We start from the raw sequence: 52,445 nt of genomic DNA, 5'->3' as shown, positions 1-52,445 counted from the left end.
AAATTGCACTCTAATCTAAAAGAATGCTGCACATCTTTGTCTTATGCATGCATTCTGAGATGTCTTCATCTTTGACCATCATCTTGATTTGATCCAGATTGCATTGCATGAGATAAGAATGTTTCTGCTTCTTCTTTATTTTCCTAATCAGGCTTCCATGTCTATTTTATTGTAATTCGATCCATGTGATTTTTGATCCATGTGATTTGTCAGACTTAAGCTCTAGTCACTTTCAACTGCTCTTTGTTTCATCAGTTGAAAGTTCTGGTTACTTTCTACTGCTCTTGACTTCATCAGTTGAGAGTTCTTTCATCAGTTGAACGAATTACAGACTTCATCAGTTGAATGTTGTTCCAGTCTCATCAGATGAATTCCTTAGCATCATCAGTTGAATACTTTGTCTTCAGTTGAATGCTTGGTTTTCATCAGTTGAAACATAACCCAGTCTTCATCAGTTGAATAGTTACATCTCATCAGTTGAATATCCTTCACTTAGATAAAATTACATGGCATTGGATATCTACAATTAGCCATCCTATTCTACCCACCCGTTGATAATTCCCAAAGACAAGAAGTATAACAATTACAACTGAAATTTGATAAAGATTCTAAATAAAACATGCTACAAAATGTTTATGTTATCATCAAAAATTATTGATTCTTAACAGATCGTATTTGGAGAGTGGGAGATGTCCACTCCGATTTTCAACATGTATTGTCGAATGATTTGATGCTTTAATAAAATCTCGACTTTTTCTGGCAAAAAAAATAGCTAAATACCTAATATGTTATTTATACTAAAATGATAATGAAATTTTTACAAACTCGAGTCCAATGATTTTAAGTCTTATTACGTACAACTCAGTAACTAAGTGTAAGTCAATGACGAGTTAAGCGACTAATGACTGCATTTCAATTTAAGCCACATCTGATAGTCATTATATTTATATATATTTGGTAAAGTAAGGATTGTGTGAATTGACCCTATGATAATCGTATGAGTTCAAAATATCTGGTCTAAATATTTTTAAATATTTTATTTGATATGTGTAATATTTATTCTCTATTCTTGATTATATATTTTATAATTTGATTTTTGTGATGCGTTTATAACAAGATGTATAAAATTATATGCTGCAAAATCTTGAAGTACTATTTTTGCATCTTCCTGGATGTGTTAATATTTTTGTATATAATGTGTTTAAATTACTACGTTCTATTCCAGGAAGTCTTATAATTATGACTTTTCCATCGTACTTGTTTTATCGTTAATTAACAATTATGTCATTATAGATGATTTTGTTCAATGTCTCAGATAAACCTTTGTATTTGGTTTCTTATTTGCTTTCTCCCTTTTCTCTTATTCTTTATTTTCTTCCTTTTTATGAATTTTGTGCCTTCTAGCTAGGGTGTTTCGTTATCAAAGTTTTATTAACTACTGTATATTTTTAGAATCACGTTTTGTTAGTCAATAGATTTTTTTATTTGAAATTTCTCTTTTATAATTTTATCCACATATCTTACTTTTTCTTTCAAATATTTTTTTTATGACATCAAAGTTTTTTTCAATCTAGATTTCTTGTCACACATCTCTACCTTTCTGGTTAGGTGAAAAACTTCACGTATGCAAAACACTCTTAATTTCGATATTATAATATCGATTTATAAATAATTTATTGACGTGAAAATTTTATGGCAGAAAAAATAAAAACAAAAATATATAATTTTATCTTTTTTTAATAATCTCAAAAATATTAAACAAGTAAGAACAAAAATCGTTTCAATAAGCCAAAAAAAGTAAGAACAAAAATCAATCTCCATCCATTTTTGTTCAAATTTAACCAAAATCGTATGTAACTGAGAAAATCAGTCGCAGACACTAGCCAGCCGCTTAGTAGAGTGGGCGATTTGCGAGTGAGATCTAAACCGAGTTACACTACTAACTACATGTACAAAGCACCTTGATTGCTTGACTTTACTCTAACTAACTCATCAATGGCGAAGCAGCAGTTCTCACAATACTCATTCTCTTCAATCCTCCACAAACGATGGCTTCTCCGCCTCTTCATCCTCCTATCTCTAATCGCCGCCTTTGCGTTCATAATCAGAGCCGCTTTCGATTCCTCAACTCATTGCGCTCAGCTTCAGCCCGATCAGCGATTCCACTCGGCTGCTCCACTCGGACCTGCTCTCAATCCTCTCGGTTTCATCAAGTCTAAGCTCGTTCTCCTCGTCTCTCACGAGCTCTCTCTCTCCGGTATCGAGACATTCACTTTCAGTTTACTTGAATTCGATGCATTGTTTGCTATTGTGCTCAATAAATTGTTATATGTATGATTACAAGGAAAGTGAAGTTGCCCTAGATTAATCCCCCAATTCTATTGCATTGCGAGTCTAAGTTATCAAGAAGACTATAGTTTTATTAATTGATGACTTCATTTCGGCAGGATTTATAAAAATGAAAATGAAATAGAAAGTGATTGAACTGTTTCCTGTGATATTTTTTAAAAGGATTGATGAAGTATGGGGAAATCACATATAGTGAAGGGATTACGGTGCTTGGACATGTCCTCTATGTTTAGAGTAGCCTTGTTTTCAGCTTAATTGAACAATATGAATGGTAATGTTTATCTTTTGAGAAGTCTTTTTAGGAGTCTCTAGCCACACATAGCTTGAAATTGTTCGATTTGTTGATGTTTGTAGTTTAAAGTTTGCATTTTTATACATCAAGGTTTTATGTGCAAGCACGTAAACATTGTAAACATTAAGGTTTTTATTGTCAATAAGCTTATATATAGAGAGATTGGAGACAAACTTCCTGAGGTTTTTATTAAGATTTTTACTATTTCAGCTCTTAGCTTGAGATTAGAGACAAACTACCTGAGGTTTTTACTATTAAGTTTTTAGTTTTTGCCATGATTTTGTTTTCATTTGACCAGACACACATACAAAATAATTTATTCAATCTAAAGAAGCAATCTTAAGATATCATACTTATGGTCTCCAGGTGGGCCATTGTTGCTAATGGAACTGGCTTTTCTCTTAAGAGGTGCTGGCTCTGAGGTTTGTTGGATAACAAACCAGAAGCCAGCAGGAGCAGATCAGGTGACATACGCTTTGGAGAACAAAATGCTGGATCGTGGAGTGCAGGTTTATATAATTATATTGTAACAATATAATGCTATCCTTGCATCTATATGCTTGCATTTTTCCTCCATGGGAATCATTTAAAGTTGTACTCTTCTGCATTACAGAGTTCATTTAAATATTACAGATCAATTTGTTGAATTATACTTCAAAGTTGCAGGCTAAAATCACGCTAGGAAAGTCCATATATGTTTATGTGACCTTTAACTAATAATTTGCAATATTTTCTGCCTAAAGTTCCTCTTAAAATATGAATTTTTTTATTTACTATGTAAAAATAATAGGAATGATTAATTGATATGCAGCTTTAGCCTTCTGAGAGATGTATGCTGCTTTCTGGTAGTGTTATATTATCCGGTGATTTCACCATTTTCTGATTAGACCTTATATGTTGTAAGGTTGTCGCTGCAAAAAGCCAGGAAGCTGTAAAAGTGGCATTAAAAGCTGATATGGTTGTTCTAAACACTGCTGTTGCTGGAAAGTGGCTGGATGCTGTTCTTAAGGAAAATGTTCCTCGTGTACTCCCAAAAGTGTTATGGTGGATCCATGAAATGCGGGGTCATTATTTCAGTATGGATTACGTGAAGCATCTTCCGTTGGTTGCTGGAGCTATGATTGATTCACATGTAACTGCAGAATACTGGAAGAACAGAACACAAGAGCGCTTAAGGTAATAAAAGGATTTCCTGTGAATAATATTTCTTCTAGAGTCCTTGACTAATGCAACCAGACATGATTGTTTTATTGTAATCGTATATTAGTGTCAATGATCAACCCTCCAGTGCTCTATGGATTGAGATACCTAAATTGTTTGTTCACTGAGGAATACATACTATATAGTTCACTGGGACCAATAGATTGATGTTTCCGGTTCCAATCATGTTGCAGTCTGATATAATCAACATCTCCGAATTGTGATTATCAGTTACTTTTGTTATTCTTTCTTCTGTAGGATAAAGATGCCAAAGACGTATGTTGTCCACCTTGGAAACAGTAATGAACTTATGGAAGTTGCTGAAGATAGAGTAGCAAAAAGGATTCTGCGGGAGCATGTTCGGGAGTCCCTTGGAGTGCGAAATGAAGATATACTCTTTGCACATATTAATAGTATGCTTTCTTTTGCTCTACGAATCACACTTGAGCATACTAAAATAAAATATGATGTGGATTTTGTAATATTTGAATCAATGTATGTCAGTTCTAAATTCATACATAGTTTGGATAATAATTATAAATTTTCTATTAAATGCACATCTTACCTGTATTTTAGGTTCTTACAGACATGGTAAGGGAAATAAAGCAGAGAAAAATAGAGAAGCAAACAGAATTCTTAATTTATAAGTTGAATAATTTTTTGGATTTAAAATATGGTAAATTTTAGTACAGTAGTAGTCATACAAATAAACTTCTAAGTATAGTTCTCAGGTGATCAATACAAACTAATATTACTCAACTTCATCAGCTTATATCAATTGTACTCATAGTTCTACATGTCACTCACTATTAGATTACCACTTGATAGAAGTGCAAACAATTAGTCTAGTCTTTTAAAATTCTAAGAATAAAAGAAGAAACTATGTCTATACTTCAATGTATTTAGTATTTACACCATTGCTTTCTGTGAGTATGCCTACACATAGTAATGGCAAAATATGCAGGTGTTTCCCGCGGAAAAGGCCAAGACTTGTTTCTGCGTGCATTTGATGAGAGTTTGAGATTAATTAAAGAACAGAAGCTACAAGTGCCATCAATACATGCAGTTATTGTAGGCAGTGACATGTCTGTTCAGACCAAATTTGAGACAGAACTGCGGAATTTTGTATCATCGAATAATATTCAACATCGGGTTCATTTTGTAAACAAAACTCTGACTGTTGCCCCTTATCTAGCAGCGGTTGATGTACTTGTGCAAAACTCCCAGGTATCCCTTGTTTACACTTCTCTTGTAGTGTTTGTACCCTTGTACTGTAGCAACTGCTTTCTTTTATGATGATTTTTTCTGAAATATTTATTATCAGTTATTAAATAAAGGAAAAGTGAATATTAAAGAATAAGTTTTTATTTATTTATTTGAGGAAGTACAAAAACAAGAGAAATGATATCCGGAGCCCAGGGTGTAACTTGACAAGGATAATCGAAAAGGAACTGTTGTACAGATGACCATGGCCAAGGGTGACTGATATATGTGGGATAGAACATTTATTGGTTTTTGGTTTGAACTCCATTCAGTGTACTGCACTTTGGCATCTGACATAGGTTCTTCATGACATTCTCAAATAATTACACTAACTTGTTTCTAAACTATGCTCAGGGTCGTGGGGAGTGCTTTGGGAGGATAACAATTGAAGCCATGGCTTTCCAGCTACCTGTACTGGTAAATTATTACACCGTGTTGACTTGAAACCAACCAGCCACTGGTTGCAGTAGTTGCAAATATTTTGTCCATTCTGATCAGAATGTAGGTTTCCATCCTTATCATTGTTACCTAACATCTATGCCAGGGAACAGCAGCAGGGGGAACTACAGAGATTGTAGTAAATGGATCAACAGGTTTGCTGCATCCTGCTGGGAAAGAAGGTGTAACTCCTCTAGCAAAAAATATAGTCAAACTTGCAACTCATGTTGAAAGACGACTTACTATGGGGAAAAAGGGTTATGAAAGAGTAAAAGAAATGTTTCTGGAACGGCATATGTCACATAGGATTGCTTCTGTGTTAAAGGAGGTTTTGCATCACTCAAAAAATCAGCGAAACTGATGAAGGCATGCTCTTAAGGTATTTTCTATGCTGGAGGTCTGTTTAAGCCATGGTTTATTGGTGAAATCTGTTCCTTCGAGAAGTTTGGAATATGTTCTTCTCTTGTGGAGAGTTATCAGATCTGCTTTAGAAAACAGTCCTGTTACATCTCATGTTCTTGACACCCTTCCATCTGCCTCCCACATTTTAGGTCCTATTAGATTGTGTATATAGGAGCACTTGGCTGCAGATTCCTTGCATATATTCCGAGGATGAAATGTACCAATGTTTATTTTATTTATTATTAATTGATGTCTAACTGTAAAATGAACAGCAGTTTCAGTCAGCCTATTTATTAAACTAGGTTAAGCTACTGAATTTTGACAGTGCCTGATATGCCTTGCATATCTAATCTTGTGACTATAATTTTGTAAATGTCGTTCTGTATTGAATCGAGTCTGATATAATCGCCAGGGTGGAAGGAGTCCCAACTGTAAAGTTTTTTATGGTGCTAGCTGGAGGTAACAGTAACTTGGTCATCTCTACATTGAAGTAGAAATAGTAAATTAATATATAATGGTGTTGATCTGGGTTGTATTTATGTATTTATTTTTGTTTAAAATTTAGACAGCACACTTGCCCTGTGACTAGCAAATAGCGCAAACGTGAGTCCCAGTACGGAATACAAGTACTGTATAAGCTTAAAGCATGCATTTAGGTTGGGAAAGGATTCTCTGTTCACGGGAGATCGACTAGAGGTATGTTTACTTTTTCACCCGTGGATCTACTTGCGACTTGAATACATCTCTGATCTCCCTTGCAACCCTCGGCTTCAGGTTACTCAAAATGCAGAGCGATGAAACGGTTGCAGTGGGTGTAGTATTAATCATACACTCCTCCCCCATTCGTTTACAGTCCTATCATCATCCATGTGTCCCAACCATTTCAATCATATTCCCTCCGTCTCACCATTTCAATCATACACTCTCCTCCCGTTCTTCCATTTATATATAGTTCAATCATCCTCTCTCCCTCCTCATCCCATCCATATATTTACAGCCTTTTTTCATTTATTTATAGTTCAATCATACTTTCTCCATCTCATTTATTTATTTATTTCAACCGTTTCTCCGTTCCACCCATTTGTATACCGCTTTTTTTTTCCGTTTATTTATAGTTCAATCATATTCTCCATTTGTTTATTTCAATTGTTCTTCTTTTGTTTCATTCATTTATATACAGGTTTTTCTCCCACCGTTTGTTTATAGTGACCTCCCATTTGTTTGTTTATAGTTCAATCGTACTCTTTCCCTGCTTTGTTATATTCATTTGTTTACGGTTTTTTCTTCCATTTATTTACGGTAAAATCATAATCTTTCTGGCTCACCCATTTATTTATGATTTTACTTGAGACTTCTAGTTTTGTATTTTTTTTTATCTAAATAAAAACTTTTATTCAGAAATTCTTTTTATCTAATAACTTCTAAAATTATATTTTAAAAAGAGTCTTAGAATACTTTGGGTCCCCCTCTCAAATGTAAAAGAGAGTATGGACGGGACTTGAGGGAGTATGATATTTACATAAAAGAAACACAAACGTAATACAAAAGCACGCTTGTAATATGTATTAGATGAAACCCACGAGTACATAAACGCCACCACTTTGATATACATAGGTACAGGAGCAGCCTGCAATAGCTGAGAACCTGACCAGTGATGAGGGCCGCTTATTAATAAAAAGAAACACACCAACCACATACAAGAAAAGCCGTGGTTTTCTGCAGTATATATAACATAAAATTATTTAAGCACACACGTAAACGATCTCATGGCTATAGACACGAGATTGCAGAACTGGGTGTATGAATCAGTGGTGACCACCGGGCAGCTTGTCCTTGATCTTATCCATAATTCCTTTCTTCTCCTCAGGCTGCTCTCCGGTACCAGTTGCTCCATACGAACCTCCCATAACGGGAGTCGTCGTTTGGGTCTGCTGATCCTCCTTGTGCCCCCCAGGCAACATCCCCTTAATCTTCTGCTTCATCCCAGCTTTCTTCCTCCTTCCTCCCATTCCATCGTCCTCAGACTACAACAACAATATCTATGAGTTAGCAGACCTTAAATAATAAAAATCACAAACTATCTTAGATAATATTTTGTGTAGCTAGGTACTTACTGAGCTGGAGCTGGAGCTCGCGGAGCGGTTAAGCCGCGGCTGCCCATCACTGCCAGTGGAGAGCCCAACGCCATGTGCACCCGTGCCATGCATGCCGGTTGCACCGGTGAGTCCACCAGTGCCATACTCCCCCATGGTTCCCCCAGTGGTGTGCTCAACCGGGTTCCCATACTCGTCTGTCTGACGAACCGGATTGCCATACTCATCACTTCCATGATGCTTCTGTCCTCCGTATCCTCCTTCTCCGTAGCTTGCCATTTCAAACACAATAAACTCTAAGAAGCTCTTCAAGTATTATAAGTTTTGGTTTGTTCGATATCTTGCAGTGGGGTTGCAATGGGTGCAGAAACTATGGGGAGAGTGGGGGCTTTTAAAGGCATGGGAAAGTGGTGTAGCCTAATAAGATGGTTACACGTACCGGTTTGTATCGGGTGTTGTGGCGTCATAAGAGCAAGACACGTAGACTAAATGTCGGTGGAGATAAGATGATGACTGTCGGCATAAGATGTGTTTAAATATTAAATGACATTGTTAACGGATTTGTGTTACGTAAATATCAACTGCCCTGACTAATTTGTCAACATCTAAAAAGCGAAGGGACACTTCACCGCGTATTTCAGGAGGTTGTTTAGATAGACATTGGAAGACTAACAGAGGAGTCAGTATGTGGCATTTTCGTAGCGTCATTCTAGATAATATCGATGAATTCTATCCACAGATGATCTCTGTTCAGTGGGGCGTGGCCTCTTTCAAAATCAGTAGCCTTATCCATGTTACCTCAAGCCCAATTGTCAGCTACCCTTATTACTCCTTCCGTCCCGGTGAGATGTATACGTTCACTGTTTGCACACATTTGGAGACTCCAATAAAGTATAGTTGCAAAATGTTTTTTTTAAATTTTATTTTTTTGAATAAAAATTTAAACATTATATTTTTATTCAGAAAAAGAAATTTTTTAAAAAGTGTTGTGGAGCTATACTTTATTGAAGCCTTAAAAAGCGTGCCAAAAAGTAGCGTATACAATTCATTGGGACGGAGGGAGTATGTATTTATGTTGTCACGAGTGTGGATTTTCTTCGGATAGTCTTGGCTAGTGGGCCACACGCGTAGTTAATTATATTTTTCACAGGAAAGAGTCAAGACCTTTGGGCCTTCATATCTATTGAATTGACTTACATTTATCATGTAGTAGCAAGTTAGTCACGAAATGTATGTGGATATCAGGGAGCGTACTGTTGAAATATAAGGTATCCATAAAGAGGCTTCTCTAACACGTTAAGATTTTTGATGGAATGGTTCTCTACATGGTACCAGAGCTCAGGTTTGTAGGAGGTCTCGGGTTCGAGCTCCTACCACCTCCCAATATTCTCACATTTAAAATGGACACGAAGGCAATTTATGCTCCCAAAGATGGGCGCCCGTGATCCACTCTTCAACCCAAAATACTATTTACCAAACAATTATTTGATTTCTACAACAACATTTTCTTTACCAGCATTATTATGACAGCACAGCTATTTTTAATAGCAATCCCACACAGATCTTAAGAATACCTTAATTTTGTTGGGTGTTTGCTTAAGGAAGTGAAGGAGGCTAGCATGGAGGAGAAGAGTGTGAGATTAGCCAAGGTGGTCGGCCTGAAAACTCATGCTTTGGGGTCTCAGTCTGGCCTAGACATAAAAACCCTTGTGCATACATGAGAGCAGGCAAGTCATCCTTGGCTACCAAACACTACTAGCTCACTCTTCTCTTTATGTAAGCCCTCTCTTCCTCTTTTTACTCTACTCAACTAGCTACATTCTAATTAGTAGGTATTGCTTATTCAGTTTTCTTCTAAACTTTGCTATTTATAGCCACTCACACTCGATTAGCACTGTAGAATAATTTCTACAAAGGGTCATGCCGTCATGATCATGCCATGGCATATTGTTTCTTACATGTCACCGTGGACTTCCATTCAACTTCATAGCGAAGCTTGAATGTTAGACTTCCATATATAACAAAGTCAAAATGGGAAGAAAAGCATAAATAGACGCTTTCATATTCGAGAGAATGACATGTCAATATACGACAGTTTTCTGATTTCTGTGTGCATGCATGATTTCCATCATCTGCATTTTGAGGATCTTGAGCGACCACCAAGAATATATTCGTAGTTGCAAGGTTCGACATTGTGTTCCTCTTTATATAGAGAGAGATTACAACGGTAGATATTTTGATTTTTACGTTTTTGTTAATCATTCAAACCCTGAGAGCTTCTTTAAACCCACTTAATTCAACTACTCTGAAGAATTTTATCTTAAACAAATGAACACCCGACATTTTATTCTTCTATTCCATTTTATTGTTAGCCTCTTTGGTTTTCTTTACTTTGTATCTCTGAGTACTTTTTCTGTATCCAAGGCGCATTTGACTTTGCAAGTCATGATCAATTAGGAAGAACACTATCTACATACCGTTGATAGAGGTATTTGGTAATCAACAAAGATGAGGTTCATGGCCGGAATCAAGATCTATGACGGTGGTTTTGGCTGCCGGAGAGCGGTGGTTGTGTGTTTTTTGGGTGGCTGAGACCAGGATTTTGAGTTGCCTCCTTGTGCTCTCAACTCATGATCCCCTAATGTGCCTACGTACCCCTATATTTATAGGGGATCAAGCCATACGTAGTTCTATTGAACCAAGAATCCTAGTTTGATCAAGACTAGGACTCTTGGGGATAAGACCAACCCTGAGGTGGCGACTTATCTCTTAGACTTCTATCGTCTTTAGAATCCTACTCCAGTTAGAATTAAGCCTTGAGGCCAACTACCTCAGACTCCTAGTCCAAGTACATCACGGATATAACATTATCTCCACTACGAGAGATAATACTAACCGCTACTTTTCGTAGCATGGAAGAGACGTTTGGTAGAGCCGTGACCAATTCCTTGAGGTGTAGGGACGTGCCCTTCCCCCTTAGTAAAGGTCCTCACTAAGAGGTAAGACAAATAAGGAGCCAAGTTACACGATCGTCTCAATCCCCCGATGAGGGCTAACTCACCAGAATACAAGATCCAGACATATGATCGGCCTTCGTGTCACCCTTGAGGGCCTTCAAGAGCCATGATCACCTCAAGCCCCCACACGAGGGTTAACTCGGCAGATAGCAGGATTGAGGATTATAGATCATGCCCGGATGAGCCCGGGAACTTGCCAGATGAGCGTGGCGACTATCAGATGAGCCTGATAACTACCAGATGAACCTGGTAACTAATCTTCATATCCCTCGGAAGGGTTGTCATATCCCCCGGAGGGGTAGGTCTTCATATCCCTCGGAAGGATCGTCATTGAGACTCACTCCCTCAATGTTGGAGCCAAAGTTCTGCCGGATGCCAAAGCCTGAATATGACCTGAAACAGAGAAGAATGCGAGGGATTGTCCCCCCGATTCACCTCCGGCGTGAGAATAAGTTAGTGGCTCAAGAAGGGTTTAGAGAACTGCAAGCGTGTATGTATGTAAAGGTGTGTATTTGTATGTGAATGATTTACCCTTGTTTTACCAGTCCTTTATATAGGAGGAGGAGGAGCCCTGCTATGTAACGTCCCCGCCTGATGCGGGAGGGAAGTGATGGCGAGTAATGGAGGCGGGATTCTCTCGCTCGACCGTTGCAGTAGTAACGTTGGAGTTCAAACGATGGGCTGGACCTGCTTTGGGCCGTAGTGAATTGGGCCGAGAGGCTTATAACCCAACATGTCCCCAGGCTTCGGTCGAGTTGCAAACGCGGCCGAAGTCTAAGTTTGTTTCGACCGGCCGATCGGACGAGGCGTTAGGCTGGGAGATCGACAGATGCTTCGGTATGATTTCAAACGTTTGATCCGACCAACGCGTGGTGCCGCTTGAGTGTCTTTTGGCTGGATGACGTTACCTCGAGATGTGCGTTGAATCTGGGCCGTGCATTCCAAAGGGTGCCATAAATGAGGAGCGCCTTTTCATAATTTTGTTTATAAATACAAATCATTACTCGGTTTTTCTCATATTTCCAAACACTCTTCACTTTCTTTGCAACTCCCCGCTCTCTCCAATTCTTGCTCTCCCAGTTCTAGTTGGTGACCGGCGGCGATCTTATTTCCGGCTACTTCCTTCCATTTTTCTTCTAACAAGTAAGTTCTTCTTTCTTCCTTGTAAACTTTTTAGACTTTACTTCGTTTCCATGGCATGCTTTAGATTCTAGGAACCTGTTTGTATGGTAGATTCCGGCGGGGGTATCTCGCCGGCGTGTTGATCCTTGTCGATTTCTTTTATTGTTTGTCTACATTGTAATGTCAATGCCATATTGTTGAGTTGTCGTAGATTAGAATTGTGGTTGGGGTTTTCCGGCGGTTCTCGAGTTCTCAACTCGGGCCTTGTTGTCGTCTCCTACCCCTTTTGTTGTTTCTCCTAGGGTTAGGTTCTGTTAAGCCCCGTCGTCCCGACCCGATTCGGCCCTCTGTACTCGGGCTTGCTTCTTTTTCTTCTTTTTCTTTCTTTCCGAGTACATGGCTTATGTTTGCCTTCTCTCGTTTGCAGGCAAATGGATCGGTCGGGTGACGTTGTGGGAACCTCTTACTCGGCTGCGGATCACTTCAGCGATTCGCTGAAGTTCCCTATGGCCAACTTTCCTTCTCTACTGACCGAAGCGGATCTGAAGACGTTTCGGATAAAATACCAGATTCATCGGTCGTGGGATATTTACCCGGCCATTGCTAGTGACTGCATCTATCAGACTCCAGAGTCGGAGGACGGCCACAGGTGCGTGGGTATCTCCGAGAACGCCTTCAAGTGCAGCTTTCGGCTCCCGATGCTCCCCCTGCTGAAGAAACTCCTGAAGCAGACGGGGATCGCCCTGGGACAGTTGGACCCGAATGGATTTACGTATATCAACGTATTCCAGCATCGGTGTCTGATGGCTGGCGTGTCTCCTCGGCCAGCTCTTTTCTGGAATCACCATGATTTCAAAAAGAATGCCAAGAGCAATGGTTTTTACACCATTGGCCGCAAAACTGGCCGACCGAACTGGTGTGAGACCAACTCCAGCAATAAAGGGACCCATGAGCGGTGGTTCTATTTGGGGGGTCATTCGATCCACAAATTTTCCACATGGAGGGAGGTCGCCCCTCAATCATCACCACTCCCCTTCTGGTCGGCAAGGACCTAGAGGAATTTGAGAAATTAAGCAAAGTCCAGGAGCCGAACCGGATCTTGCTATCGACGAGCCGGGAGAAGGAGTGGCTTTTTACTCTTTGGGGTAGTGACGGTAGTCTTCCTGTTTCTTCTAGGCATTTCCTTCATTTTTCCATTGTTTCGTTTATATTTGTGAACTGCTTTGACACTTGTTCTTTTGTGCAGTGTCTTCTCGGACCGAAGCCCTGAAGCGGAAGACGGCGAAGGCCATGGCGGCCAAGAAGGAGGCCGAAGCCAAGGCCCGTGGCGAAACAACAGTAGGTGCCATAGTCCAGGCGGATGTGGCTAGGGAGAGGACTCCGGAGATTGGTCGCACGGATGGGGCGACCGAGAAAACCTCCGAGGTGGTGGAGGTTCCGGCCGCCGAAGCTTCTAGGAAGAGGAACAGGCCGGACGGCTCATCGGAAGTCCGGCCGTATGTTCCGGAGTGGTCGGTTTTGGTGACCGATTCAATCGCGATTCTGGCTCCGGAGCGGATCAAGGAAGTCGCGGGCGATCTCTGCCGATCGCAAGTGTTGCCGGCCGACCGGGGGACCTACGAGTCGGCGACTGCTCTGCAGGCTTGCGAGCAGCTGATGTGCTTTCTCTCCTTGGTAAGTGTCTTCGTCCTTTAATTTTTCGTTTTATAGACCCTGGATATATCTTTTAACTTTGTCTATTTTGTGCAGGCTTCTCCCTGGGCAGCGGCGGTGACCGATAAGGTCCAGGACATGCAGAAGCAGATGGCTGGGGTCAACGCCCTTACTATCCGAGCCAATCTTGCCGAAGATACCCTGGCGGCCCTAAAGACGGAGCTGGATGCCGCTCATCAGGATGTGAAGGACCTTCGGGAGTCCGAAAGCCGTCTGAAGGGGCAGGTAGATACCCTGAGCAAGAGGGTTCAGCGTCGCAACTTGGCGTTGAAAGCCGCCCGGAAGAAGGAGAAGAAGGCGAAGAAGCTTCTGGAGAAGACCGAGGATCGGTTCCTCGAGATCGGGTACGACGAGGCGGTTCGCCGGGCTCATAAGGAAGGCTTGGATCACAAGCTACTTCTGGACGAAGGCGCTTCTGATCCGGTCGGCCGTGATGATCCGGACGAACCTCTGGTTGTCTCCTCCGATCCCGAAACTGATTACTCGGAGTAATCTTTTCTTTTGTAATTTGTTGGCCTGCGGGCTGTTTATTGTAAGAACGATCTGCCTTCGGGCTTTGTACAAATATTTCGCCTTCGGGCTTTTAATTAATTTTGCCTTCGGGCTTGCTTTCGATACTTGGTTTATCTCCATACATGTGTCTTTTTCCGATGTATGTTTTCGATAATGTATGTCTTTGACCGAATGGTCTCAACACGTGTTTTTATTTCCGATGTGTAACAATGCATGTCTGCCGAGCGATCGGTCTCGACACAAATGTAGTGAATTTTTTGCATGTTTTAGACTTTATGTATGTCTCTGACCGAAGAGTCTCGATACATGTTTATTTTAAGTTCAAGTTAATGTTATGTATGTCTCCGACCGAAGAGTCTCGATACATGTTATCATAATTTTGTTGTACATCTTTAGCCTCAAAATCGGCTTCAGCACAATGCCTCTGGATTCCCCCAATATTTGGAGATTGTTACTATCTTTAAGTTAGGAATTCGATCGGCCCCATTTAGAGATAGAAACAATCGTGCAAATATTTAGGTTAATCACGGCCATCCCTTTCGGTCCCGTATTTTAATCAGGTTGCCCCGAGTTACGGGATCGATCGGAGTGTTAAACAAGTTACAACTATCCAAAATTTGAAATAGGAACTTTTATTCATCATAAGGGAAATAATTACACCACTGGAATTTTAAAAAGGAAAGTGAGATGTTCGGGCGGGAAGCCTTACTGATAGTATTTCCGGAGTTGGGAAGCGTGCCAAGTATTCTTAATGGGGCTCCCATCCGAAGCTGCTAGTTTGTAGGTTCCCGGCCGAACGATCTCGACTACAGTGTAAGGTCCTTCCCAGTTCGGCATAAGCTTGCCCTGCTTTGTTGGCATAGAAGTTGCCAGATCTCGGAGAACCATGTCCCCAACTCTGAAGGAACACTTTCGGATACCCGAGTCATAATATTGAGATGCTTGCTGTTGGTATCGGACGTTCCTATGATGGGCGGCTTCTCTTTCCTCTTCTAGGAGATCCAGGTTGCCTCGGAGGCCATATTCATTGGTATCGGGGTTGAAGACTCGGGTTCGGTAAGATTCCAGGCCAACCTCAACTGAAACAAGCGAGTCGGTCCCATAAGCCAACCGAAACGGTGTTTCTCCTGTCGAAGAGCGAGGAGTGGTTCGGTATGCCCACAGGACCCAAGGGAGCTCTTCGGCCCAAAGTCCCTTAGCTTCTCCAAGGCGCTTCTTGATTCCGTGAAAGATAATCTTGTTAGCTGCCTCGATCGCCCCGTTTCCTTAGGGATGGCCGACCGAGCTGAACCTTTGTTGAATGCCGAAGCTGGCCAAGAATTCTTTGAACTTCCTCCCAACAAACTGAGTGCCATTATCGGATACACACAACATCGGTATGCCAAACCTCACAATTATTTGCTCTAGGAAGAATTTCTTGGCGGCCTGTTCGGTGATAGCTGAGAGCGGTCGGGCTTCGACCCACTTTGTCATGTAGTCAATGGCCACTATGCAGTATTTGGCTTGCCGGGTGCTGGTCGGTAGGATTCCCACTATGTCGATGGCCCACATGGAGACTGGTATTGGGCTGAGGACCGAAGTCATTTCTTCTGGGGTTGCTTCGGAACATTGCTGTGGATTTGACACTGTCGGCATTTCTTTGAATAGTTGGCTGCATCTTCTCTAAGGGTTGGCCAGAAGAAACCCTGTCGGAGTATCTTTAGGGCTAGGGATCGGCCGGCCAAGTGTTCGCCACAGATTCCCTCGTGCACTGTCTCCAGGGCCAGAAGCTGTTCCTCTGGATCCAAGCATCGGAGCAGGGGCTGAGATACTGATCGCCTAAAGAGTCGGCCCCCGATCAGTGTGTAGCTAGCTGCTCGGTATTTTATTTTTTGGGCTTCCTTCTTCTCTAAGGGCAAGAACCCCTTCTCTAAGTAAGTTCTGATGGGGGTCATCCAATTTATGCCTTGATGAATCTCCAAGCAAGCTTTCTTGTCGACCGAAGGCTTTTTCACCTCCGTCAAGTAGATGGACCCCGTCAAATTTTGTGTTTCGGCCGAGGCTAAGCGAGAGAGAGCGTCGGCTCGGCCATTGTCCTCCCGACCGATGGCGCTTAATTCGAATGTTTCGAAAAACTGAGTTTGTTCCCGTACCTTAGCGGCGTAAGCCTTCGTTCGGGGCTCGTTTTGTTCATATTCCCCGGAAAAGTGCTTGACGACCAGCATGGAGTCGCTGAAAGCCCTTAAATGCCTTACTTCCAGATTTTTTGCTAGGCCCATTCCTGCCAGGAGGGCTTCGTATTCGGCCTCATTGTTGGTCAAAGGGAAAGTGAATCGGATGGCTTGACAGATCTCAAATCCATCGGGACTAGAGAGGATCAATCCAGCCCCACATTTAGACCCGGCCACCGACCCATCTACAAACAACTTCCACTTTCCTGGAGTCCGGATGAGCTGTTCTTTCGGCTCCAAGTCCTTCGGCCCTGAAAAAATGCACTCCACCATGAAGTCAACCAAGGCTTGGGCTTTGATGGCTGTTCGGGGAACGTACTCTAAGTCATACTCCCCCAATTCTACACACCAGGCGACGATTCTGCCCGAAGCCTCCGGTCGGCTGAGGATCTTCTTCAAAGGTTGGTCGGTTACCACTTGTATCGTTCGCCCTTGGAAATAGTGTCGCAATTTTCGGGAGGCCATGACCAGCCCATATGCGAACTTCTCGGCATTCGGGTATCGGGTTTCGGCATCCCTCAACATATGAGACACTTGTTCTTTTGTGCAGTGTCTTCTCGGACCGAAGCCCTGAAGCGGAAGACGGCGAAGGCCATGGCGGCCAAGAAGGAGGCCGAAGCCAAGGCCCGTGGCGAAACAACAGTAGGTGCCATAGTCCAGGCGGATGTGGCTAGGGAGAGGACTCCGGAGGTTGGTCGCACGGATGGGGCGACCGAGAAAACCTCCGAGGTGGTGGAGGTTCCGGCCGCCGAAGCTTCTAGGAAGAAGAACAGGCCGGACGGCTCATCGGAAGTCCGGCCGTATGTTCCGGAGTGGTCGGTTTTGGCGACCGATTCAATCGCGATTCTGGCTCCGGAGCGGATCAAGGAAGTCGCGGGCGATCTCTGCCGATCGCAAGTGTTGCCGGCCGACCGGGGGACCTACGAGTCGGCGACTGCTCTGCAGGCTTGCGAGCAGCTGATGTGCTTTCTCTCCTTGGTAAGTGTCTTCGTCCTTTAATTTTTCGTTTTATAGACCCTGGATATATCTTTTAACTTTGTCTATTTTGTGCAGGCTTCTCCCTGGGCAGCGGCGGTGACCGATAAGGTCCAGGACATGCAGAAGCAGATGGCTGGGGTCAACGCCCTTACTATCCGAGCCAATCTTGCCGAAGATACCCTGGCGGCCCTAAAGACGGAGCTGGATGCCGCTCATCAGGATGTGAAGGACCTTCGGGAGTCCGAAAGCCGTCTGAAGGGGCAGGTAGATACCCTGAGCAAGAGGGTTCAGCGTCGCAACTTGGCGTTGAAAGCCGCCCGGAAGAAGGAGAAGAAGGCGAAGAAGCTTCTGGAGAAGACCGAGGATCGGTTCCTCGAGATCGGGTATGACGAGGCGGTTCGCCGGGCTCATAAGGAAGGCTTGGATCACAAGCTACTTCTGGACGAAGGCGCTTCTGATCCGGTCGGCCGTGATGATCCGGACGAACCTCTGGTTGTCTCCTCCGATCCCGAAACTGATTACTCGGAGTAATCTTTTCTTTTGTAATTTGTTGGCCTGCGGGCTGTTTATTGTAAGAACGATCTGCCTTCGGGCTTTGTACAAATATTTCGCCTTCGGGCTTTTAATTAATTTTGCCTTCGGGCTTGCTTTCGATACTTGGTTTATCTTGTTAGGTCCAAAGTATCGTAGAAGGGGGGGTTGAATACGATACTCACTACAATTTAAAATTCTTTCGAATCTTGCGGATAAATAAATTGCAGTCCTGTAATGGGTTTCGTGTTCCGGATATTTATTGGGTCGATTTCTGAGGATATGAAAATATTAAACCAACACACAATATTTTCCAAGGTATATCTGTATATTGATAAATACCTCGAAGGTGCTATAAATCCAAACCCGAAGGTTCGGCTACAATGGCCACTACTCTCAATATTACAAACTCTAACCACTACTGATATTTCTATTACAAAGCTAGGCTAGGGTGTGTGTATAGTGGGAGTAGCCGTGCAGAGCACTTGGCCATTTCATCCCGAAGGATGATGTTAATTGTGAGAACCACAATCACATATTTATAGGCTTTCATAAACTAACCATGGTTAACGAGTTCGTCCTGGACGGATTGAGTTCGTCCTGGACGGATTCGATTTAACAAAATAAATCTAACTCCAAATGTATGCAGGAAGTGGCGCCAACTTGATATACATATATATTTGTATATATATACAACAAAGTTGCGCTTCAATCACCACTTACTGCATTGCCTTCACTTAGAATAAATCTAAGTACATTGTGTGAAGGGGGAGTGCATGAGCAGGAGGCGCAACATTTGACTTTTGGTCAAATGTTGCGCTTCAACATTCATTATACAGTGTCCTCTTGAGTTTGTACATGGAGAAACCTTCAGCCATCCAAAGTTGCGCCTAGATAGTGAATTGGAGGCGCAAACTTTGACCGAGTCAAAGTTTGCGCTCCAGGGAATCTCCTCCATTGCCCTGTGGAGTTCTTCGACTTAGAATAATTTGCTCGTGTATGGAGTTGCGCCAAGGAAGTAACTGGAGGCGCAACATTTGACTTTTGGTCAAATGTTGCGCTTCAACCTACTGTCCATTGTTGAGGTACTTAGCCGTTTTTCCAAAGAGAAAAACTAAGCGCAAGTTTTGACTTAGTCAAACTTGGCGCTTAATTCATTCTTCACACTGTGTGCATAATGTTGTATACTTAGAAAATATTCTAAGTGTTATACACTGTGTAGAGGCGCAAACTTTGACCAGGTCAAAGTTTGCGCTTCAGTTAAAACAGCCGCATAGTTTATACTTAGACAAATTTTCACCATTCATATATCATATTATATTCATAATATTATGTTTAAATATATGTATAAATAAGGATATATATATAAATATATATAAATAATATTTATATAAACATATAGTATAATATATATATATACATATATTTAAATATATTCTCATATATTTAAATATATATAATATACATAAAATTATATGTAAATATAAATATAAATATATATAGGGATATATATATATAATTATCTATAGATATAAATATACACATATTTATGCACATAATATAATATATATATACACTTAAATATATAAATGTTTATGTAAAATATAAATACATATACTATATACATATATATTTATTTAAATATATATACATATAAATATACATATACATATGTTTAAAAACATATACATATATATTATATATATTATATTTAATTAAATATACATATATACATATATAATTATATTTGTACATATACAAATATATAAGTGCACACATATATAAAATGTCACTTCTGGATATGGCTTTCTGTGGAAGCTTTGACATATGGCATTTGAGCAGTAAGCTTTGGCATAGCTGGCATTTGGCTTGACTTGGCTTTGGAACAAATGACTTGATATGACTGGATCAATTCTTCGATCGATAAGTACTTTGCAAAGCTCCGTACGTGCTGACGCTTAGTGCACTGGTCTGGTTCACAAGCGACTAACACTGAAGTTGAACATTGTACCGTCTTTGTCAGCAACCATTGATCAGTCGGTTCCGGGTTAGTTTATGCTTCAGTTTGTTGATTATAAATAACCAACCAAGATATATAGAAATATCTTGCTTCAGGGGTTGCACTGAAATCTTTCGAGTACTTGGACAACATCTTCATTGCTTCCACAATCTTGAATACTTCAATCTTTATTCTTCACTGAGGCATGAACATATTAATGAACTTCTTCCAGTGAACTTATTCCTTCAAGACTGTAGATGGCTTCTTCAACCTTTGTCTTCGTATCTTCCGATTCCGGTGCAGGCGTAGTGTTATTTACTTGTCCTGTTCTATTGTTGAGTTATCATCCCTATGTAACAGATAGGGTTGTCTTTACATTTAGACTTACAATCTCCCCCTATTTGTTTGTTAATCATAACAAGCAAATCCTCTGGAGGATAACTCAACTAACACTAGAAAAAGTAAAGTCCTGGACTAGTAAATAATGCTACAAAGTTTCTGGATCATATAATACATTTCCAGATTTCATGAATAGAAATAACAAATGTGCATATCACCTTTATTTCTCTGGTTCTTGCTTACCTGCCAGATAATCCTCATAGTCTGTCTTGAAGAGAATTCAAAACATTCCATTATGCAAAGAACAATCAGCAGCTTCATTGAATTCTTCAGTGGTAATAAATAAGTTCATGTCTACCACTTACTGAAGAATAGATGTATCACCTTATACTTCTCCTCCCTTTACCTTGATCAGGTTCCCCTTGGTGATAAGTAGTTATCTCCCCTTAGATGAAAGATCAATCCTCCTCCTTAGTTGAGAGAAGAATCTCCCCCTCAGTAGTACACAGCTAAAGAGTAGTTTAATCCCCCTTAGTTGTAGACAGCAGAAGAAAGCTAACTTACTTTTTCTTCCCCCTTTCATATATTCTCCCCCTAAATATATTCTCCCCCTTAGTTGTGGAATCCTCCGAGGATATATGGTATCAAATATGGTCAAGGAACGTGTACAATACTTCCTGTACCAAAAGATAATCTCCCCATAGAGAACTAAACAACGCTAAAGCTGGGGTCGAAGAAAGAGTTCAGAAGAAGGGTTTACTTTGATTGGGTTGGTCCCTATGCTGAAAGAATAGGTTCCAAACGGAAAAGTAAGGAATAAAAACTGACATTCCAGTAACAACATCCACTTTGTCTTTAGGTATAAATTTTGTCATTAGTAGGTGTCTCACTAAAATGTTCTGCAGGTGTATCACTCAACACTCAAATTTCTCTCGGTTTTTGGGTAAGAGTGTCACTCACGAGTTCTGTAAGTGTATCCCTCCACACAAATACTGAGCTTCCAAAATGCTGAGTACCTGCAAAAAAAATCACCTTAGCCACCCTTAAAGGGGGTCACCGGTGGTGCAATGGGAGTTCGTAATTCCCAGTCCCTGCAGACTCATCAGATAAATCCGAATCATGGTCGACAAGTTGCCAACCACTAAGTGGCTTATCCAATTAAGGATCCAGAGTTGTTTGCTCTGGGAGGTTAGACAAAGGCTTAATTATGGCAAAGGCCTAAGTCCTCCTCAATGTCTGTGAGGACACTTGATTCAAGAGAATCATCAACCATAAGTTCACACCGTGAAATGGAATGAACCGTAGTTGCTTCCGTCAATTCTTTCAACAACTTGTGAGCTTTCAATACCAATTATTATTATATGTACCTCACAAGTGTTTCACTCTTCTCAATATCCTATGTGTTTGCACTCACTCATGCTCACATATTTTTCATTCTGATATCTCACTGGTCCTTCTCAGAATCTCACCAAGTGTTTAACTCTCAGTGTTTGGCTCACAGTGTTTCTCTCAGCACTCAAAGTATGGTCTTCTGTACCTGCATAAGAAAATCACCATAGCCCTTTCAAGAGAGGTCACTGGCGGTGCAATGGGGTTTCGTAAATCCCCGATCCTCAACTGACTCATCAATAAATTGACTCATAGTCAGAGAGTTGCCGATCTCCTATAAATAGGAAATCCATTCCGATTGGATCCAGATCTGTTCTTATCTGGGGAGGGAGACGAGAATCCTGAAGATTTGGCAATTGAGATCCTCGTTTCCTCCTTACACCTGTAAAGGCATCAACCATCTTATCTACCGTAAAATGGTAAATGAAGAAGTTGCTTCTGGAACAAAACCTTTAACCTTATTGTGCACTCTCTTGTATTGTGTCCATAATATTTTCTGTTTAGGCTCTTCATCAGAGTGATTACTGATGATGTGCTTGACTCAATACAAGATGCTCTGGCTGACGAGCGAATTTCAATGGACTCATCCTGTTGAGAGAATGATTCCAGAGACTGTTTAATTGCCCTTTCAGCTCTATATTCTTTTGGGAGAATACAGATGAGCAACAGTTACCTCAATTTTGAAAACACCTTTTCATCTTGAGAGGTAGAGCTGTGGGTACACTATCCCTCACATCCTTATTTGCTGTAACGAGTACAGTTTCTCCCTTATTGACTTTTTGTTTGAAAAGTTCCTTATTACTCCAGGGGGAAAGTTGGGATGTGTTCTGAATTTGGTTTTATAGTCTGGGATAAAGATTGTTGGTTTTCAACCTTATGACTATCTAGGAAAGCCAAGAGGCTGATTAAGTTCCAAAGAACGGAAAGAGATATAAATGCATTTTAGAAAATCTATGATTTTGAATGAAAGCAATTGCATTTAATCTTTTGAGAAAAATGAATCAGTTGTGATTGTAAAAATGATTTTCATAAAGAATGACAATCAAAACCGATGAAAGAATCAAAGTTTTCCGTTAAAAACTGGTTTGAGTACGAGAGTCTGAATCTATGCATAAAAGGTTTAAATGAACTTGTCTTTGAAAAAGACACAGACTCCTGTTTCTCACTACAATTTAAAAAGGAAACAAGAAAATTTATGCGCTACAGTGTATAAAGCACTCGCCACACTAATTAGTGAAAAGGCCTCATACTAGCACATCGTCAAAACAGACGCTGCAATTGACAAAGATCACCAAGTACACAAATACAAGATAATCAATATCTCGTGTTATGACGCTACATGTATAGATGCAAAATATTCTAAGAAATATTTATGAAATAGAGTAGTGGATACCAATTGTTGAAATCAATTGATAAGGAAATTTCTTGACAGAAACTCACCACTCCAGAACATAAATACGAGACAGAATAAAGATTTTGTTGTCTCCCTTGTACTCAGAATATTAAACACCTAAAATATATTAGCACTAGTGGTTTTAAGAAATATGCAACAATATTTCACCAGTGCCAATACATCACAATCAATTCACAAATAAAACATCAATAAAGCATCAAAATAGATACCAATTAAATATTTCAAAAATGAATCAATCATGCTTCTATTATTCTATCAAAGTCAATCATGAAACAAATAAGCATATAATTGTCATGGATCACAATTTAACTAAGATAAAATAATAATTACCTACGCAATATCATATGATTATCAGATGAGCATATAACAACTAAAATCATGACAATCATACAAAGATATTCGCAAGCCCGAGGGAAAGTTGAAGAAAAGTTCACAAGTCCTATACATGTAATCATTAGACACAAGTGAATTCACACAACTCCTCGCAGAAAAAATATTAACAATTAATATTAGTGATCTACATATAAGCATGCAAAAATATCACTAACACTAAAAGTATCACAACTATATGCAGTTAGACATGAAATAAAATATCAATTAATAAATCATCAAATATCTAACACAAATAGTTATGCTTCAAGTATATATACTAATATAAATGGATTTAGCCTAGAGAGACTCTAAGTAACTCCACAAATACTAGTATATCATGACTAAATTCTAACTAAATTCAAACTAGATACCAATTACTGATACAAGTCACAAATCTAGAAACGAATAAGTCATGCTTCAGATTTTATACCTATAAAAATGAATTCAACCTAGAAAATAATCCTAAGTATGTTCACAAATACAGATATATCACGACTAGATTATGACAAAGTTCTCTACTAGATACCAATTGTTGAAGAGGTATAGATCAAGAAAAATAACATAATTAAGTCATGCTTCATGTCATCTCTAATCATTTAAATCATGAACAAATAAGTCACTTAATTGTCATGCAACACAATTTAAATAATTTGAAATAACAAATACTCATGCTAAAACATATAATCACCATCTAAGCATGCAAAGCAATAAACATAGCAATCACATATAATAGCAAAAAGCACGAGGTACTGGATTTTTAATAAATTCACAAGTCCTATGTATAGACAATTTTAATACTCATGAATTCATTCAAGAAATACGATAGACATGCTCATGAAAGAAGTAATACCTTATGTCAACGAGCACTAGATCGGGCAGTAGGTCCTGAGGTTCCAATAGCAATTAGATTCCAGGGAGTAGAGAGTGCTTCACAGAGTTGCTGGAAATGGAGTTATTTCCTTGTTCTTGACATCTTCTTATTATAACAAGAAATCAACCTCCTTTCACGAATGACAGCTTCATGAGAGAATAAATCCCCTGTCTTTCTGACAATCTGTAAAACAATATCTATGTAGTCGTACAGGTTAAGCACAGTATCTTTAGGGTACCATTCCAATAGATTAGGCAATCCCCAAAAAATAATTATAAACCTCTTAACAACTAAATGGATAGATTCTCCAAAATCCACTCAGAACCATGAACATTGACATAGAGAAAATATAACATGTGACCATTTTGCAGTTAAGTAAAGTGATGAGTTGAATACCTCTAAGACTTGACATTTCAGTTGATGTACCTTTCTTGTACTGATCAAGTTCAGTGGTTGTTGGCTTAAGTCTTGGCAGGTCTAATATCTTCCAAAATGCGCATATTCAAAAGATCCTTGACTTCCTTTTATTGCCATCATTCTTTAGGCTAACTAGTAGACCATAATGAATTGCAACTTTCCAACAAACTCATCATATCACTAATCTACATTCACTTAGCAATTATCTTGCACAAGTGACGTTAGTCCACATATAATATAATCATGGTATCACAGCACCGATAGTTGTATTGTGTGTGCCTTGTATCATGAGAGGTAATAATTTGGATACCAAATATGACTCTAGCAAACAGATATTAAAATAATATGCTAGTCAGAAGTCATACCATGTCTGTGACGATCATCAGGTCTTGGATAACAACTCATAGAGAGCTGGTGAAGAAAGAGAATACAAATTCTGTTGGATCTGCAACTGCAAAGTCCTTGAAATTTTGTATGAATCTTCATCTTCTAGCTCACTGTAATATCCTGAACCCGAGTCTCGTCAATGGTGCTTTAGTTAAATCATGAAGGTCGTTGAGTCCCCTAAGATGTAGAGTCCTGAACTTGAAGATTTTGTTTCCATCATCTTCATAACCTTCCCCTTTGTAATAACTCTAAGCAACCAAATTGGCTTGTCCCTCGTAATAGAGCCAAAAACATCCAGTTGGAATCTAAATATCCGACAAGTACTAAGTACTGAATTGTCATTAGGTCAGGTATTAGAATCCACATAATCTGCTTTCAAACTGATTGAGATCATTTTGCTGTGCAATCACTCAATCTGGATCCCTTTAAGAGCTTCTGAATCTTCCTCAAGTTTCACTTCAGATTGAAACCCAAAGAAACAACATCCTTTCACAATAGCTCTCCTAGTCTTCACTTCACCATTAGGAACATTTAAGAACTAGAATCCGGGAATGATATAGACTCAAACCCTTTGTCTAAGCAGATACGTTCTTGATATGTCCTGTTCATCTTGTGTGGTGTTGAGTTTGACTAGTAGATCCACCAAATGCTCCCCCTAAGCTGTTGCTGGGATCTCCTTAATAATCCTTATCCTTGCAAAGAGATTCTGCTTGGATCTGAATCATTATTATACCAATAATATCACCTTTAACAGCTTGGAGCAAAGTGTCGTTCAATGTCCTGTCCAGACTTACAATCACCTTCTGTTTGATTAATCACAATCACCCTGTAGACTGTAGACTCCATTGAGTAGCCGAGGAAAATATTCTTTGATCTTCAAATGCAAGACTTGCAAAGAGGCATTTTCCTCCAAACACATACCAAGAGTTAGTGTTTGCTTCTGATTGGCCACTGGAAAGAATGGTGTCTTTCTAGATTTATCAATGATTAGGGTTCATCTTGATCAACCTTCATTTGTGACGTCTTGTCCTTCGAACACATACGAACAACACAAAAGAATCTAGGGTAGTCAATGATCATCGCAAAAAGATATCTGGCTTTGTTTGCAGACATGACATTAACTGATCCGTAGAAATCCATACGTATCATCTGAAGCGGCTCAGTAATATTGATCATATCTTTGCTTCTGTGCGATGCTCCTTTGACTTCCCTATTGACATACCTCATAATCTTCATCCATAATGAACTCGAGATGAGGCAGTCCTCTCACCAAATCTCTTCTTACTAATAAAAAGAGCTCCTTGTTTTGACATACAAGTTTGAGAGCTTCAAGTGCCATAGCTAATACTTATCTGATGAAGCTTTACTATCGAAACAGCTCACTTCATCTTCAGTTGAAGTTCCATATTAGCCACGAGCAAATTCACATCCTTCCTGATTTAAGATAAAACACTATTCCATGAACTGACATAATGTCCTTTGTCAGAGAACAGTCTGATACTAGGAATTTCTGTGCTTTGACTCTTCCAAGAAAGATATTCTTTCATGATGACATTCCAGGAAAACAGGCATGTCCCGCAAGAGAATCTTTGTTGTCATCTTTCAAAGATTATTGACGGAACTGCTCACACGATCACATTTGCTGACAGGGTACTTTTTGTGAATCATATGATTTCAGCTACTCAGCAAACAGAGTGCACCAAAAATCATATGGATCATATGTAACCTGCAATCACAAATGGAAAGAGTTCTATGGTCCCCAATCATAACTGGGTCCGGATGGATTAGAGATTTTTCTTTAATAGTGGTAACAACAGAAGCAACCTTAACATGCTAATTCTTATCTAGACATTGCCCTAATGTGATTCTCAAACATGCTTTTCTAAATTCAATGCAAGTACAAAGAAATGCATTCATGACATGAAAATAAGAAGACATGATGTTGAGTACACATGGCAAACAGACAAAGATAAGACAAGAGCAAGACAGGCAGTTATGCAATTCAGAAGATTCAGTACTCTCTACTTAAACCAATTAACACAAGTGCAACAGGTATCAAGTAGAATTACATATATTCAATAATCTTCTAAGAGCATAAGGATCTGAGACAAATTAATAATCACATTATCAATTCATACTAATCCCAATCTGTTGTTATATGGCATTATACTATCTCTATTACCTAAGTCAGTTTTAGATCTAACATGAAGTTCTAAAAGTTCTACTGACACAAGGTAGACATTCCATCATAGAACAAATAAATTCCTTAACAAACAATTCAGATAAATAAGCAAATCTAATTGTACTAGGGATTCTGAAAGTAAGTGTTTTAACAAAGTTATATATGCTAGGATCATAACCCCTAAAACTAAGAGTCGTGTTCCAAAGGAAAGCTTCTACTCTCACAATTGCAAATAATCAAGTCCTAAATATTCATACACATGTTAAGAATCTGCTAAAGACACATGCACAAGATTATCATCAATCCTAGTTACCAGAATAGTCATCTAGCATACTAGTTTAACATTATCTATTGTGATGCTATCATGCTTGTGCTTGTGTGTTAAACAATTATACTCAGAGATTTATAACATGCTTTGAATATAAAGAAATATGTAATGCATAGTTAGAAAGAATTCGTACCTGAGATGTGCAAGTTGAGTCATCTTCAGAGAATGCTAGGATAGCCAGATAACCATAATCATCCTTCTCATCAGCAATTGATCCATCTCACACCTTTCCTAAAATAGCATAAGAACTTGTTATGATGTTTCTTTCAAAACATCCACTTGAATTTCAGACAAGCCCTATCATCCTTGTTTGTCGAGGCTTCAATATATATAGCAACCCACCTTTGCTAAAGATACCAAACAATATTGTGTGTACTGACCAACTCAGTTTTCAAACAACCTGTCGAACTGAACCCCGAAGAGTCTCCACTTGAAACCAATGGATTCCATCTGAATCTCACATGACTAAACCTCTCAGACAGTGTTATGCTAATCCTTGAAGTTCTGTCCTCACATTCTTCAAAAGTGTTAACTTTCGTCGACTTGAGCTTCGTCAAATTCAGCAGTTACAAACTCTTCTGTTCAATCCTAAGGTTCTGACATAAATGCACGAAACTGATTTGGTGCGGTAGTAACTCGATAATTATATCCTTAAACCTCCACAGTTCTCTGTCTTTGATTCAGTTGATTCTGGATGGATTTAGCATTGATACAATTCATTGTGTAATTGTATTCCCTTGAATCACTGAGTTAGATTGAAATCCCTTGAAGATTCTTCTGCAAAAACTTCTCTTTTCCTACTACTAGTGGTGCCATTCAAAGTTGACATTCCGAGCCCTGGAAAGATGCTTCATTGCAGATGTAGCTAATTCCCATCCTGATCTGGTGATCTGATAATCAAGTCGGAGTAATTACTCAGATCAAGGCCTGAAGTATCTTCTTCAAAATCCACTGTCAGTAGTACCAAATTAGTCTTCAATAGAATCTTCTTCGAATCACAATCATCTTTGTCGAACATAGAAAACTGCTTCTAATAATCCTTTGAGAAATCAATTGGATTGGGTCATCAATGTACTTCCATTACCGGTTCTGAGAATCTGGTATTTGAAAGCCCGGTGTTTGTCTTGTAATCTGTCAGCCTGATCTGTCTCAACTAAATGTCAATCTGATTTGTCTTGGAGTAGAATAATTAAAAAGGTTACGGGACACTTGATTATTTAAACTAAGTTTAAATTATAAAGAAAATAAATTTAAAAATAAGTTTTAAAAGATAAAAGAAAATAAAGTATAAAATAAACTTAGTCAAATCTATAAAATAAATTTAATTATATTTAAAAAATAAATTCAAATAAATCCATAATAAACTGAATAAGTTTAGAATAAATTTATTTCAAATTCATTTAGTAAATATATTAAAATTTATTGTATAAATTTAATTTTTGAAAATATTCAAGTGTCTCGTCTCCAATTAAATTATTACTTCCAGAACAAACTAAATTGAACCTTTGAACTTGAACTTATATCCATAATCAGTAAAATCCTCTTAAATTTATATTTTATATTTTAACTTAAATTTAAATCATAAACTATACAAATTTAAATAATAAATTTATAAAAATTTATGATAAACTTGATAAAGTCTAAGAATAAACTTTACAAGTCTAAAATAAATTTAAGCAAATTTATTAAATGAATTTAGTAAAGTTTATAAAGTAAATTTAATTAAGTTTATAAGATAAATTTAATTAATTCATAATAAACTCAATTAATAAGTTTAAAATAAATTAAGTCAAGTTTATAAAATAAACTTTTTAAAATTTAAAGTATAAATTTATAAGTCCCGGTCCAAAGTTCAGTGTCCGACAGATAATCCTTGCTTAGGCCTACGGACAAATTCAGCAACACAAACCGGAAGAACATTTCCCCTAATCAAATATCAAAAGCTAGGTTCTTGATTTTCCGTACGATAAGGATCCTGATTTGTATATCAATCAACCTCGCTCTGATACCAATTGTTAGGTCCAAATTAAGTATCGTAGAAGGGGGGGTTGAATACGATACTCACTACAATTTAAAATTCTTTCGAATCTTGCGGATAAATAAATTGCAGTCCTGTAATGGGTTTCGTGTTCCGGATATTTATTGGGTCGATTTCTGAGGATATGAAAATATTAAACCAACACACAATATTTTCCAAGGTATATCTGTATATTGATAAATACCTCGAAGGTGCTATAAATCCAAACCCGAAGGTTCGGCTACAATGGCCACTACTCTCAATATTACAAACTCTAACCACTACTGATATTTCTATTACAAAGCTAGGCTAGGGTGTGTGTATAGTGGGAGTAGCCGTGCAGAGCACTTGGCCATTTCATCCCGAAGGATGATGTTAATTGTGAGAACCACAATCACATATTTATAGGCTTTCATAAACTAACCATGGTTAACGAGTTCGTCCTGGACGGATTGAGTTCGTCCTGGACGGATTCGATTTAACAAAATAAATCTAACTCCAAATGTATGCAGGAAGTGGCGCCAACTTGATATACATATATATTTGTATATATATACAACAAAGTTGCGCTTCAATCACCACTTACTGCATTGCCTTCACTTAGAATAAATCTAAGTACATTGTGTGAAGGGGGAGTGCATGAGCAGGAGGCGCAACATTTGACTTTTGGTCAAATGTTGCGCTTCAACATTCATTATACAGTGTCCTCTTGAGTTTGTACATGGAGAAACCTTCAGCCATCCAAAGTTGCGCCTAGATAGTGAATTGGAGGCGCAAACTTTGACCGAGTCAAAGTTTGCGCTCCAGGGAATCTCCTCCATTGCCCTGTGGAGTTCTTCGACTTAGAATAATTTGCTCGTGTATGGAGTTGCGCCAAGGAAGTAACTGGAGGCGCAACATTTGACTTTTGGTCAAATGTTGCGCTTCAACCTACTGTCCATTGTTGAGGTACTTAGCCGTTTTTCCAAAGAGAAAAACTAAGCGCAAGTTTTGACTTAGTCAAACTTGGCGCTTAATTCATTCTTCACACTGTGTGCATAATGTTGTATACTTAGAAAATATTCTAAGTGTTATACACTGTGTAGAGGCGCAAACTTTGACCAGGTCAAAGTTTGCGCTTCAGTTAAAACAGCCGCATAGTTTATACTTAGACAAATTTTCACCATTCATATATCATATTATATTCATAATATTATGTTTAAATATATGTATAAATAAGGATATATATATAAATATATATAAATAATATTTATATAAACATATAGTATAATATATATATACATATATTTAAATATATTCTCATATATTTAAATATATATAATATACATAAAATTATATGTAAATATAAATATAAATATATATAGGGATATATATATATAATTATCTATAGATATAAATATACACATATTTATGCACATAATATAATATATATATACACTTAAATATATAAATGTTTATGTAAAATATAAATACATATACTATATACATATATATTTATTTAAATATATATACATATAAATATACATATACATATGTTTAAAAACATATATACATATATATTATATATATTATATTTAATTAAATATACATATATACATATATAATTATATTTGTACATATACAAATATATAAGTGCACACATATATAAAATGTCACTTCTGGATATGGCTTTCTGTGGAAGCTTTGACATATGGCATTTGAGCAGTAAGCTTTGGCATAGCTGGCATTTGGCTTGACTTGGCTTTGGAACAAATGACTTGATATGACTGGATCAATTCTTCGATCGATAAGTACTTTGCAAAGCTCCGTACGTGCTGACGCTTAGTGCACTGGTCTGGTTCACAAGCGACTAACACTGAAGTTGAACATTGTACCGTCTTTGTCAGCAACCATTGATCAGTCGGTTCCGGGTTAGTTTATGCTTCAGTTTGTTGATTATAAATAACCAACCAAGATATATAGAAATATCTTGCTTCAGGGGTTGCACTGAAATCTTTCGAGTACTTGGACAACATCTTCATTGCTTCCACAATCTTGAATACTTCAATCTTTATTCTTCACTGAGGCATGAACATATTAATGAACTTCTTCCAGTGAACTTATTCCTTCAAGACTGTAGATGGCTTCTTCAACCTTTGTCTTCGTATCTTCCGATTCCGGTGCAGGCGTAGTGTTATTTACTTGTCCTGTTCTATTGTTGAGTTATCATCCCTATGTAACAGATAGGGTTGTCTTTACATTTAGACTTACATATCTCCATACATGTGTCTTTTTCCGATGTATGTTTTCGATAATGTATGTCTTTGACCGAATGGTCTCAACACGTGTTTTTATTTCCGATGTGTAACAATGCATGTCTGCCGAGCGATCGGTCTCGACACAAATGTAGTGAATTTTTTGCATGTTTTAGACTTTATGTATGTCTCTGACCGAAGAGTCTCGATACATGTTTATTTTAAGTTCAAGTTAATGTTATGTATGTCTCCGACCGAAGAGTCTCGATACATGTTATCATAATTTTGTTGTACATCTTTAGCCTCAAAATCGGCTTCAGCACAATGCCTCTGGATTCCCCCAATATTTGGAGATTGTTACTATCTTTAAGTTAGGAATTCGATCGGCCCCATTTAGAGATAGAAACAATCGTGCAAATATTTAGGTTAATCACGGCCATCCCTTTCGGTCCCGTATTTTAATCAGGTTGCCCCGAGTTACGGGATCGATCGGAGTGTTAAACAAGTTACAACTATCCAAAATTTGAAATAGGAACTTTTATTCATCATAAGGGAAATAATTACACCACTGGAATTTTAAAAAGGAAAGTGAGATGTTCGGGCGGGAAGCCTTACTGATAGTATTTCCGGAGTTGGGAAGCGTGCCAAGTATTCTTAATGGGGCTCCCATCCGAAGCTGCTAGTTTGTAGGTTCCCGGCCGAACGATCTCGACTACAGTGTAAGGTCCTTCCCAGTTCGGCATAAGCTTGCCCTGCTTTGTTGGCATAGAAGTTGCCAGATCCCGGAGAACCATGTCCCCAACTCTGAAGGAACGCTTTCGGATACCCGAGTCATAATATTGAGATGCTTGCTGTTGGTATCGGACGTTCCTATGATGGGCGGCTTCTCTTTCCTCTTCTAGGAGATCCAGGTTGCCTCGGAGGCCATATTCATTGGTATCGGGGTTGAAGACTCGGGTTCGATAAGATTCCAGGCCAACCTCAACTGAAACAAGCGAGTCGGTCCCATAAGCCAACCGAAACGGCGTTTCTCCTGTCGAAGAGCGAGGAGTGGTTCGGTATGCCCACAGGACCCAAGGGAGCTCTTCGGCCCAAAGTCCCTTAGCTTCTCCAAGGCGCTTCTTGATTCCGTGAAAGATAATCTTGTTAGCTGCCTCGATCGCCCCGTTTCCTTGGGGATGGCCGACCGAGCTGAACCTTTGTTGAATGCCGAAGCTGGCCAAGAACTCTTTGAACTTCCTCCCAACAAACTGAGTGCCATTATCGGATACACACAACATCGGTATGCCAAACCTCACAATTATTTGCTCTAGGAAGAATTTCTTGGCGGCCTGTTCGGTGATAGCTGAGAGCGGTCGGGCTTCGACCCACTTTGTCATGTAGTCAATGGCCACTATGCAGTATTTGGCTTGCCGGGTGCTGGTCGGTAGGATTCCCACTATGTCGATGGCCCACATGGAGAATGGTATTGGGCTGAGGACCGAAGTCATTTCTTCTGGGGTTGCTTCGGAACATTGCTGTGGATTTGACACTGTCGGCATTTCTTTGAATAGTTGGCTGCATCTTCTCTAAGGGTTGGCCAGAAGAAACCCTGTCGGAGTATCTTTAGGGCTAGGGATCGGCCGGCCAAGTGTTCGCCACAGATTCCCTCGTGCACTGTCTCCAGGGCCAGAAGCTGTTCCTCTGGATCCAAGCATCGGAGCAGGGGCTGAGATACTGATCGCCTAAAGAGTCGGCCCCCGATCAGTGTGTAGCTAGCTGCTCGGTATTTTATTTTTTGGGCTTCCTTCTTCTCTAAGGGCAAGAACCCCTTCTCTAAGTAAGTTCTGATGGGGGTCATCCAATTTATGCCTTGATGAATCTCCAAGCAAGCTTTCTTGTCGACCGAAGGCTTTTTCACCTCCGTCAAGTAGATGGACCCCGTCAAATTTTGTGTTTCGGCCGAGGCTAAGCGAGAGAGAGCGTCGGCTCGGCCATTGTCCTCCCGACCGATGGCGCTTAATTCGAATGTTTCGAAAAACTGAGTTTGTTCCCGTACCTTAGCGGCGTAAGCCTTCGTTCGGGGCTCTTTTTGTTCATATTCCCCGGAAAAGTGCTTGACGACCAGCATGGAGTCGCTGAAAGCCCTTAAATGCCTTACTTCCAGATTTTTTGCTAGGCCCATTCCTGCCAGGAGGGCTTCGTATTCGGCCTCATTGTTGGTCAAAGGGAAAGTGAATCGGATGGCTTGACAGATCTCAAATCCATCGGGACTAGAGAGGATCAATCCAGCCCCACATTTAGACCCGGCCACCGACCCATCTACAAACAACTTCCACTTTCCTGGAGTCCGGATGAGCTGTTCTTTCGGCTCCAAGTCCTTCGGCCCTGAAAAAATGCACTCCACCATGAAGTCAACCAAGGCTTGGGCTTTGATGGCTGTTCGGGGAACGTACTCTAAGTCATACTCCCCCAATTCTACACACCAGGCGACGATTCTGCCCGAAGCCTCCGGTCGGCTGAGGATCTTCTTCAAAGGTTGGTCGGTTACCACTTGTATCGTTCGCCCTTGGAAATAGTGTCGCAATTTTCGGGAGGCCATGACCAGCCCATATGCGAACTTCTCGGCATTCGGGTATCGGGTTTCGGCATCCCTCAACATATGAGACACTTGTTCTTTTGTGCAGTGTCTTCTCGGACCGAAGCCCTGAAGCGGAAGACGGCGAAGGCCATGGCGGCCAAGAAGGAGGCCGAAGCCAAGGCCCGTGGCGAAACAACAGTAGGTGCCATAGTCCAGGCGGATGTGGCTAGGGAGAGGACTCCGGAGGTTGGTCGCACGGATGGGGCGACCGAGAAAACCTCCGAGGTGGTGGAGGTTCCGGCCGCCGAAGCTTCTAGGAAGAGGAACAGGCCGGACGGCTCATCGGAAGTCCGGCCGTATGTTCCGGAGTGGTCGGTTTTGGCGACCGATTCAATCGCGATTCTGGCTCCGGAGCGGATCAAGGAAGTCGCGGGCGATCTCTGCCGATCGCAAGTGTTGCCGGCCGACCGGGGGACCTACGAGTCGGCGACTGCTCTGCAGGCTTGCGAGCAGCTGATGTGCTTTCTCTCCTTGGTAAGTGTCTTCGTCCTTTAATTTTTCGTTTTATAGACCCTGGATATATCTTTTAACTTTGTCTATTTTGTGCAGGCTTCTCCCTGGGCAGCGGCGGTGACCGATAAGGTCCAGGACATGCAGAAGCAGATGGCTGGGGTCAACGCCCTTACTATCCGAGCCAATCTTGCCGAAGATACCCTGGCGGCCCTAAAGACGGAGCTGGATGCCGCTCATCAGGATGTGAAGGACCTTCGGGAGTCCGAAAGCCGTCTGAAGGGGCAGGTAGATACCCTGAGCAAGAGGGTTCAGCGTCGCAACTTGGCGTTGAAAGCCGCCCGGAAGAAGGAGAAGAAGGCGAAGAAGCTTCTGGAGAAGACCGAGGATCGGTTCCTCGAGATCGGGTATGACGAGGCGGTTCGCCGGGCTCATAAGGAAGGCTTGGATCACAAGCTACTTCTGGACGAAGGCGCTTCTGATCCGGTCGGCCGTGATGATCCGGACGAACCTCTGGTTGTCTCCTCCGATCCCGAAACTGATTACTCGGAGTAATCTTTTCTTTTGTAATTTGTTGGCCTGCGGGCTGTTTATTGTAAGAACGATCTGCCTTCGGGCTTTGTACAAATATTTCGCCTTCGGGCTTTTAATTAATTTTGCCTTCGGGCTTGCTTTCGATACTTGGTTTATCTCCATACATGTGTCTTTTTCCGATGTATGTTTTCGATAATGTATGTCTTTGACCGAATGGTCTCAACACGTGTTTTTATTTCCGATGTGTAACAATGCATGTCTGCCGAGCGATCGGTCTCGACACAAATGTAGTGAATTTTTTGCATGTTTTAGACTTTATGTATGTCTCTGACCGAAGAGTCTCGATACATGTTTATTTTAAGTTCAAGTTAATGTTATGTATGTCTCCGACCGAAGAGTCTCGATACATGTTATCATAATTTTGTTGTACATCTTTAGCCTCAAAATCGGCTTCAGCACAATGCCTCTGGATTCCCCCAATATTTGGAGATTGTTACTATCTTTAAGTTAGGAATTCGATCGGCCCCATTTAGAGATAGAAACAATCGTGCAAATATTTAGGTTAATCACGGCCATCCCTTTCGGTCCCGTATTTTAATCAGGTTGCCCCGAGTTACGGGATCGATCGGAGTGTTAAACAAGTTACAACTATCCAAAATTTGAAATAGGAACTTTTATTCATCATAAGGGAAATAATTACACCACTGGAATTTTAAAAAGGAAAGTGAGATGTTCGGGCGGGAAGCCTTACTGATAGTATTTCCGGAGTTGGGAAGCGTGCCAAGTATTCTTAATGGGGCTCCCATCCGAAGCTGCTAGTTTGTAGGTTCCCGGCCGAACGATCTCGACTACAGTGTAAGGTCCTTCCCAGTTCGGCATAAGCTTGCCCTGCTTTGTTGGCATAGAAGTTGCCAGATCCCGGAGAACCATGTCCCCAACTCTGAAGGAACGCTTTCGGATACCCGAGTCATAATATTGAGATGCTTGCTGTTGGTATCGGACGTTCCTATGATGGGCGGCTTCTCTTTCCTCTTCTAGGAGATCCAGGTTGCCTCGGAGGCCATATTCATTGGTATCGGGGTTGAAGACTCGGGTTCGGTAAGATTCCAGGCCAACCTCAACTGAAACAAGCGAGTCGGTCCCATAAGCCAACCGAAACGGCGTTTCTCCTGTCGAAGAGCGAGGAGTGGTTCGGTATGCCCACAGGACCCAAGGGAGCTCTTCGGCCCAAAGTCCCTTAGCTTCTCCAAGGCGCTTCTTGATTCCGTGAAAGATGATCTTGTTAGCTGCCTCGATCGCCCCGTTTCCTTGGGGATGGCCGACCGAGCTGAACCTTTGTTGAATGCCGAAGCTGGCCAAGAATTCTTTGAACTTCCTCCCAACAAACTGAGTGCCATTATCGGATACACACAACATCGGTATGCCAAACCTCACAATTATTTGCTCTAGGAAGAATTTCTTGGCGGCCTGTTCGGTGATAGCTGAGAGCGGTCGGGCTTCGACCCACTTTGTCATGTAGTCAATGGCCACTATGCAGTATTTGGCTTGCCGGGTGCTGGTCGGTAGGATTCCCACTATGTCGATGGCCCACATGGAGACTGGTATTGGGCTGAGGACCGAAGTCATTTCTTCTGGGGTTGCTTCGGAACATTGCTGTGGATTTGACACTGTCGGCATTTCTTTGAATAGTTGGCTGCATCTTCTCTAAGGGTTGGCCAGAAGAAACCCTGTCGGAGTATCTTTAGGGCTAGGGATCGGCCGGCCAAGTGTTCGCCACAGATTCCCTCGTGCACTGTCTCCAGGGCCAGAAGCTGTTCCTCTGGATCCAAGCATCGGAGCAGGGGCTGAGATACTGATCGCCTAAAGAGTCGGCCCCCGATCAGTGTGTAGCTAGCTGCTCGGTATTTTATTTTTTGGGCTTCCTTCTTCTCTAAGGGCAAGAACCCCTTCTCTAAGTAAGTTCTGATGGGGGTCATCCAATTTATGCCTTGATGAATCTCCAAGCAAGCTTTCTTGTCGACCGAAGGCTTTTTCACCTCCGTCAAGTAGATGGACCCCGTCAAATTTTGTGTTTCGGCCGAGGCTAAGCGAGAGAGAGCGTCGGCTCGGCCATTGTCTTCCCGACCGATGGCGCTTAATTCGAATGTTTCGAAAAACTGAGTTTGTTCCCGTACCTTAGCGGCGTAAGCCTTCGTTCGGGGCTCTTTTTGTTCATATTCCCCGGAAAAGTGCTTGACGACCAGCATGGAGTCGCTGAAAGCCCTTAAATGCCTTACTTCCAGATTTTTTGCTAGGCCCATTCCTGCCAGGAGGGCTTCGTATTCGGCCTCATTGTTGGTCAAAGGGAAAGTGAATCGGATGGCTTGACAGATCTCAAATCCATCGGGACTAGAGAGGATCAATCCAGCCCCACATTTAGACCCGGCCACCGACCCATCTACAAACAACTTCCACTTTCCTGGAGTCCGGATGAGCTGTTCTTTCGGCTCCAAGTCCTTCGGCCCTGAAAAAATGCACTCCACCATGAAGTCAACCAAGGCTTGGGCTTTGATGGCTGTTCGGGGAACGTACTCTAAGTCATACTCCCCCAATTCTACACACCAGGCGACGATTCTGCCCGAAGCCTCCGGTCGGCTGAGGATCTTCTTCAAAGGTTGGTCGGTTACCACTTGTATCGTTCGCCCTTGGAAATAGTGTCGCAATTTTCGGGAGGCCATGACCAGCCCATATGCGAACTTCTCGGCATTCGGGTATCGGGTTTCGGCATCCCTCAACATATGAGACACATAGATTACCGGATGTTGGTTCTCCTCGTGCTCCTTCACTAAGACCGCACCAAGGGTTCGGTCACTTACTGCCAAGTACAGCTGGAGGGTCTCCTTCGGATCGGGCCTTAGCAGTAGGGGGGCTTTAACCAGATATTCCTTTATTTCTTCGAAGGCCTTTATACAGTTCGGCCCCCACTCAAAATTCTTCGCTCCCTTCAAAACTTCAAAGAAAGGGAGCGCCTTTTCCGCCGACCGAGAGATAAACCTACGGAGGGCTGCCAGTCGCCCAGTTAACTTCTGAATGTCCCGAATGGTCTTCGGGGCTTCCATTTCTAACACTGCCTTTATCTTCTCAGGATTCGCTTCGATCCCCCTTGCACTGACCATATACCCTAGGAACTTGCCACTACAAACCCCGAAGGTGCACTTGGCGGGGTTGATCTTCATGTTATTCCGTCTTAGGGTCTCAAAGCATTCCTTGAGGTCATCGGCGTGATCTCGAAACAAGGACTTTACTATCATATCATCGACGTAGTATTCCATGTTTCGGCCTATCTGATCGGCGAAGACTTTGTTCACCATCCTTTGAAAAGTGGGCCCCGCATTTTTCAGACCGAAGGGCATCTTGATGTAAGCATAGGTTCCCTTCGGGGTGATGAATGCTGTCTTAGGAATATCCTCGGCATCCATGGCGATCTGATGATAGCCTGAAAACGCGTCCAAAAAGCTGAGTATTTGATAGCCAGAGGTGGCATCTATCAGCTGATCGATGTTCGGCAGAGGGTAATGATCCTTCGGGCAATTTTTGTTGAGGTCGGTATAATCGACACACATTCTCCATTTGTTGTTTGACTTTTTGACCACCACCACATTCGCCAACCGCTCAGGATACTCAATTTCTTCAATAAACTTGGCCTCCAGTAACTTCTCCACTTGGGCCTCAATCACCTTCTGCCTTTCCACAGCGAAGTTCCTTTTCTTCTGCTTAACGGGCACAGCCTGTGGATGAACATTTAGCCTGTGCCGAGCGATCGACTCATCCAACCCCGGCATATCTTCGGGCCCCCAGGCAAAAACATCATGGTACCGACGGACCACATCAATCACCTTTTCTTTCAACCCTGGTTCCATGTCTTTACCGATCCGAACCATTTTTCCCGAGCACCCAACGTATAATTCCACCTCTTCGGTCTCAGTGCCTGGTTCGGCTATCGGGTTTGAAAGATCATTTCCAAACTTTTCCAACTCAATATGTAGGGCATGGCCGCTGCCCCCAGGACCATCTTCGGTTCGGCGCCGTTTGTTTCCTTCGGCGCCGCCTAGATCCTTGTCTTTCTCCAAGTCTTCCAGCATAATGATTCGAGCGGCCTTCTGATCACCTCTCATCTCCCCCACTCCCTTCTCGGTCGGGAATTTCAACTTGAGGTGGGGAATAGAGGCAATGGCTTCGAAAGCAGTGAGAACAGGTCTCCCCAAGATAGCATTGAAAGGACTCTCGACTCGGACCACATAGAACTTGACCTGTTTTTCCACAGTATAAGGGGATTTACCGAGCAACAAGGGCAAGTGGATCGTACCTTCGATCGGGACGGGCTGATTGCCGAACCCATAGAGAGGTGCCTCATAGCAGGTATCGATCTGCTTGCCTTCTAGGTTCATCTTCTGGTAGGTGTTGTAGTAGAGGACGTTAACAGAACTTCCTCCATCAACCAGGACCTTCCAGATCTTATTTTGACCGATCACGGGGTTAATGACCAACGGATCCTCATGCGGCAGCATAACATCCTCATAGTCTTCTTGTGAGAACATTATAGGATACGATTGTTTGGTGGAGTTGATGCTATAGAGGTTGTAGACCTGTCGGGCGTACTTCTTTTTGGCTGTCTTGCTACTTCGGTCCAGAATTGTTCCCCCAAAAATCGTTCGGACCTCACCTCTGTACCTCTCACCTTCTTCGGGCGCCTTCCCTTTATCTTCTTTGGGACCCAACCGATCCCTCAGATCCTTAACATACTGGTTCAAATCACCAGCCTTGACCATCCTTTCTATTAACTTCTTCAAGTGGTAACATTCATCGGTATTATGCCCGTTGTCCCGATGATAGTCGCAATATTTATCTGAGTTTTTCTTGTAATCTGGGATCTTCATCTTCGGTGGCCGAACGAATCCTGGTTTCCCCTTAATCTCGTTCAGAATCTTGGAGACAGATGTATTCAGAGGAGTGAACACAGTGCTGTCTCTATCTCTCCTTCGTTCGGCCCCTCTATCCAGCTTCTCATCCCTTTCATCTCTTCTGCCTCGGTAGCCATCATTTCTTTTTCCCTTGCCGTCCGAACGGGAACTGTACCGATCATCTTTCCGGTCGTTCTTGTGTCCCCCAATGGACTCCATCTTCCTCCTGATACTTTCTCCCCGCAAGTAGATGTCATTTAGCGACTTGGGGGGTATATCGTACAAAGATGATCGGAGCTTCTTACCCTTCACCGGATCCAGACCAGCCGTCAGGAACCCTGCAGCCTTCACCTTATCCAGGTTAGTGACCATCCCAGCTTCTTCCTTGAACCTGGCCAAGTAATCGCCCAACTCCTCATTAGGTCTCTGTCGGCAATGAATAAGGGCTTCTGTATCCTTCTCTCTTCGGCACAGGTGAGAGTAGTGCCTCAAGAACTTACGTTTCAATTGATCATAAGAACTGACCGACCTTGGCCGCAGGGATCGGTACCACATCGTAGCGGATCCCTTTAGGTAGGTCTTGAACATCTTGCATAGCATGATGTCACAATGCCCCATTCCGGTCATAAGGGACTCGTACTTGTCGCAGTGATCGATCGGGTCACCCTTCCCGTTAAATTCATTCATCTTCGGGAACTGCCTCCCTGGGGGCGGCCGATATTGCTCGATCTCTTCGACTATCACCGGCTCATGGGTCAACGTCTTGTCCCCAAACATGGCCTTCTCCATTCGGCGAAGTCGGTCCCTAACGTGGGGACCTTCCTCCCCTTCGGAATCCGAAGGTGTGACATGCCTGTGACGAGGCCCTCGGGAGTGTGACTCGGGGTCCGAAGACCCGTCTTGGTCTTCCCGATTCCTCTTCTTATTTCCTTCACCTTCTGGCGCTCGATCTCCTTCGGCCTCCAAGGCCTCTCGGAGGGCTCTCTCCTGGAGCTCAATTTCTTCCCTTTGTAGCTGGAGGGCCTTCAGCCGCAGTTCATCGGCTTCCCTCTTCTTGGCTAATCGGGCAGCTTCTTGCTCTTTGGTCTTGGAAGATTGGGCTTTAGCAGCCTGCTCTTCTCGCCATTTCAACAGCATCTGCTGTTGCTCCTCGGGGGTGGGAAACAGCCCTTCGGGACTGTTGCCAAAGTCAAAACCAGGGTTTGGGTTGGAGGTGTTTCCAGTGGTTTGTTCGGTTGTGTTTGTCATGGTGTTGTTTTACAAGAAATTCTACTTGCAGTTTCCCACAGACGGCGCCAATGTTGGAGCCAAAGTTCTGCCGGATGCCAAAGCCTGAATATGACCTGAAACAGAGAAGAATGCGAGGGATTGTCCCCCCGATTCACCTCCGGCGTGAGAATAAGTTAGTGGCTCAAGAAGGGTTTAGAGAACTGCAAGCGTGTATGTATGTAAAGGTGTGTATTTGTATGTGAATGATTTACTCTTGTTTTACCAGTCCTTTATATAGGAGGAGGAGGAGCCCTGCTATGTAACGTCCCCGCCTGATGCGGGAGGGAAGTGATGGCGAGTAATGGAGGCGGGATTCTCTCGCTCGACCGTTGCAGTAGTAACGTTGGAGTTCAAACGATGGGCTGGACCTGCTTTGGGCCGTAGTGAATTGGGCCGAGAGGCTTATAACCCAACACATACATTATTCAACTGTGGACGCGACCCCTGAGGGCGCGCCCTGACCTTCAACCGCAACAATTGCCCGTCATAAACATGCTAACATGCTACGCCTTGGGGGCCGCGCCCTCCGGGAATTCCCCGCAAAGGGCACGCCCTCCGTCTTGGTGTAGTAGCCAAAATCGGCTATAACACATACATACGATAAGTAATGCGAGAAATGTTTGACAGATGCCAGATTCGGCCATATATTCCAAGATTTGATCCTCGCATAGTTGAAATGTTAAATATAATATAAAAAATTATGTCCTTATAATTTAGTATATATATTTCACTAATATGTGTTTTATTTTCACTAAATATTTTATATTTATTTAGCAAAAACTATAAAATATCTAATATTTTATTATTAAAATTTTTCATTTATTATTAAAAACTGATAATGGGATCATTTGTTCAAGTTTAAAAAAGTGTTTATTGCTTAAAGTAAAGAAGTGAACTGGAAGTGATAGGTAAATTAAAACTTATAAGTGATTAAATTGTTTGGGAATGAAGTAAAAGTCGTGAAACAAAAATTATTTGATAAGTGCTTGTGACTTTTTACACAAATGGGGTCAAGAAAAGTGGAAGCCGAATTTTTATCGAAAAAAACTAGAAAGCTTCCCCAAACAGGCACGATGTCATTAGTACAAAAATGAATATATATACCACCTAAAAATCTATTTATATATATATATAGATCACCTTACAAGGTGTTTCTAGGTCAATGTTCTCGTATGATAAGTGACATCTTAGTTGAAGTGGTTCCTAAAACTAGGAAAAAGAGACCATCAATGTAAGATCAATGGTCACTTAAGTGAAGGAGAACCAATCACCTGTTTAAATTAAATGGTCTCTTTGATTCTACTAAAATATCATATATTTTAAAAAAAGTACTAGGAAAAAGAGACCATCAATGTAAGATCAATGGTCACTTAAGTGAAGGGGAACCAATCACCTATTTAAATTAAATGGTCTCTTTGATTCTACTCCCTCCGTCCCTTTTTACTTGTCCCTTTTGAAAAAATAACGCATCTTAAGAAAATGTTAGGTGGATATCTTGTTTTCATACATATCCCTAATAAATGTAATGAATTAGATAGAGTTGTGTATATATATATGCTAGTCAAACATTGGAAGTTGTTACATTTTGAAAAAACATACAAAAAATTGCTTTGAAAAGAGAAGTGGACAAGTAATTTGGGACAAATTTTTTTTTCAAAAGGGACATGTAAAAAGGGACGGAGGGAGTACTAAAATATCATATAATTTAAAAAAAAGTGATCTCTTAAATTTCATTTATAAAAGCACATATATCTCATGGTTGGTCTCTTTGATAAGTGATCTTTTAGTTGAAGTGGTTCCTAAAACGAGGAAAAGAGATCATCTTTGTAAGATCAATGGTCACTTAAGTACAAGCAGAACCAATCATTATATGAAGGTTTTGTTAAAAAAATATTTAAAAATAAATATATATAATTTTATTTTTAACATTGTTATAAATGTTTTTATAAGATTATATGATAATGTATTGTCATGAGTGTTTTTAGTATTTAAAACTATTTAACAATATAAGAGTAATAGACCTCCACACGTTGTAAACTTGTAATTTTAGAGGGAGAGTACCAAACAAAAAAATATAACTTAAAATTTGGACTACAAATCATACTCATGTTAGAGCATCTCCAACCATTAAAAGCTTTTAGCTAAAATGTGAGTTGGCATATTAAAATTAAAAAATATAGTCAACCTCTCCAAAAACTCACACTCCAATAACATCGATCTTTTGTCTATAATTTTAGCCAACCTCTTATGGATGACTAAATTTGTCGAACCTCTATAGGTCTGTAAGAAATCTGTAGGAAGATTGCACATCATTTATTACCATATTGAACTGATATATTCTATTTTAACAATCTAAAATATTAATAACATGCTATTTTTAAATTATAGCCAACCAATATAGGCAATACCATTGAAGCACAATGTCTTACAAGTAAAGCAAATTATACATAATGTCTAACATGTCCAATTTAGCCAACGACTATAGCCAACAACATTGGAGATGCTCTTAACTTATTATAGTATAGCATAGATTCAAGTAGCTTATCGAAAAAAATATGTGTTAATTTATTATTCGATTAATTTTAAATCAGATTTTTCATATTTCGTATATCTTCTTATATATGAAAAAATCGTGTAACAAATTAGAGTTAGAAAGGGTTACCTAAGGGTTAGGGTTTGTATTGAAATAGAGTTAAAAAAAAGTTATATGAAGGTTCTTGTTAAAAAACGATATTAACATCATTATAATTTTTTCTATAAAATATTATATGATAATGTATTGTCATGAGTATTTTTAGTATTTAAAACTATTTAACAATGTAAGAATATTATACCTCCACATGTTGTAGACTTGTAGTTTTAGAGGGAACGTTTGGACCGCTAATTATAGCCATATTGGCTTATTATAATATAAATAGATTATACATTATATGATTATTTTTTTCACATGCTTCCTAATAAACTCCTAATAAAAGCATATTGGGAAAGTCCTAAATAATTAAAATAAAAAAACGTTGACTAGCTCTCCTCACCGCTGGGTTATACTCCTCGACAAAGTTAATCCACATGTGACATGTCCCTCAGCTCGTCATTCTTATTTGAAAATAGGCGTTTAGAGCTCCACTAAAGTACGACACATAACAAAATCATTAAAAATCCACATTAACTACAATATTTAAAATAGATAAGCAAAGACAAATTAACAAAGTTGCTTTTTGTAGAAATCTATTCTTACTACAAAATCTTGTAAAATTTTACACTAAATATGTGTGTAATCGGGAAAGAATCTAGTAACTTTCTAAAAAATATTATATATCGATTTTCTCCTATTACGTCTAAAAAATATTATATATCGATTTTCTCCTATTACGTCTAACTAAAATTATAACAATATATATATAGCTCAATTTAAACAAAAATAGACCAACCACAACCATTATTGTGATTCAACTTTCATTCTCCTACATTAAGTAATCTGTCAATCATAGAAAATATAAAATTTATAAATATCAACCATACCTGTTCAGGAATATCTTATATATATATATGCTCATAATCAAATAGAAACCACTCTTAAAATAAAAACTAAAAACCAATTTTCCTACCACTATTTATAAGTACGGGTATTACTAATTTATACTGCACTAATCACTGTTTTTATACAGTATGTAAACAGCGATTTTTATCATCAAAATTGAGAAAATCTACTTATCTAAACTATTGATGATCGATTATAGATGATGAATTTCATCCGTAGGAAGGTTCTTGGCGGTAGGAAGCCGCAAGAGAAGTTGTATGATGATGGTAAGTAGTCGTTAGTTTTGTAAGTTATGATGGAAAGTGTATGTAACTATTGGTGATGATAGACAATGGTGGTAAGTCATAGAAACGTCTGGTAATGGTGGTAATAGGTCCATTATTACGATTTGGGTGAAGATGATGATCATATACGTTGCATATATGTGTATATATATATATTTATATTCGCGAGATTTGCTATATATAAATTAGTGATATGTTATGTACAAGTTAAGTGATTTCTGTAGTTAAAAATAGTGATAAAAAACTGTCCAAAAACTGGTTTTTAGTTTTCAGACTAATTTAGTTTCTATTGGAGTAGGATATATATGTGTGTGTGTATATATATATATACATATATATATATATATATGAGTTGGGCTCAATGGAGACCAAAAACTTTGGAGTCTGTAGAGACTACAAGATCTACCGTTAAAATATTCTGGCAATTAATGGACATAATTAAATAATTTTTGTCCTGCATTTCTTGTCCTGCATTTCTAGTAATATAATATTAATAATTTACACTATTCTTATCCTGCATTTCTAGTAATGTATCATTAATATTCTTGTCCTGCATTTCTTGTTTTAGTTTTAATTCAAAACTATCTTTATAATTTACACTATTCTTGTCTAGCATTTCTAGTAATGTAATATTAATATTTTGTCTCGCATATTTGTGATATATCTAAGTGTTATTTTGTCTTGCAACAAATTCAATTCGTTGCTGAACAATGACAATGAGTTCAGTGCCAATCATAACAATGTCCAACTACATTTTTGTTTTGTATGCGATTATTATTTTTATTTGTTAGGATTTCGGTGATTGAACAACAATATTATGGAATTATTATTTTATGTTATGCGGGATTTAGAAGTACTGTTTGTTGTTCACCGATTTAGAAGTGCAGGACATGAGAGAGAGATAAAACGAATGTGCACGACAAATAACATGAGCCCTTGGATGTGTAAGAAATGGATGACTATGATTAAGTCTCTCCATCCTCCACAAAATTCAGTCTCCATAGAACTTTTCTCTCTATATATATGTATATATATATATATATGTGTGTGTGTGTGTGTGTGTGTGTGTACATAGGTATAAGATCAAATAAAAACTTTTTTAAGTTACAAACTTACAAACTTTTTTTTTGAATTTTTTTTATTCTCCCAACATTTTAATCCTTAGTTATAGACAGTACCTATGTTGAAAATTATTGCAAAAACTTCACAATTTTAAAAATAATGCATAGATAAATCGTGCATTCAACACATTTGTAACTGTGGTTCAACATTGGGTGTAGAACATTAATTATCATTGTGTTGAATATATTTATGGAGTTGCTTAAACTATACCTCTGGGGTTTGGGTAGGGTCTAGAAAGATAAATATCGGTTATATAATACGATTAACTTTGTTCTTACATTGAAAAATTAGTTTATGTACTTCTCCAACATAATTTTAATCGATGTTCAACAAAATATGTTAAAAAAATGTTGAACTCAAGTTATATATGTGTTGAACAAAAAAAGTCTGTATGTTTGTACCAGAACCCTCCCCTATATACATATATAGGCCAACATTCCAGAGAGGGACTACTTATATGGAGTTACATAGTGCGCCACTATAAATCATCAATTTTATTATAAATTATGTTATAAAATACATATAAAACGTGATTCTAATATAGAATACTATAAAATATATCTATTTTAAGTAATTTAACACTTAAAATTTGATGGAAAAAGTATATTTTCGAAACTGATTCTACAACAGAATAATTCTGGATGATTATTATTCTATTATGGAATCATGTTAAGATATTGCATAATTCTAGATGATATTTGGAATAAAAAAATTGTATAACTTCGTTTTCGGTTTAATAATCAAAATTTGCAATTATATTTCATAAAAAATATAATAGAATATATATTATGTGTATATTGTTTTTACCAAAATTTGCGGGGTTAAAAGCCAAGCCTATTTAATTTCTATAACAATGGAGAATTGTTTTAATGTATGAATAATTAAAAGATCGAATGAAAAAATATCGAAAAGAAAATAAGAGACAAGAACACAAGCAATTTTGGTGACGCGGAAAACCCCTTGTAAAAGGTTAAAAACCGCGGGTGGGAATGTCCCAGCCAAAGTTTCCACTATAATGATGAAGTATGAGCTTACAATCATGAAATATACGAGATACAAGTAAAAGAAAATGCAGTCGTCGGCTCCAGAAGGAGTTCACGTCCGTCAGCAATATACACCCGTCGGCAGCAGGTTGCACCCGTCGGCAGAATGATTTTGGGGAGATGAAGATGTAAAGCTCAGTTGGTAGAAGATGAAGAAGCTCAAAACTCGTATGTTAATGTATGTATATGTACGTGTATTAATTTGTATGATCTTAAGCTTGGTTGAGGCTATATGAGTGATATAGGGTTGAAGATGAAGTGGGCATGTAGAAGTGTGTTGTTAGAAGTTTGTATGTTGAAGATAAGTAGTGTAATGGGAAGTAGTGGTGAATCAGGATGCAACTTGTGGAGGAAAGCTAGCACCAATGTTCTGCCCTGTTAATCTAATCTGAGGCCCTATTTATACCGATACTACTCCAACCGTATGTCCTATTTTTACTCCACGTGCAGTTGTGGCCTATCCTGTGCAACAAACTCGCAGGTGACTAAGTCAATAGTTATCCATCCAGCTTGACCTATTCTTCAGGAGTTCAAATAGCTCTTCAACCTTCATGTGCTCGCATCCCGTCCTGCTATCACAAGATGATGTCAAGCAGCGATACCACATGTTCACGTCAGCTTGCTTTATGCCAACTGCAACCCTTCTTGTCATGTCTGCATGCTTCTCGTCATGTATCGTCATTCGTAAAATCTGGGTACAACAATAGCCCCTAATTTTATTGGGTGGAGGCATGCAACCAATGAAATTACTTCTAGAACACTCCGTTTTTCTCAGATCATGGCAGATAGGAACATCGATGCTATGTTAAAATACTGACGCTTTCAACATGTGATCATGTCATGTCGATTTGTCTTGTTCGCTATTGTCTTGTGTCGATATGATGTTATCTCGAGTTGTCATCGTTGTCTAGATCTTCTAATGATGAAAACATCGACAAGTAGCTGCTTTGTTGTCGTCAGTTTCGCGTTCTAAGATAAGAACATTTGTATTCGCTCTAGTTGTTTATAGGCTTGTATGTAGTTGAAATCAACCCCGTGATACTAACATGTCAAGTTGTATGACTTTGCTTTGCATTATATATGTAAAGCCCCTTGTAGATGTCTTCTGACATGTGTAAGATGTTGTACATAATCTTGTCATTGTCGGCTGCGTATTTCTATGTGTTCGTGACTTGAAATTGTTTCATGTGACCCCTGAATTTGGAGTGATTGTGACGCAATGAATAGGAGTATCAACACGTAAAGTGTTTTGAAACATGTCCTCCGTTCGTAAAATGTAATTTGTAGACATGATGTGTAACTCGTCATCGTAGCTATAACGTGATATGATATTTGTAAGCATAATATGTCACTTGTAATCGCACTGTGTGACATGTAGTCAATGTCATGACACGTGTAAGTGATGATATGTAGAAATGTAATTTGTAATTCATGTGTAATGTGTTTGACCAAGGGTCATGACTTGTGTAATTTTGTGGAGTTTTCGTCGACATGTCTGTTAAATACGTCGATGTGTTTAAACTTGTAATATGCGTAATTGTAATCGACAAATATATTTTTCAAATGTTGATGCACGTAATATATGTATACGACAAATATATATATATATATATATATATATATATATATATATATTCGATGAATATATAATTTTCAGACGTTGATGCATGTAGTATACGTATTCGACAAATATATAATTTTCAAACGTTGATGTATTCGACAAATTTGTTTATTTTCAAACGTCGATGCATGCATTCGTAGGCTAGTTAAAAGGCCTTTCCCTCTTGAAACTTAGCTCGTAATTGTAATTGTGATTATGTAATGTTTAAATACATAATATTGAAATGCATCATTATTCGTGGCGTCGTAAGTTATTTGTGTAATGTGTAGTGTTGTCGTCACCATCATTCGATAATGATCAACCATAGTAGGATGGGTGATCAGCCCTCCTTGTCTATTAATATGTATCTAAAATATACTCATGCAATATCATGTCACAATAAATATCATGATGAAGACGTCAACTTTAAGCAGTTAAACATGAAGACAATTTGGAATAACTTGCATAACATATTTCAACACACATATCTATCAAGTAGAGTAGCAAGTCATGTAAGAAACAAGCACATGTGTCATTATGATTAGATCATGAATCATTCAAGCAAACATTCATTGGAAGCATGAAATATCATTTAAATAGCATAAGCCCAAGTAAAGATCGTAATCAACTTTTATCATATTGCTAAAGACTAAGAGAATAAAGAGGATGAGTTCACTTACATGTGATAAAGTTCCAAATGTAGCGCGTTTGAGCCCCAGGGGACTTGTAATTCGTAATGTCTTGTTGAATCAGGTTGAAGTCGTCGGACACTTCCAGAGGCGTCAATGATTCATGTCCTGTCATGATGTTGACTGTCACGTCAGTTTACGGATATGTCCATAAGTTGATGAGGTTGTACCCCTTTCTGGATATATGTCTTGTACCACGTTCGCCTTGTCATCAAGCTGACCTTAATTAAGTTTTTTGGACTTGTCGATAGTCCATTTTTGACTCTTTCTTCTAGTTTATCTTTCGTGGTCATGTCATGTCTTTTTACTTCACATCATGTTGAACCAGTGATGTCGATCGTGTTTAGGGTATGCTATATTGTCCCCTTGTGGCGATTTTAGGACAAGTCATAGTCATGTCCTGCTGAAATAGAAGACTTGGACTGAAATCAGTCACAAAATTAGCAAAATATGTGACTCAATTGTTGTTTGTGACTCATAGGTGATAATGTATTTGACGTGATCTGTCATGTTTCTAGAGTTCGTGTCTAGCTGTCACGTCGATCATCATGTCAAGACTTTATGTCCAGCTGTCATGTTGTTATTTTTATACTATCACCATGTTTACTAATCATTCTGGATACTCGACTTCATGTATCATGTCCTTTTTTGAATTAGTTGTCTCCTTTGCGATTGATTATCTTAATTCTGTTTGGTTTTCATTTGACATGTATGTGGTCTGACTTGTCCTCATTTAACTTGTGTATGTTCATGTCGAGGCTGCTACCCATCGTGTTGTCATGTTCCCAAGCGAAGCTGTCAATTCCTTCTGGTCAAAAAATCAATTATGTCGGTCTCTCTCTTTGGTGTCACGTCATGTCCTCTCGTGGTGTTGTTTTTTGTCGTGTAGATGTCACCCATGTCTTGTTGGTCATGTTGCGTCACGTGTGATCTACTGGTTCCCGTCGGACGTGATGAGATGAATGTGAATTGTTCCCGTCGTACATATCATGATCGTTTGCAATTACTTCAGGTATGTTTAACCTTGACTAGTACCCTCTCGGAGTCTATGTGTACCTCTTGACAGATTTGACACATGCATGCCGTCGTCTTCTCAAACTATCACGTGTTGTATGTCAACTATCATTCACGTCATGGCGTTAGGACATGTTGATCAACTCGTCGGGAAGTCTCATTTTTTTTTTGTTGAGAGACGTGTTCGTTGGATCAGCCCCTTGTCAGGAGCGTTCATCATGGTGTAGTTCTTCCTCCATTGTCATAGAAATCGTGTAGTGCTTCGCTAGTTTCCCACAGACGGCGCCAATTGTTTTTACCAAAATTTGCGGGGTTAAAAGCCAAGCCTATTTAATTTCTATAACAATGGAGAATTGTTTTAATGTATGAATAATTAAAAGATCGAATGAAAAAATATCGAAAAGAAAATAAGAGACAAGAACACAAGCAATTTTGGTGACGCGGAAAACCCCTTGTAAAAGGTTAAAAACCGCGGGTGGGAATGTCCCAGCCAAAGTTTCCACTATAATGATGAAGTATGAGCTTACAATCATGAAATATACGAGATACAAGTAAAAGAAAATGCAGTCGTCGGCTCCAGAAGGAGTTCACGTCCGTCAGCAATATACACCCGTCGGCAGCAGGTTGCACCCGTCGGCAGAATGATTTTGGGGAGATGAAGATGTAAAGCTCAGTTGGTAGAAGATGAAGAAGCTCAAAACTCGTATGTTAATGTATGTATATGTACGTGTATTAATTTGTATGATCTTAAGCTTGGTTGAGGCTATATGAGTGATATAGGGTTGAAGATGAAGTGGGCATGTAGAAGTGTGTTGTTAGAAGTTTGTATGTTGAAGATAAGTAGTGTAATGGGAAGTAGTGGTGAATCAGGATGCAACTTGTGGAGGAAAGCTAGCACCAATGTTCTGCCCTGTTAATCTAATCTGAGGCCCTATTTATACCGATACTACTCCAACCGTATGTCCTATTTTTACTCCACGTGCAGTTGTGGCTTATCCTGTGCAACAAACTCGCAGGTGACTAAGTCAATAGTTATCCATCCAGCTTGACCTATTCTTCAGGAGTTCAAATAGCTCTTCAACCTTCATGTGCTCGCATCCCGTCCTGCTATCACAAGATGATGTCAAGCAGCGATACCACATGTTCACGTCAGCTTGCTTTATGCCAACTGCAACCCTTCTTGTCATGTCTGCATGCTTCTCGTCATGTATCGTCATTCGTAAAATGTGGGTACAACATATATTTATAATGGTGTGCTACGTAACTCTATAT

The 52,445-nt window shown here is 39.8% G+C and overlaps 4 protein-coding genes across 4 annotated transcripts; 1 reads left to right on the top strand and 3 right to left on the bottom strand.

Annotated features, from left to right (window-relative positions):
* Positions 1–1,847: 1,847 nt before the first annotated feature.
* Positions 1,848–6,260, top strand: LOC108223212 (uncharacterized). The gene is made up of 7 exons (XM_017397348.2): positions 1,848–2,257; positions 3,008–3,150; positions 3,546–3,817; positions 4,100–4,254; positions 4,806–5,068; positions 5,459–5,521; positions 5,649–6,260. The coding sequence occupies exons 1-7, from the start codon at positions 1,996–1,998 to the stop codon at positions 5,901–5,903; spliced, it is 1,413 nt and encodes a 470-aa protein (XP_017252837.1). The 5' UTR covers positions 1,848–1,995; the 3' UTR covers positions 5,904–6,260.
* A 1,221-nt stretch (positions 6,261–7,481) lies between these two features.
* On the bottom strand, positions 7,482–8,421 carry LOC108223213 (dehydrin DHN1). Its single transcript, XM_017397349.2, has 2 exons — positions 8,059–8,421; positions 7,482–7,968 (listed from the first exon to the last, which is right to left on the bottom strand). The coding sequence occupies exons 1-2, from the start codon at positions 8,314–8,316 to the stop codon at positions 7,750–7,752; spliced, it is 477 nt and encodes a 158-aa protein (XP_017252838.1). The 5' UTR covers positions 8,317–8,421; the 3' UTR covers positions 7,482–7,749.
* Positions 8,422–15,982: 7,561 nt separating this feature from the next.
* Positions 15,983–17,137, bottom strand: LOC135152751 (uncharacterized). Its single transcript, XM_064093840.1, has one exon. The coding sequence runs from the start codon at positions 17,135–17,137 to the stop codon at positions 15,983–15,985; it is 1,155 nt and encodes a 384-aa protein (XP_063949910.1).
* Positions 17,138–33,556: 16,419 nt separating this feature from the next.
* On the bottom strand, positions 33,557–34,711 carry LOC135152750 (uncharacterized). Its single transcript, XM_064093839.1, has one exon. The coding sequence runs from the start codon at positions 34,709–34,711 to the stop codon at positions 33,557–33,559; it is 1,155 nt and encodes a 384-aa protein (XP_063949909.1).
* Between the last annotated feature and the right edge of the window lie 17,734 nt (positions 34,712–52,445).

Source organism: Daucus carota, chromosome 5, assembly GCF_001625215.2.
Source record: "Daucus carota subsp. sativus chromosome 5, DH1 v3.0, whole genome shotgun sequence".
NCBI classification, from domain to species: Eukaryota; Viridiplantae; Streptophyta; class Magnoliopsida; order Apiales; family Apiaceae; genus Daucus; species Daucus carota.
The sequence above is the reverse complement of the archived record's forward strand: the minus strand, read 5'-3'. Positions and strand labels throughout refer to the sequence as shown.

Coding starts and splice junctions, on each gene's coding strand:
- LOC135152750 (XM_064093839.1), bottom strand. CDS start 34,711: ATGTTGAGGGATGCCGAAACCCGATACCCGAATGCCGAGAAGTTCGCA.
- LOC108223213 (XM_017397349.2), bottom strand. CDS start 8,316: ATGGCAAGCTACGGAGAAGGAGGATACGGAGGACAGAAGCATCATGGA. Junction 7,969..8,058: donor CGAGCTCCAGCTCCAGCTCA/GTAAGTACCTAG, acceptor TTGTTGTTGTAG/TCTGAGGACGATGGAATGGG.
- LOC108223212 (XM_017397348.2), top strand. CDS start 1,996: ATGGCGAAGCAGCAGTTCTCACAATACTCATTCTCTTCAATCCTCCAC. Junction 3,151..3,545: donor TGCTGGATCGTGGAGTGCAG/GTTTATATAATT, acceptor ATATGTTGTAAG/GTTGTCGCTGCAAAAAGCCA. Junction 5,522..5,648: donor CTTTCCAGCTACCTGTACTG/GTAAATTATTAC, acceptor CATCTATGCCAG/GGAACAGCAGCAGGGGGAAC.
- LOC135152751 (XM_064093840.1), bottom strand. CDS start 17,137: ATGTTGAGGGATGCCGAAACCCGATACCCGAATGCCGAGAAGTTCGCA.